The sequence below is a fragment of the Sceloporus occidentalis genome, unplaced genomic scaffold, assembly GCF_023333645.1.
Source record: "Sceloporus occidentalis isolate IW3139 unplaced genomic scaffold, rSceOcc1.0.p SCAF_121, whole genome shotgun sequence".
NCBI lineage: Eukaryota > Metazoa > Chordata > Lepidosauria > Squamata > Phrynosomatidae > Sceloporus > Sceloporus occidentalis.
In genome coordinates this window covers 580,614-640,000 of record NW_028317101.1, presented here as the reverse complement: position 1 = coordinate 640,000, position 59,387 = coordinate 580,614, and the positions used below count along the sequence as shown (strand labels likewise).

General features: G+C 41.1%; 4 protein-coding genes across 4 annotated transcripts in view; 1 reads left to right on the top strand and 3 right to left on the bottom strand.

Moving 5' to 3' along the window:
• LOC149282189 (arf-GAP with coiled-coil, ANK repeat and PH domain-containing protein 2-like) overlaps positions 1 to 8,007 on the bottom strand; it is a 30,116-nt gene extending 22,109 nt beyond the window's left edge. Inside the window, exons 1-2 of the mRNA XM_089498519.1 lie at positions 7,955 to 8,007; positions 573 to 630 (exon numbers count right to left, since the gene is read on the bottom strand). Of these exons, the coding sequence (XP_089354645.1) occupies positions 573 to 630; positions 7,955 to 8,007 (111 nt within the window). The remainder of the gene's footprint in view (positions 1 to 572; positions 631 to 7,954) is intronic.
• An 18,785-nt stretch (positions 8,008 to 26,792) lies between these two features.
• Positions 26,793 to 39,572, bottom strand: PPP1R2 (protein phosphatase 1 regulatory inhibitor subunit 2). The gene is made up of 6 exons (XM_089498518.1): positions 39,451 to 39,572; positions 34,489 to 34,596; positions 33,016 to 33,102; positions 32,712 to 32,803; positions 27,542 to 27,700; positions 26,793 to 26,833 (listed from the first exon to the last, which is right to left on the bottom strand). The coding sequence occupies exons 1-6, from the start codon at positions 39,570 to 39,572 to the stop codon at positions 26,793 to 26,795; spliced, it is 609 nt and encodes a 202-aa protein (XP_089354644.1).
• Positions 39,573 to 43,967: 4,395 nt separating this feature from the next.
• LOC149282187 (D-beta-hydroxybutyrate dehydrogenase, mitochondrial-like) lies at positions 43,968 to 49,770 on the bottom strand. Its single transcript, XM_089498517.1, has 5 exons — positions 49,732 to 49,770; positions 48,667 to 48,777; positions 47,487 to 47,628; positions 46,914 to 47,066; positions 43,968 to 44,437 (listed from the first exon to the last, which is right to left on the bottom strand). The coding sequence occupies exons 1-5, from the start codon at positions 49,768 to 49,770 to the stop codon at positions 43,968 to 43,970; spliced, it is 915 nt and encodes a 304-aa protein (XP_089354643.1).
• A 559-nt stretch (positions 49,771 to 50,329) lies between these two features.
• LOC149282186 (D-beta-hydroxybutyrate dehydrogenase, mitochondrial-like) lies at positions 50,330 to 55,243 on the top strand. Its single transcript, XM_089498516.1, has 6 exons — positions 50,330 to 50,406; positions 52,449 to 52,521; positions 52,621 to 52,728; positions 53,443 to 53,584; positions 53,881 to 54,033; positions 54,774 to 55,243. Exons 1-6 carry the CDS (start codon positions 50,330 to 50,332, stop codon positions 55,241 to 55,243), a joined length of 1,023 nt encoding a protein of 340 aa, XP_089354642.1.
• The last annotated feature ends 4,144 nt before the right edge of the window (positions 55,244 to 59,387 follow it).

Sequence of the window (59,387 nt, the reverse complement as noted above, 5' to 3'; positions counted from 1 at the left end):
GTCTTAATGTATCAGCATTTGCGCTAAAGAGGTTAGCAAAGCCTTAAGCTTGAATTGATGGAAGTGGTAGCCGAGGAAGTAAAATGAAGAACTAAGACTACTTGAGAGTCTTCTGAGTATTTGGGTCAGCCAGATAATGTGGACAGGAAGAAGCAAGGATGTTTGGCGTTGGTGCTCCGATTGTGACAAGAATGTAGAGAGCAGGAAGTCACGGGAAGCCTCTCTCTCTCTCGTGAATCTGTTCAGGAGCTCTCCGCGTGTCTTGGGCTGAACTCTTCATTGCAAAGCCTCGGAACTGGCCCCAAAAAAAGCACAGTTCAGAAGCTCTCCAGATGATTCGAGCCGAGCGCTTGTTATTATATACAAATCAAAAAAACAGTATTTATTTTTTTTTAGCACTGAAACCAGTTACATAACTTAAATCACACATTGGGTAATAATGAAAGAGGGACTGTGTTGGTAATTCTCGATGGTTAGTCACATGCATGCAGAGCTAGAAAGTGCCACTTTTGATTAGACTTCTTGAAGACTGGTAAATTTAGTATAGTAATAGGTCGGACCAAATCTTTTACCTTATCAAGCTTTAGTTCAAGTTCTGATACATCTGTTTCAACATCTTCTAAAGCCGCCCTGTAATACAGAGATCACATTTCAGTAAATATAGAACATAAAAGCAACCTGGAAGACACATTAACAGCATTCATAAAATCTGCAAAGCTTCGACTTTTAATAAGATGGACTCAATGGAGTCATGTATAAAACACTATTCTGGTGAAAATTTGGAATAATGGTTTTATCTGCACACCAATCAATGGAATTTGCCAATCAACAGGTTCAAAGTATTGGCTGCTCTTTGCACCAGAATCCTAGGACACAACGCTCGTTGACTGCTTGGCTTCCAGTACCAGTCAAGCTCCACTTAAATAAGTATGCCTGTATGTAATATCGACCTGTATTTTTGTACATTTACCCATCATATTGTGAACAATGGTCACAGGTTCACTATTCTTAGGCATGAATAACATAACTACCATAGTTAAAAGCCACGCTGGTTCTGAAGACCTGCCAAAGTATCAATCTGCGATCTCTCACCATGACCATGACAAAAGATCACCAATTACCTGGACTTCATTGATTTCCATGGAAGGAAAAACCCTCTCTACAGCAGTGTTCTGAGAGTTTATGTATATCAAAATTGCAATTGTGAGCGTAAAACAAGGCCAAGGAGCAAAACATTTTTTAAGATCTCATAACAGACAGGGGGAAAAAAGGATAAGCAAAAAGAGTAAAATAGGTTTTCTCTATATAGTGTATATAATTTTATATAGATACTTTTAATAATTTAATAGTACATCAACTTAAATAAAAACATTAGATGTTTTTGTGGGTTTATTCACTGTTTGCACCGTTGATACAGCTCACATACAGTTCATAGTGCCGTGATAAAATATACACACACACACACACACACACACATTTCTAGCACATCAATGCCCAGTAAGTGCAACCGACTCATAGTGGTCAGTGTGTTTTATTTTGTGTCAGTTTGTCTGAGGTTGGTCAAGGTAGGAATACTTAAACCCAAAGGGCAGGGAATTTCTGGGGGGGGTTTTCCCACTGCTTCAAACGGCAAATGTTTCCAATGTACTGTATGATGATCACTTTAAAGATTTCTTCCTAGATTCTAAGAATTACAAAATAGCGACTACTGCCTAGGATGTCTTCGTGTCGGAATCTATACGTTCATTATTGCAAAGCTTCCGATAGGTGCTATTAATATCTGCTGCAGTGCTATTTTAGGTGCTGCTATGAAACCAGTAATTAGCCACTTCCATGCATCGGTGCCCCTGGAACATACTGAGAGGTTTTCTAAACCAGGGCTCTACAAACCCTGCATGCCAGGTCATCATGGCAACTAGAAACCACTAGAGATTTGCAAGAAAAGCAGGCTAAAACAATAAATAGATTTAAAAAAAATTGCCAGGGCTACCATTGTGAATCAGGCGCCATATGCTTTCCTGTGAGGAGCGGTAAGCAGGTCCGTTATTTATTGTTTTATATAGTGCCTTCATATTCCACAGTGCTGCACAATGGGTAAACAGGAGATAAGTAGTGTACAACGTACATAAACAAGGAGTAAGGAGGGCCCAAGCTGACAATCTCTATAGTGTTAGGTTGTGTGCGTTTGTTGTTGGATAGTGTGTGTGGATGAGTCTGACCGTGGTATATGTTACAGTATGGCATTAGCGTGTAAGTCAGCATATAGTGTATTAGTGCATGGTGCTAGCAGGTGTATACATGAGAGTTTGATGTTATAAGATACATGCCACAATCTATAATGGACACATCTTTAACAACCGAGAAAGATCTCTAGCCAAAATTTACAAAATAAAATAAAAAAAGAGAGGGAGGATTGCCAAACACATTTTAATGTTTCACTGTTTATTTTTGGGTGCTTATAAAAATAGGCGTGTGTTATGCAAACCAAACTCGTCAACCCCTGTTTAATGCTGAAAGTTCAGTCAGGTAACAGATAAAACGAAATAAGCACGGCTACATACTTCGCCTTATGTTACCAATAATAATAAAAAAAAAAATTATATATATATATATATATTATATATGGATCAAGATATTTTAACAAAATACATGGATGATAAATAGTTGTGCAGTGCTGATTGCCTGTGCATTCTTATTAATTTCAAGTTTTAAATACAGTTAGAAACATATACTCTTGTTATATACAATACCACAGGTCTCGACAAGTCCCAGGCACCAAGTCGCCATGGCGACAGAATTTTGTCCTGGCCCCTAGGTCAGGGGCGTCCAAATGCGGGCCGCCGGACTTCAATGTGCGGCCCTCGTGAGCAGCACGGTGTGTGCAAGCCGGTCGCCTAACGCCTAAAAAAATTAAAGCAGCCATGTGAACATTGGTCTGCAATCCCACCGGGCCGGCTTGCACACACCGTGCTGCTGAGTGGCAGTGCCTCAGTGAGGCTCTTCGTCCCGCCCCTTTCAACACATGACGCTCAAGGGGGCGGGGTCACAGAAGAGTTCCTCGTGACGGGGAGAGGATCGTCACATCGGAGGAGCGAAAATAAAGTACTTATAAAAAAAAATAGGGGTTTGAGGAAAGTGGACTTATATTTAAGGGTGAGGATTCTCTTGGGACATTATTAATTTTTGTTGTTGAAAATAAAACTGTTAGTTTTAAAAAAAAATCCTGGCTCCTAGATTCAAAACCAATTTGTCAAGCCCTGTAATACCAAAATTTAACATGAAAGACTACTTATATTATAACAAAAACAAATTCCTTAAACAGGTAAAACAGTTGGTGCAAATGGGTATTGAATGGGCTTTATGTTAAAAGGCACCGTCCAATTAGCAGCAACGAATAGTTTGGGTAAATCCACTTTTTACACTTAGATATATTTTCTAGTGACCTTACTGAAATATAAGTTTACCCAGAGCTTCTAGAACACATGAATAGCCCCCAAAAAATCTTAGTTAGATACAAACATTTGGCAAATATATTGCAGAGCGTTCTGTGCCATGAGGTGCTATGTTGAACTTCCAGTGACCAGTATAAGAAAGTGTGAGAGCAATAACACCATATTTAACACACCTGCTCACCATTCACACCTGAGACCTTGTAACACTAACAAGTCACATGACACGGGGGGGGAATGGCTAATTGGGCCCCAATTTGGACATTTCCACTTAGGGGTGTACTCACTTCTGTTGCCAAGGTTTAGACATTAATGGCTGTGAGCTGAGTTATTTTGAGGGGACAGCAAATTTACACAGGCTGTGCACTTGTAGCAGAGTGACATTTCTCCAGTATTGTCACATGAAAAAGGTAAAATATTTACAAAAATGTGCACTCACTTGTGAGATACTGTAATTATTACATATATATACACACACACACACTCCACCATGCCAAGAAAAAAAAGTGCTTAAATAAAGTTAAGAGTATTTTTGAAAGGAAAACCCATTAGTGAAGCATTTTGGGGAAGCGACTCGTTTTGTGCGCCATACTTCCTGTAGCCTCTGTAGCAAAAATTAATATAAAATAGATGATATTTAGATTATAGTGTAGTCTGGAACTCACAACATAATAAATGTAACAAAAAGAAACAAAAATCACCAGGGAGACGTACAGTATACAGGCAAAAATTCCAAAATATTTTTAAAATATACAACTTGTTTTAAGCTTGTAAAGTGAAATCGTAATAGTAGTGAGTATGAAGCTACTAAAAATAACTGTTACACCGCAGAAGTTGCATGAAAGTCTAATGTTTTAAACACAGTGGAGACATTAAAGATAACAAACGGTCTACTGTGTAACAAACACTCAACACACTTACCAAGCAAACACGAAAGGCAAACTAACTGCCAGGCTCCTTTCCCCTGTAACAACCCATGACTGAAAAGAGCACCTAAAACACTTGTTACGGCACTAAAATGTGCCTGAGCCAAGACACATGAATTTGGGGAATTTCTATGCAGTCAACAAAAAGGGGAGTTGCAGCCCTCGTTGACTTACACACAATGTTTATTTCCCCCCAAGAGGCTTCCTTTTAGAGTCACATCCCTCTGTGCCTTAGTGTATTAACATAAAAGTGGTTTACAGCCCTGGATCTCACGGTAATTTCTATATTAAACAGATACAATTTTAGCCACTCAAAATTTAGAGGGTTTTTTTTTTTTTCTTCTTCTTCCATAAAAGTGGTCACCGATTGAGATATACATACATACACAAATATCTTATTCCAAGCGATTTCAGTTTAGGCACACTTATTATATTGACAATATTAGTCCAGTAGACACGATGGCAAGAAAACTGTATTGCAAAGTATGCGGTGATACCTTTTTTTATTGGAATATATATACACACACACACACACACGTCACAAAGTTCATATTTTTTATGGGAACGCTTGTCATGTGACATATATATACAGGCACCGATAGGTTATTTCCACGGGAACTGAAAAAGCTTCTCTGTTAGATTTACGGGATTAAACCTTCAGAGAGAAGGATTAAACATAAAATGTGAGACGGTTTATTTTCTTAAACTAGAAAGTGAAATGAATTGTCTTTCAAGGTGCACCTTTAACACAGACAAGTAAACAGAGTCCTAGATAGTGCCGAGCAGCGCTACACTTTGACCATAGCTCCACAGATTAGTAAATATCTCTTGCCCTATAGCGTAGGACATAAATATGAATCACCTGTGAAATTATGTCGATATCTTAGTTGTGCAGCAAAGCATTCAGTAAAATCATTTAACGAGCATTATCACAGATGTTTTATGTTTATATTTAGGGTTGTAATCAAGTGTATGACTCTTAGAACTCTTGAAACCCTCTTCCAACTACAGTGCTGTAACAAAAAAAAAAACCTGAACTTTCAACATGAATATCAAAATAGAATAGAAGAACAGTGACTAGTCCGCTTTCCAAAGATGACTTAAGTTTGGAACATGCCCTGCTCAGGAGACCCGCATAAGCCTTTAGCTAATTTTAGGTAAACAGTTGATTGTCTGTATCTGTTTAAAGAGATCGGCATCGCAGCAGATAGCCCCCTACCAGGCTCCTGACTTTATTAGGAACCCATCCCATAAACAATGCGTGTATCTTGAGACGGAAGGCAGATGCATCACATGCGGCAGACAAGAAGAAATGAGTAGAACATAATAGAATGGGAGTATATTAAAAACCTCCCAAAATATCAGGCCTGTCAGAGGCATCTGATTGTGCAATAGCATACGAGAGTGAAACATTATGGGAAGTGTTTACCCCTTAAAACAACCTATTTTATGCTGGTCAAGTTTTGCGTTACAAAAGTGATCTGTATTCTATTATCAGATCGCTATACGTTTGAGAGAAGGCAGTATGGCTTTTACTTTTTTGTCCATTACATTGGCTTATGGGGTTCAAGTGAAACAGAACCATTAAAAAGTGAGCAGTTGGACAAATCAAGATTCACTTCACTGAGCCCTCAAAGATCTATTAACCCTTTAACTGGAAATATCATGGATTACTGCTCAGGTCTAAGTAGAAATTCATCTGAATAGTATTTGAGAATATATATATACACGTGGCTGCGGATCCACTATATACTCATAGAACATTACTTTATACATTGTTATAAAGGTACAGCAGCAAGCGCAGGATACTCAAGGTTTCTAATTATGTATCACAAGGAACTTTATGATGAGATGAGAGAACTATAACAGAGGGCTAATGGCCAATGTTATGAGCAAAGCACTAAAAACACAAAACAACCCAGCAGAGTAACATTCTTCTAAGGGTGTAGTAGGGGTAACAAATAAAAGGAGGGGTGAAAAGAGGGAGTAGTAACTCTCTTGTAGCAGTAATTAAGTCATATGATGGGATCAAATATAGAAAATAAGTGTTTTTACATCCTAGCTTAGGTCACACCAGAATAAAGATGTGTGGGTTTGATGCTGAGTTATCCAATCTTTAGAATGTGATATTTAGATCTCCACAATACTGTGGTTCTATGTTCTTCCTTTCCACACAAAAAAAAACCCACAGACAAACATACTACATCACATGCCAAAAGCACAACACACCACACAAGAGAAGTTGTCTCATAAGTGGTTTTTCTTCTGTATTTCTTTCTGTGTTAAAGGATGCAGACCTGCATTTTCCAGCCAACAACTCCTTAATGTGGATTTTTTTTTTTCAAATGTAAAATTGCTCCCCCTATTATCAACCATTCCCTTTCGGAAATACAAAGGCTCCTCTCGGGTCATTATACTCCCTCAGATAGCGATCACACGGAAGGGTACAATACTCAAGTACTTTTTTGGGTTAAGGTGGATCCTACAATTTAAAATTCCACAAACTAATAAAAGAAAACAAATCCCCAAATTAAGCTTATCTCTCGCTTATTGTTTAGTTGTTGATTGGATCAGGCAGCCTTTGCTAACAGGAGTGAGAAGAATGGAGAGAACATTGATTAGATAAAGCATCCTCTGACACAGATCTCAGCTTCTACTAAACAAATACAAAATATTTATTAACCTATTCTGTGTTAACTGACCGCGGGAAAAAGCAATACTTTATTTGGTATCCAACTGTAGATGTGATAAACAGTTGATCAGCCTCTTGATGGTGAGCAGCGCCTCTTAATGTATTGGTTTGGCTCAGTCTGTCGATTCTAGTTCCCTTTGAATATACGTGCCATATTTAGTGCAGTGTTAACTATGTGCACTATACAAATAAAAATAATAATAATAATAATTAAAAGATTAATAATAACACAAATATTATAGGTAGGGGACAGGTATTTTGTGCTATGCCACTGTGTTTTTAATACACAATGCAGCCGGCTCTAGGCTTAAGTTTCAAGATAAACTTGTCAGAGGGCCCTGATCCAGGAAGTCCTAAAACAGCACGAAAAGCTCATTTTTCTGGAGGACCTGGCACCTTATAGAACACCATATGCCTTTCAGTGTCAGCTTACTTGCCTTTACATACACCATGCTAGCCAGAATCTCAGTGTCAACGATATCACAACATACAGTCTCCTGATAGCATTCTGCATACACATAGGACAGGCGACCACAGCCGAAAAGTGCAGCAAAAGGAAAGGGGAAACATCACTGGCCCCAAGAGCTTGCAATCCAAGTTCTAAGAACAATTGATGTGTTCCAAGCCATTGTTTTACAGCCGCCTCCCCACATACAATGAGCCTATAATCTGCTTAGTGAAGGATCACATCTCTGCTCCTGAGATCCTGCCGTTCACTTTCCATGAAGGAGAGCGCACTTTGCACATGGCTCTCTGACCGCACAAAGCTACAGGTCGGGCCATTTCTGGGTGTTGTCAAGGTGATTACTTTAAAAGTTTCATTTCTTCCAATTTCGCTATTAAGCCCTCTGAGGAAGACGAGTTAATATCCCAGGCCCTGACTATACCTAAAGCGCGGCGAGTCCTTCAGGCACTCCTCAAAGTCCACTGTCATCTTCATGGTCCCGGTTCGAGCTCCGTGGAGATACGCTAAGCTCACGGGCCGTGGCTTAGCAAAGGGAGCCGGGCTCCGGTAGAAACTGCAGGCGGCGATAGAGACCGCAGCGCGGCGCTCTTCATAGCCAAGCTCCTTCTCTCCGGGCACTGTTTGACTATCCAGCTAAGCCTGGACACCAACTACGTCACGGAATCTGCCTACCTCAGGACCGCCCTCTCCATCTCTGAAGCTTTGATTGACAGGTTGGACAGCGAATGGTTGAAGCTGGGGTGGGAATTTCTGCACTAGTGGGCGCGCCTGGTTGCTAGGGGCAACTAAGGGAAATGGGATGAGTCACACTGGAGGGAAGGGACGCGGATGAGGCCTGGGAAAGGATAGGGCGTGGTGAAGTTGTGATTAACCCTTTTTCTGCTGGGAAATAAACTCCTCAAGATAAACTTCGACCTTGGAATGTGGCCTTACAGTGTTAGGGATGGCTCAGAAATTGTTTGTTTTGCGCATGCTCTCTGCATGTCATAGAAATAGGGAGGTTGCGTGAAAAAAAGCAAAAACAGAACTTGATGTGCCTCCAAGAATCCAAAGTATGCCACAGTGTCCTGGGGAGATGCATCTGTCCCACACGGAAAACCACGGGAGGTGGGATGCAGACCAAGCCTGGCCATCAAACAAGAACAATACGTGGTCCAAAGTGTAGGTTAAAAAAGCAACTGTGTGAATTAAAGTCATGAACACTGAAGCATTATTTCTGTTTCATTTGTAAAAGAAAGACATCTGTAGAGGTCAATGTGTTCATCTATTTGTATGTTCTGGGTAAAGACATAATGTTAAGGACTATTTATTAATGTGGGGACAGGATTATATGCAACCCCCCATAATTTCTTGGGTATTGGTGGGGACTTGGTGATTTACGATCTCCAGGGTCCCCAAAGTTTTTTCGAGCACAGCCGCAATGATTACATGTACAGCATCAGAAAACCTATACGCTGGTGCCAGTTTCAGGGCTCTTTGCATTCCAGTGGACCCTGAGGACGAGGCCCAATCCTTATCATCACTCCTGTTTTATTATTATATATTGCTGTTGTATTTGGCAACTTTTCCCATACCTCCCATCTACAGCCATTCCCATCACTCTGTGACTACCTCGCCCCAGCTGTTCATACATTAACTTCCCAAGTCATGTCAACCCGGTACCCTTACCCTCTTGTTAACTCCGTCACATCCATATGGCTCTCCTCCCCAGGCCCACTATTGGGTCCCCTTTATTCCCTTTTTGTTATAATGCTAACTACACTGATCGTTACATTGACCGTAGCAGATTGTTCTAGAAAAAAGTGACCATCGGTGGTTTGTATTGACAGGTTGGTGTGTTAGTACAGATGGGACTGAGCAGGGTTTAAGCTCATGAGCAAAGAATAAAGACGCAGACTTGATGACTTTTTAAATACAGATTTATTCTTTGTCTCTTGATTATTGAGAAACATTTTCTTTTGTGAAGACGAAGATTGAAGAATAAGTGGAATAAAAGCCGGAAGCAAGCGTGCCTAACACTTCTACTCTTTGAGTATGTTGGTCTTTGTGAGCATCCATACAGAAAATATGGTACATGACGGTTATACAAAGTCCAAATTGAAACCAATGTTACCTAATACCTATTCATTTACATTGGGGTACCTGCTGTAGATGGATTGAATGACTCACAAATTACTAACACGTATATTAATAAAATACGTGTAATCTATATGTGTATTGTGCTAAAGAATACTATGCGATCACCACTAATCTGCACACAGTTTCTTATGCCAACACTCTCCCTTCAATCCACATTAAAGCCTAACTCTTTTTTCATAACAGAATAAAATACATACAAAGTACAAATTTTTCTGCAGAAAATAGTTATATGGACAGCATATATCACAAGTAAAAATTTTAGCTGATAAAAAAAATCAACAAAGGCATTTTGTAAATCAGGTGTAACAACATACACAACACAAAAACTATTGTAAAAAGACTCCCTCTTTGTGTGACTGTTCATAACATAAGTAAATGTTATACTGAAACACTTGATATCCACATTTTTTTACATTTGGAAATGTTTCCTGTGTCAGTTTAATGCTAAAGTTGATGCAATCGCTATGGCAATCAATGGAATGTCCTTGGTATTTGTTGCCTTTTATAAATATGACCCTCAGGTTCTGATTTTGAAGCAACGTATGCTACCTTTAGCGCAAGGTCTTTTGAACCAGCGCTTGGAATTGTCACATGAAATTGCGTACATTTTCCTCCCCCTCGGCCTGACTCATCTGACTCAATGGATCCTAATCAGATCACCTGTATGGGCTGAGAAAAAGTGAGGACTCTCGCAGCAGGTGCAGCAGATAAATACCAGATCTCTCCGTTTGTCCTTCCGCGGTTTGTACTTCTGATAAGTCCTGCAGCATGTTTGATTACAGTGCACACGCCATATACAGTACTATGAGCAACTACATTCCTGCAATAGTTCCTCTGAGAGATTTAAGTAATGACAGTCCCTTTAGCAGCAAAATACCATCACAGAGAAGTCCACCAAGCATCCTGCTGTTTGAGGCAGTTTTCCTATTTGGGTGCCAAGAATGTACCGTATCGAAAGAATCGTGCATTCGGATTTGTACAAACTTAATTTTTAAGCAAAATTCCCTGTTTTATGTGTTTGTACAAAATTTTGCATTCCATGCACAAGTCTACTGTAAACTAAACACCAGAGTAGTAAAAGAATGGTTTCAATATAGTAACATCTCCAATACTACATAACACATTGTCTATATGTCCCAGAAACATCTCTAGAAATCAGTGTTGCCAATTATTACATCTGAAAGGATCATATACCTTTATCTTGCACCACGGTTATCTCTATACCCATCCTTTATTTCACCATCATCATAATACCCTTCCCTTAACATGCCCCCTTTATATTCATACAATATTTTTCATTAAATCATACAATATAACACAAGGGTGCCCCACAGTGCCACATTTGTTTCCAAACAGTTGTGAGTGCCATTTTTGCTAAACAGCTTGTCAATCCACCCAAACAGCCTGCCTGTGCCATCTTTGTCCCCCAAACACTTACACATTCATACTAAAACACACAAACGCCTGCACAAATACTTAGACATTCATGTTAACACACACATTTATACATACATTCTCATTCTAACATTCATACATACATACTCCCTTCCTTACCATCCCACTCACTAGATCACTACCTCTCTCTCGCACACCCTTACCTCACCTGTAATTTCTCTTTGGTGAAAGCTTTGCTTTAACAGCAGGGTCATGTCTGCCAGTAAGAGCCGGATATGATATAGGTGCAGTGGGAGTAATTATACGTTTGACTGCCACCGTGGCCGCCATTATAGCTGCAGGGGCAAACATTTTGCTTCTGTAGCTGCATTGGTGGCCTGGCCTCCCTAGGGTAGGAAATATCCCGACAGGCCAGTCCTGAGCCAACATGGGGCAATGGTGAGGAGGTAAGGAAGTATTGGGATGGGAGGGGGGAAAGGTGAGGAGGATATTTCACCCCTGGGAAAAAAAATTCTGCGGATGACCATGACTACGTGCTAAGTTGAGTGTGGAGGCAGTAGGGAGATAAATGCGGGTTGCTCCAAAACACTCTGTAAGCATTGTCATCAATGCAATTCATACCTCAATTCACCTAAGCAGTTGCAACACATAACTTAAACGGTTATGTTTTCGCAAGCAAATACAATAAAGGTAATATAATTTTTTTACATATTTTATATAGTTAAAGTTCCACTAAAATCCCGTAAATTTTGCTCTATAATTTTACACACAATCATACACATACATGCCTATTGTCTAACATTTGTTTCCTGTTTAAATGGAATAGTGTTCTCCACCCGACTATACTATATGTGGCTGGCATAAGTCCAGGATAACTGTCATCTTGACGAGGAATCTTTTTGGCAATGAAACCCCAGCAGACAGAAGGAAGTGATGTGCAATGTTGACCAAGCCTAATGTACAGCATTCTATCTCCTGTCACATGAATAAACTGATGTTTATGTTGTTAATATTGCAATGCTAATACATGGAGTGCATTTATTTACATAAGTTATCTTTTCATTTTTATTTTTGATCTACAACAACCCTGAAAAAAAGTATTCAGAAAAGGAAATTTCTGTAAAGTGGCACTCCAGTGACAATGGCAGCTTCCCCAACAAAGAATACACATTAAAATACATTGCAAGTACTTTACTATGCATTTATTAAGCCTGGTAAAATAAATTTATAAATAAAATAAATCACTTAACTGAGTGCTCAGATGCTTTACGTCATTGATTGGCTGCTTCAGGCATCAGTCAGTGGTAGGAAAAGTGCTCTATTCAAAAGCAATGGGAATACTTTCCATACATGGATTATTATTATTATTATTATCTTTTATTTATTAAGCGCCAACAACTTACGTAGTGCTGTATAAGTTAGATTGGGTAGTCAACACATATATAACAAATATACATTAATACATACAGATACATCAGGAGTTGAGACCCCTGTCCGTTAGCTTGGCGTCTAGCCTTATGATACTTACACTTACTTACACAAAGTTCCTTGCAGTAATGGTGGGCTTTTGAGGGCCCTGCTCATGAGATTGCAATCACCCGCCTATTTTGCAACTTGCAGATGGCCTTCTCTTACTATCTGTGGGATTTGTGCATTGTTTAAAGTCACATTTCAGCTGGTGCCGAACAAAACCAAAGGAGTGTTGAATGCCCAAAGCGTGATGAGGTGTATGGCTCGAAGGCGGATGTTAATTATTTTAAAAAATTGTAAAACCTGCTGAACCACATGATTCAACACAACATATACACTTCTTGTATGTTCTGTTGGTGTAAATATAGTTTTAGAGTTTTGTTTTTAACAAAAACACCAGATTTCCTTAAGAATTGCTTTTTTCATCAACAGGCAAATAATACACACATATCTGTGTAAAATACTGCAGTCTTCCTGAAGAAACGTCACGGTATAATGACAAATTCCACAGTTGTGCTCAATAAAGCAGACACAATTGTTAAAGGTGCTGTTCCACCTAGGGGACCTCCTAAAATATCTCCAGACAAGTTCTGCATCATGTAGAGAGAAGTGAAAGAAGGCTATCTGTCATTGTGGTTTTCTCTTTCATGTCGTGTATCCCCTTCTTCACTGAGGATACTTTGTAGAGCTTTTTGCGTGTTTCCCTTTTAAATTGTTCATGCACCATAAAAATGATATATAATTTACTCAAGGAGAGATATGGCTTTGTTTTTGATACCACTTTTAGATGTATAGTCAAACATTTAGTATGAATAACATAAAAAAAAATTGTATGATTTTGCAATGATAGTTGTCACTAAAGTAGTTGACTTGATCGAAAATACATTAATTGAAGTATCTTGACTTTGAAAAATACCTTAAATGTAACATTTACTGCATCTTTGTGGCAATTATAGGGCAAATATGGTATCAGACGGCCTGCATTGCTGTTTCAAAGTATTTTTCTTGCATTATTTTCACAGTTAGTATAAGGGCCATTATTTTTTTTTCTTTTCAAAACCTCTCTCACATTATTTGTTTTTCACAGGTCATGTGCAAATGCACTAAAAATCACCAAAATGCATACAGCTGGCCCCCAGATCACAGAAATACCCCACATCCATGCAGGACACACTACATGAAACGCTCACTTCATTGCACAACACCACACAGCTTTGGCCAGGTAGGCACATAGAAAATATAGGGTTAAATGGCATAATACACTATACAGAGTTTAGATTAAAAAAAAAACAGGGGTGGGCTCACCCGGGAGCATTGAGCCATACTGAACCTTTGTGAACAATTTTGGACCAGTCTGGAGATGCAGGAATACAGCAGGGTCATGTGCATGCCTGGAAACTTGTGGGCTCCAGCTACCCAGAACCTACCCTTGCAGGACGTGGCCAGGATTGCCCACTGATGGCACTGCACGTTCCCACTGACACTGTCCCGAGACCTGGCGGATTCTGACCTGGAGAACCGGAGAGTTCCCAGATATGGTCATATCGTAGAAGTGTGGTAAAAGCATGCAAGTGTTTGTGTGTGAGTATGAGTGTGTATTTACCAAGGGGGAAAAGGGGCCGATAGGGGCACTTGGTTATACCTGCTCCCCTGTATGCCAGCCTTTTGCTCTTCTGTTGCGCCTGCTTTTGTGGACTACAACTCTCATCACCTTCATTATTAGCAAGGTGGAGGGTGATGGAAGTTGTAATCTACAGATTTTAAAATTAATAAAAATGTGCTAATTGGGCCCAAATGTCTGATTCCCTGTATGACAGCAGGTATCAGTTTTTGCAGTGTGTACGCAGCTGACACTTTTGTTTTACTTTTAAAAGCAGACAGACAGTCATAGAAGACTCTCTGCTCCACGCATTGATTTTACATGTATATATTTTTTTCCACTTTTGAGGCTGCTGATCAGTCTCTGACCGATCAGCAGCACTCATTCCTTTTAAATGGAGCCTCATGTTCACAAGCAAGACTTCTTGTGTGGGGAGGGACTGCCTCTGGTGCATTTTTGTGGTAGATGTGCTCGTGAGCAGCTCACGCCGCTTAGTTTTCCCGCGCTTTTGCATCTATATGCGCTCGCGCTAGAGTTTGCGCGGGAATTTTAGATATAAAAGAAGGTGTCCCTGAGGCGTCCGTTCACTACCCTAGGTTAGCTGTCACGTTCTACCCAGGCTGCAGAGCTGCATATCTGTTTTGCTTCAGTTTCCCTGTTTTGCTTCGATCCATTCCTGGATTTCCTTTTGCTCTGTTCTAATCTTCCATTCCTTGCTTCCGCTTCTGCTCTTTGCTTCAGCTCTGTTTCCTTTATAAGGTGTGCCCCACCTGTGTGTTCTGTTTGTCTCAGTCTGCAGTCTAAGGTATGTCTCAGTGCTTTGTGTTTGGATTACATGTTTAGTTTGTTTCGTACCACTGTCAGCAGGGATTAGCGTTAGGACCCACCGTCATTGGAGTACTTTGGCGTAGCGGTGGGCTAAGCATACTATGGCCATATGATGTGACGGAATCTCCAATTGTTATCATATAGTTCTAGGCTAGTTCCTGTATTCATATTTGTCTGTCTCTTATGTGCCTTTGCCCTTCTTCCTTGTATCATCTGAGGATTCTGGTTCCTCTCTCCTCTCCCTATGTCCTAGTTTATATGGCCTATCCTTGCTTAAAGGAGAAGCGTCTGAGGATTCCGGCTCCTCACTCCTTCCCCTGTGTTCCTTGCCTTGTTCCCTGTCCTTTGTTGTGCCCTGTATCGTGTATGTCTTGTATGGTTATGTTTCGTGCCTGGTCTCCCTGTCCCTTGCTTGTTATGTTTCTGCTATATCCTTTGCTCAGCTTCCACACTCCCAGCCTGCAGCATCCTGCACGTGATTCCAGTGATATGTTTCACGCCTGCTCCAGGGTGTCTGCAGGATATCACTTCGTTTCATTCTGGACTTCATCTGCTGCTATATCAGGGCGCTGGTGTTTGGCTGCACAACCCTAGGTGCTCAACACCTGGGTAAGTGTGGTCGCCCTGCATCCAGGCCCTGTCTAACTCCACTGCTGCACTGTGACTCCTGCACACAATCTTTGGGCGCGCTGGGTCCTTTCAGTCATCTGTTTGGACCCAGTCCGTGACACTAGTGCTAACTGACCGCACTGACCTTCAAGTCTGGTGAGCAGCAGTTTTCACCAGTGCCACGGGGAGCAGCATGGAAGAGCTGCTGAATTGTCGCCCGCCCTCCCTTATTTAAGATTGAATGATATGTTAAAAAAAAATAAAAAAAAGTGAATAATGATTATATTTTCTGTCGTGGCTTTTATTGGGGCGAATTTGCTCTCTGCAAAGAGAGTGAACAGTTGGGGGTTTGTTCGGTGACAGGCTGACCGGCTTTTGGGGCAGTTGGCCTTGATTAAATTATTTGATAACTCTGTGGTTTGGGCCAAGAGTTTTTGTTTATTTGATATTCAGTCACAAGTTATTGATACAAAGTTGGTTTTGATTGGTTATTGTTAAATAAATTTGTTATAAGCTAAATAAAAGACCACGGCCTTTGTTCATCCAAAAAAGTTTCAGTTGTCGTTTATTTATTATCTTGGTATAATTGGTTACAAGCATTACACCATACAACCACACGTAGCAGTATGCACGGGCGCGAACACCACTACTTTCTTCATGGCTTTCCATGCTGTCATGATAAGGACCAAGAATAAAGCCAAAGCCTTCTGGCAATGGGCCAGAGGGGCCAAGTAGCAGGCCACAAAGGCCAATGAGGGGGCATATGACAGATCAAGAAGGCCGGCCTGCCTGCTTATCTGAGTCTCATACAGGGGTAATGATGGCTGCCCTGGTTGCAAATATTGTGTATGTCGTCAGAATTTGCTGATCTGTTGGTTATTTGATTCTATTTATCTAGAATGCTGGCAGGGTGATAATGGTGTGCAGGGGGTATCGGGTCTTAGAGAGCATACACAGCTTCTTGGTACACGGGTAGGTCCTTTGAACGACCTCTACTGTTAATCAAATGCACATTATCAGCTTATATACATTGGAAACATACATGTCCTGTGCCTGTTATGATCATACATCACAGGGTGACATCAGTTATCCAGGTATGTTTCACATACTGCTGCCCCTGCAGTATATGCAATGCTTCTCCAGATCTCTGGGTCAGTCAGTAAAAAAAAAAAAAGTTTCATTAATATCAAGTTATCATTAATTATCATTGTGTCTTTAACATGGATTTCTACAGTGGGTCTCACACCAGACCTCGTTTCAGACCAGGTTTTTTATGGATCCCTTACGAAAAAATTACTGCAGTTTTTCTGAAGTAATACTGCAGTTTTTTGGACATGAAAAAACTGCAATACTGCACTTTTACTGCAGTTTTACTGCAGTTGTACTTCACTGTACTGCAGTTTTACTGCAGTTATTTTTGTATGGAAGTACAAATGCAATAAAGCTGTATTACATTGAAGTACAACTGTAGGTTTGCAGTATAAAAAAAAAAGTGCACTAAATGTGCAGTAAAACTGCAGTACAGTGAAGTACAAATGCAGTAATACTAAAGTAAAAGTGCAGTATTGCAGTTTTTTCATGTCCAAAAAACTGCAGTATTAAATCAGAAAAACTGCAGTAATTTTTTCGTAAGGGATTTCCTACTGAAATACAATTAACTAATTTTGGGAGGTCAGCTGTCAGGGCAAAGCTTTTTCTTGTTTTTCCTAAACATGCTTTAGTTAATGGCCAGGTTAAAATGCAGAAGGCCATTAGTGCTCCGTTGTGCTGCACACTCGGCACCAGCTGTGACGAGTCAATACACAATGTCCGTCTACTACCTTAATTAAACAGATGTTTTTATTTCTTTTTAACACTGTTTAAATATGAATGTAAGTGTTGGAAGCCTAGTCTTTAAAATATAGGCTTACCTTTCAAAAGAAAGGCTAGCGGGAAAGTGATATGATTTCTCTGTTTAAAAGTTGTATTTTCTTTAACATTCATAATACATGAAATGGCCAAGGAGGGTGGGCTAAAATGTGTTCTTCATTATTCTTAATGGAGGCAGTCTGGATACAAAACACTGTGGACATGTTCATAGGTAGATAAATCCCCACTCCAGGGCAAGTCGGAAACGAGATACTTCACTCTCTTAGGGGACTTAGACATTCAAATGACAATTTTAGTTTCATTTGCTTTTGCACACGATACAAAGCAAAACAGTGATGTTGTAAGATTGTTTATGCTTATGTTTTAATTGTATGACACAATGTTAACTATAAGTGCTTATGGAACCCTACTTAAAGATATCGCGAGTATCTTTCCTGTTGATGTCTCAAATCCCGATGCCAATTAGAGAATTACCCATAGGGCATCCAATGGTACTGGGCAATGACCTAAAATATATGGTTGGCCCTGCCATGGACTACAGGAAGTTTTCTAGGAGAAAGCATATTCACTTCAGCAACCTGCACTGTGATGGTGGGTTGCATTGAGCCCAGTGCATCGCTGCATTCAACCCAGCTTGGAGTTTATTTGGCTGGACATCATGAGAAATGTAATAACATGACTTTGAGTGCCAAATGTTACCACAACTGCTGCAAAACTACCAAGTGTCCTATATTGGTTCCAAGCCTTTATGTCCCTTTTTACTACCCTCTAAGTACTTTTTTTTTTTCTTGACTGCAACTCCCATGAATGTTCAGCGAGCAACACTGTTATTATTATAGCAACGTTGATTATTATGGGAATAGTAGCTAGTAAATTGGGCTTTGGGGGCTAAAGTACAAAAACTAACTTTTGCTGACTGCATCTACAATAATATTTAGCCAGCCACATTGCTACCTGGGCTTCTAGACTAGGATTGTGGTGACCTACACTGCATACTAACTGCAGCTCCCGTGAAATGCAGTCAGCCATTACTTAATACCATAGGAATTGTAGACAGGGGTAGTTGTGACTAATCTTTACCACCCCAGCTATTATGAACTAAGTCTCATGTTGCGCAAGTACATACTGGTCTGTTAGCTACTACTGCCATGGTCATATCATTTTTCCTATTGATGGGTAACTAAAATTTGCCTCCCACCAGAAAACCCCTCTCCTGAGCCAACAGTTAGTCTATGGGGATGAGGTAAGGGGAAAGGTGGGGAGGATAAACCCGTGGTTCAATAAAGATGAGTGCCACCTTTCCTAGCTGGACTTCAGGCACTGGTAGTATTGGTGTGAGTGATGTCAGAAGCCTGTACGTGGCTTGGCTAAGGATGTTTAATGCAATGTATGGCATACTTATGTATTTACGTCACACACTATCTATTTATCTATTAAATATATTCTTCTCTGCTGTATTCACAGAGGAAAATGAAATGCCAGGTAATATACAGCAGGATGAGATAAATGCCCCAGTACATGTCGCCTGTCTAACCCAGGAAGAAGTGCAGTGCCGCCTAAAAAAAATCAAAATAGACAAATCACCAGGTCCAGATGGCATTCACCCCCGCGTTCTAAGGGAGTTAAGTAATGTAATAGACAGACCCCTATTTCTAATATTCAAGGACTCTATAGTGACAGGGTCTGTTCCCCAGGACTGGCGCATAGCAAATGTTGTGCCAATATTCAAAAAGGGGACAAAAAGTGACCCGGGGAATTATAGGCCTGTTAGTTTAACTTCTGTTGTGTGTAAACTGTTTGAGGGTTTCCTAAGAGATGCTATTTTGGAGTATCTCAATGAAAATAAGTGTATGACTCCATATCAGCATGGGTTTACAAGGGATCGGTCCTGTCAAACTAACCTGATCAGCTTTTATGAGGAGGTGAGCTCAAGACTGGATCGGGGTGAATCGCTGGATGTCGTATATCTTGATTTTTCCAAAGCATTTGATACGGTGCCACATAAAAGGCTCGTACATAAAATGAGAATGCTTGGGCTGGGGGAGAATGTGTGTATGTGGGTAAGTAACTGGCTCAGTGATAGGAAACAGAGGGTGGTTATTAATGGTACATACTCTGAGTGGGTGACTGTTGCTAGTGGGGTACCACAGGGGTCAGTTTTGGGTCCTATTCTTTTTAATATATTTATTAATGACCTTGTAGAGGGATTGCATAGTAAAGTATCAATCTTTGCAGACGATACTAAGCTCTGTAACGTGGTTAACACAATAGAGGACAGCGCACGATTACAAATGGATCTGCATAGGTTGGAGGCTTGGGCTGGGATGTGGCAGATGAGGTTCAACACAGATAAATGTAAGGTTATGCACATGGGGAAGAAAAATCCAGGCTGGGAATATGTATTAAATGGGAAAACACTGGGGACGACTGACATGGAAAAGGACTTAGGAGTTTTAGTTAACAGTAAATTTACCTGTAGCGACCAGTGTCAGGCAGCTGCTGCTAAGGCAAATAAAATCATGGGGTGCATCAAAAGGGGCATAGATGCCCACGACAAGGAAATAATTCTACCCCTGTACAAGTCACTAGTCAGACCACACATGGAATACTGTGTACAGTACTGGGCACCAGTGTACAAGAAAGATATAGTGGAGCTGGAGAGGGTTCAAAGACGGGCAACCAGAGTAATAAGGGGAATGGGAGGACTACAGTACCCAGAAAGATTATCAGAATTGGGGTTATTTAGTTTGGAAAAAAGACGGCTTAGGGGGGACTTAATAACTATGTATAAATATATAAGGGGACAGTACAGAGATCACTCCCAGGACCTATTTATACCCAGGACTGTATCTATAACAAGGGGACATCCTCTACGGCTGGAGGAAAGAAGGTTTCTACACCAGCACAGACGGGGGTTCTTTACAGTAAGAGCGGTGAGATTATGGAACTCTCTGCCAGAGGAAGTGGTGATGGTAAACTCAATAAAAGAGTTCAAAAGGAGCCTGGACGTGTTTCTTGAAAGCAATAATATTACAAGTTATGGATATTAGATTAATAGGGACAGAACGTTGATCCAGGGATTTATTCTGATTGCCATATTTGGAGTCGGGAAGGAATTTTCCCCCTGGTATGGGGCAATTGGCATCTGCTTCATAAGGGTTTTTTGCCTTCCTCTGGATCAACACAGTAGGGACACAATATGTATATAGGTTGAACTTGATGGACTTTGGTCTTTTTTCAACCTTAAAAACTATGTTATGAACTATGTTACTGCATGACATGTCATGCAATTAGTGCTATGTTATGATCTCTAAGAGCCTCGGAGAACTGGCTTCTGAAATAGCAGAGGATCATGGGTAGGTGAGAACTCACATGAACAGGAAAAATATAATGTTGCTGTGTATGAGGCTTTTTTTTGTAGCAAACATTACCTATACATTCCTTACAACCATATGACAATGATATAAAAGTAAAATGGGAGGTGTGTGTGTGTGTGTGTGTGTGTGTGTGACCTGCCCTAAATAGAGTCCTGAGAGACAGAGGTTAGACTTTAGATTACAGTAATTAGGTAAGGTAAAATATGTATAAATGTGTATTTGAATTGTAGTGCCTTCCTTCCTACTCTTTTGCAGGGGAGGCCTGGCAAGGGAGTTTGGGGGACAAGTGCCCCCCTGGGCCGCTCCAATTTAAAGGTTTTGGGCCACTGCCTGAACTTTAAAAAAATATTTTGTGGATGCTGTCGATGTCATTTTTTTTTTTTTTGGAAGCTTTGTTGATGTCATTTTGACATCACTGGGCTCCCTTTAATGTTTCGCCCTCTGCGATGTGTGTGTCAGTCAGCAGAGGATCCCTGCAGGCCCTTCTCTCCTCCTGAGATCTTCCAGCAGGTGTCAGGATTGACATCTACTGGAGCAGCAGTCCCAACCTTTTTGGCACCAAAGACCGGCTTTGTGGAAGACAATTTTTCCATAGACGGGGACGGGGTGTTTTGGGTTTAATTCAAGTGCATTTACATTTATTGTGCATTTTACTTATAGTTATTATCTATCTATTATTATTAATATATTATTATTTATAATACTCCACTTTCATTCTCTCACTAATTCTCACAATATATTTATTTCAATATGCTTACTACCCCCTTCTCACTATGTACCCTCTCCCCCTTTTCTCCCTTTGAAGCTCACTTACCGTCCAGGAGTCCTATGGTGGGAGCGAGAGGCCTCTTTCTCCCTGCTCCGCCTTGGTGCGTGCTGCTTCACTGCTGAGCGCCAGAATACGACGTCATATTCCGACGCGCAGCATGAAATGCCGGCACTGCAACCGAGCTAGAGGCCTTGCAGACGAGACTGAGGGGTCCTGAGCGGTTGCTGAAAACTTTGAGCTAACGCTCTCCTCCACATAAAAAAAAAAAAAATGACAGCGTTTGAAGCCACCGATTCCGGGAAATGTAGTCACCCTGTTGTGTGGCCCAGTTGCTTATATGCCACGAACCGGTCCCGGTGGTTGGGGACTCCTGTACTGGAGGGTCTCACTATCACAATTAATATTATTTCTTGTTTTATATAGCGGCATCATATTCCTCTTAAATAGTGATGGTGTACCAACACTCACACTGAGCGCCTGCTCATAGATGTATGTCTAGGCTATCTTTAGACAGGAGATCTCCCTGCTAAATAAAAGGCTGAGCATACGTATGTCTTCTTGACTCTGTTTTGGGTGACCTGTATGTACATCTATAGGGACGTTAAGTAGTAAGAATTTACTCACTCGCTGTATTCTTTCTCTGTTCCCTTTCTGCATTTTTATGCATCCCCATTCTGTCAATGTGTTTTACATCAGACTCAATGGTGAATGATGAAACATTTGTCTTCCAATTGTACATTGGGCTGCTTTATTAGTGGGCTATGCAGCTGAATATTACCAGCCCTTCCCTGCTCCCCATTTAACGGGGTAAATATTAACAAATGCATAATACAGGGCAGGGACAGTGTTAACGCAGCCCTGTGATTTGCTCAGTGAAAGGGTTGAAGCCACGACTTCTTTATTTTTTTATTGAAGCCCTGAAGTCATTGACTTCGCTGTGAAAAAAATAAAAAAGTGCCGAGTGCCATAAGGTCACAGTGGACACCAGGTCCCCTTCTTCATTTTCTTCGGGGGTCGCACTCCTGAAGGATATGCGGCCCTTTCTTTCCCTCCCTGACCATAAGGCCTGCAGGAGGGCCGGATCTTCTTGGTCCTTCCCCGCAAGGGTCGGGACCACTGAAATACTCGTTTGGAGGAGGGGGATGCTTGGAAAAGCTACCTATCTCCCTACTCACCAGAAAAATCGGACCTTTTTAGGGGACCCGGCTCCACCATGGCTTTTCAGTGCTCAAAAATATGGGTCCTGTGCCGTCTTCAGTTTGTATTAATAAATTCAAATACAAAAAGTAAAAAATAAACAGTGCAAATCGTGTGAAACAAAAACTATATACAAAGCGCTCGCCTAGGAAGCCCCAGCCCTTCGGCTGGTGTGATAAAAAAAAATTTATCCAGTATGCACCGCACACCTAACCAAAAGGCCGGGGCTAGGGCATGGAGGGGTCCGAGGTGGAAAAAGTGCTTACCGGCACGTGACACAAAAAAAGTGAAATGCGCTTAAGTAAAGTGAAGCCACGACTCTCCTGCGGCATTTTAATGAATAAACCCCGATGATATTTTTTGTGGTGGTTCCCTTTAATGACTGTTTCTGGGCTGGTAACACACCCTATGATCTGGTGCGATGCCAGGAAAAACAGGATTATTTGCAAATAGCAACCAAAATCTCTTGTTAATGTTGATATGTGTTATTTTTACAATGAACTGGAGAACAAAAGCCACCCAACGTACTCTGTATTTTAACTTAACTCTATACGTGTAGGACACCTGGAAGCATTTCCTTACTTTGTGATTTTCGTTTATAGGGCATGATTTCTGCAAGACACTTGATGTAACTTTGAGAAATTATATTTTGCTTCTTGGGAAAAGGTCAATTTTTCAGATTACTTTTGAGGAACATACCTAACATTTGATGCATGAAAGCATATTTGAGTAACATTAACATTTCCATTCCTGTGCAGGTGGATTTATTAGGGATGAAAACATAAAACTAATATTAATAAGATTTGAAAACCTGGTTATGTGTATTCTAGGCCAGGCTGACTAGGCCCAAGGGCAGAAACTCCTCCGCCATTTAACTGGGGCAGATCACCCAATGGGCTCACCAGTGCGCCACTTCTCCATGGGTCAATCAGAGAGATTAGAGGCTCAAATACGCTATGGAGGACAGTGCCTAACCCGTAGAGCTTGCATAGTGAGCTCACTCTGTGCCATAATGTCCTTAAAATGCAGTGGGCCAAGATGACATCATATCCTAGCACTCAACATAGAGGACAGTTCCTACTGAGGTAAGTCATAGGAAACGGAGAATGAGGAGTCATAACTTTACCCACTCCGATAACATCTTCAAAATGTGTTTTTTTTATTTGTGGATTTCTAAACATTGGATTTGGGCGTATGTAAGGTCTCTGGGTCGTGAGAGCGTCCTTCAGACGCGAAACAAAGCATTATACCCAGAGGGAGAAAGGGTTTCTAGATTTGAAGACATTATTGAAACACAATAGAATAGGCCCCTAAAGAATAAGAGCAGCGCTTAGAGTTAAATTGGCTCACTGGCGCACTACAGATCAAATTGTCAGTCCGAGGTAGTTTTCTATATTTGTGCTGGGTCCTCCAGAAGGTGAAGATTGTAAGCGAGTAGCATCGGTGAATCTAGCGGCTGTTTCTTTTTTTTACATTTCCTCTGGCATTCTATTATGATGCTCTGATCTAATATTTATATAACTTACCCCGTAAAATAGTAATAAAATAATTACAGATTGGCAGATACAGATACACAAGATACAGATGAAGAGAAACTGTTTCAGACAGCTTGGCTAAGTACTAAAACATCCCTTATTTGCCTGACTTCGACAGATTTTTAAATTGAAGATTTTAAAGTTGAACTCTGCTGCCACCTGCTGTCTTTTCTTATGTTTTCAGCTTTGAAGGAAGCCGCAGCATACGATTGTTCCATAGAAATGTAGAATTTGACGGCAGATAAGAACCAAGGGCGGATCCGGAGTCTATCCTCCGGAGGGGCACTCACACTAACACACAACTAGACACTCGCACCAACACAACTACTCAGCACTGGTGCTCACAATAAGAACTTCAGCACTAACGCATGCACCAAGACACTCAGCACTAACCCACACATTAAGAAACTCCCACATACACTTGACCCTAACATATAAACCCAGAAACCCACACGAGCATACTCAGATACTCAAACACAACCAGTAACACACATACTAACATACCCAGACTTGTATTCACATACTAACCTAGACCGACACAATCACACATATACTATCACCAGACATATATTCACACTCACAAACATACCCAAAGACACATGCACTCACACTAACGTACGCAGAGATACATGTTCACACATTAACACACCCAAAGCGTAAAGGCACTGGGGGCCGGATCAGGTAGGAAGTTTGATGCAGGAGCAGGTTCGGATTCTGAGCATGGCGGAAGGCAGGCTGACGATGTGTTCAATTCAAGGCTGCTCTCCACTTTAGCCCTACTCTTCCTCTTGGGTGCCATCTATAGGTGTTCTGAGCACAAGCAGGATATAAACTTGGAGTGACAAGCTCGGTACAGGCAGGTAACTGGAAGCCCGGTGACGAGGCCCGCGACTGGAAGCCCTGTGGCCGGGCACCCGTCCGACCGCAGCAAACCAGCAGGGAACAGACAGAAGCAGGCGGTAGTAGATGCCGACCAATGCACGGTACAAAGGATGATCAGAAGAATAGTCACAGTCCAAGTCAAAAGTCAGAAACCAGAATATCATGATCAATGGGCTACCAAGGGATAAACACTAGAATGAGGTCAGAGTCCAAGGCCAAGGGTCAAACACAGAAGAGGGATCCAGCAAAGCAGTAGCTCAGTATACAAGGCCAAGAACATAAGCGCTGTAGCATCATCCATCAGCTGCACTGCGAATCATGAGAATTTGGTAATTTTGAGATAGGCTTTTATCATAGCACAAATGAGCACATGTTCACAAGTTTTCCCTATAGCACACAGAAAACAGAGCAGTAAGCGATTTTTCATGGGCTCACTTTGGAAAGGAGACGCCTGCGATACACCTCTCCTACAGGATTCGGCAAGGATCTTCTCCAGTTGCAAGGTAATTTTGTAAGAATAAATCAACATATGGCATACTTGAGATAGCTTTGATCAAGGACAACATTTGTTTCAATTTATTTTTTAATAGACAGAACAGTCAAGGCATGAGCCTTATAAAGGCAAAATCAATTCAAAATCATGCTCTAAACTGTCCACTGCACAAAATCACCCAGTCCCTTTTATAACTATTCCTGCATGTAGATATATATATATATATCTATATAAAAAAAATGAATATGAATGAAGTCATTGTGCACAAGTTCACTACAGACTGGATAGTACAGTGCTGAAAATAGGTGTTCTGTTCTAATTAGCATGGGTAGCAGCATTATACATGTACATAGTGTCACACAGTACAACTATATGAAGCATATAGTTAATTTAATATAGACAGGAGAGTTAGCATACTGTGAACACATTCCATCATTCGATTCCGTCCACTGTTTTGCACTCTCTGGTTAAAGGTTATTCCATGTTTCTTGGAAACCATGTATTTCTATTTTTCCAGGTCAAAGACAACAATGTCTCCTCAGCATGAATTTAGCCAATTATCTTTTGAAATTAGAAAGATTTAACTGTCGAGGTACCTTGAGCAACATCAAATTAAAAAAAAAAAAAAAGGAATATTTTGAAACTTTAGCTTCAATGGTGCACATGTCCTGCTAATTTAAGCACAACGTGCATACCATAATATAATCTTATCAAAATTAGTAAATTTCCTACAGCCCAACTCGTTTAAACGCTCTATGATATTCTGTTCCCCAATGATACTTTCTGGTTACCCTTTCCAACATGTCTGAATTAAGATAAGAACCATACAGTGTCTTATGAAATGGCAAATTTACACTGCATTTAATGACTGTAGGTAAACTCTGTAAACCAACACTAGCATACCCGGTCTGCCATCTTGTGAAAAGGCAGATGTCAGACATGCCTACAAATCAGTAATCAGACTGCTGCTTAATGAAAGAATCAAGACATAACATTGGCAATGGAGAAGTATATTTCACATACTCCTCAATGTAGTCCATAGGGCTGCAGTACAGTGCATTGTGGTGGCAATAAAGCAGAGCAGCACAGCTTTCCTCTATAAGACTTGGTCATTGTTCTGCAGCTGGTCGGGATGAACTGTATAAAGAGAAACAAAGGAATATTCAGCAACAGAGGTTAAATCCGTGTACTGCGCAAATGCATTATGCTTGCATGGAAAAAAAACAATGTAGGATACTGTGGGATGGGAGTGGGAACGTGGAACTAAAAAGATACCTAGCAGACAAGGCTTCAGATGACAGATTTTAATATATGGCTTCTAAGAGTAATACTGAATGACTGACGGTGCTCCAGAGTGATGAAAATTACGGTTGAACAATGACAAAGCAGGAAAGTGTAAAAATGCCTTCATTATGAAGGGGATACAACTGATAATACTGGTACTGGACTGGTTTTAGACCTTATCTATAGGGTGCTCGCTGTTAAAGGACTCATCAGGTTTACTTCAATGCACACAATAGATGATTCCCCTTGCAAAGACTAAAAACTGCAGAAGGGGCAGAACGCTGCAGCTCTGGATTTGCTGCTTCTCCTAAAGGTGACTACTTTGATTCATACAGATAACAAATGCATATTGAAGCATAGGATATCAAACTGTCCATTTAACTCCACTCAGTGCCCTGATCAGACACTTCTATAGTACTCATCACCCCCCACACACACATTTATATATAAAATACTCCTTCTGCAATTTTATTTAAAAAAAGAAAAAATGCCTTTTCGTTCCCCACAGTAACTTGACAAATCCAGAGTCACGTAAAAGGACTAAACATTTGATTTCCTGACCTTCAGTGTCTGTGATATCCTGCATCTCTTCATCTTCGTCTTCATCTTCCTCATCTTCTTCCCCTGCCAGTTCTTTTGCAATCAGCTGTCTTGCCAGCTTAATGTTCATCGCCTCGTTGTAATGACATTTCCTTCTCATTTCAAATTCCTTTTTCTTTTCTGGGCAAACAAAAAAAAAAAAAAGTGTAAAAAAAAAAAGTCCCTGTATACAATTTCTTACATTCATAGAATAGTCAGAAACAAAGGAAAGCCAGTAGACCCAATATTGAACATGGGTACATCACATTAAAATAACTGCACAAGTTAGCGGTACTCACAAAACTAAAAGTTTCATTGTTCTCATCTTCGGAACATTTAGCTGTTTTTATTTGTCTATTTGTTTGATATATTGAGTGTAATAGGGACTACTTTACTGTTCTGAAATGATCTCCTTTCTCAATACGCCACCCTTACAAAGGCTGCTAGAACAAGCTTACAACTAGGGCTGAAACAACTAATCGATAATAATTGATAATGAAAATCGTTGTCAACGATTTTCATTATCGATTAATCGAATCGATTTTTATAGATTATAAAAATTATAATCCGACCTCAAACAGAGATCGGATTATAGCACTAGAATCCAGATCCCCCGCAACGCTGCAGGGGACCTGGATTCCCCTCACTGTCGGCCGGTCTCTCACTTCCGTCTCTCTCCCCCTCCCATACACCCCTCTGACTCCTCCCCCTCCCATACACCGCTCTGCCTCTCTACCCGGCTCCGTTTCTGACAGGAACTTTCACTGCAGCCTCAGCGTAAGTGAAGGGCAGTAACGGAGGCTGGCTGTGCGCATCGTGCAGACCCCCACCGGCTGACAGAGAATCATCCTCTCTGTCAGCCGGCGGGGGTCTGCATCGCACAGACAGCCTCCGTTACTCACCTTCACTTACGCTGAGGCTTCTATGAAGCTGCAGTGAAAGTGCCTGTCAGTAACGGAGCCGGGTAGAGAGGCAGATCGGTGTATGGGAGGGGGGGGGGGGGGGAGGAGTCAGAGGGGTGTATGGGAGCCACCCTCCTATACACCACTCTGGCTCCTCCCCCTCCCATACGGCACTCTGCCTCTCTACCCGGCTCCCTGGTGTCTTGTGAACCTCCGTTGCTGACAGGAGGCAGAGTGGAGTATGGGAGGGGGGAGGAGGCAGAGTGGAGTATGGGAGGGGGGGGAGGAGGCAAAGTGATGTATGAGAGGGGGAGGAGGCAAAGTGATGTATGAGAGGGGGAGGAGGCAGATGGTGTATGGGAGGGGGAGGAGCCAGAGTGGAGTATGGGAGGGGGGAGGAGGCAAAGTGGTATAGGGGGGGGAGCCAGAGTGGCGTATGGGAGGGGGAGGAGCCAGAGTGGTGTATGGGAGGGGGAGGAGCCAGAGTGGTGTATGGGAGGGGGAGGAGCCAGAGTGGTGTATGGGTGAGTTATAGTGGTGTATGGGGGGTATTATGAATTTCAGGGCATATAGGGGGTATAAGCCATATCGATATTAGGCATATCAGGGGGGCATAAAACATATCTGGGGGTAAAAGGTATATCAGGGGGCTCAGTGGCATATAGGGGGTATAAGGCATATCGATATTAGGCATATCAGGGGGGCATAAAACATATCTGGGGGTAAAAGGTATATCAGGGGGCTCAGTTGCATATCACTGGCATATAAGAGCTATAAGGCATATATGGGGGCAGAGTGGCAAGCTGGGAGTCAGATGTGCATAACCGGGGGCAGTTTGGTAAATGAAAAAAAAATCTAAACAAGGCTTTTTTCTCATAGTTTTTATTAAATATGAAAAATAGTTAACATATGAATTAATATTTACTAATAACTTTGTATTAAAACCTAGTTTGAGAAACACCGTGTTTGGGTTCTTGTAGCTTTTATTATTATGTCAGTAAAATAAGAAGGTGAATAGAGAGAGGCCATTGCAATAAAGAGATGAAAGTGTAAATTGTATGTTTTTTTATTACATTATTTTAAATTGAAAAAAAATTGAATTTTTTTTATCCGATTAATCGAAAAAATAAATCGGCCAACTAATCGATTATTAAAATAATCGTTAGTTGCAGCCCTACTTACAACAGAGCTATAGTAATTTAACAAAAGGGGAGGGATACTTTATGGAGGATGAATAATCATCCTAATACTGAATACAGGAAGTTAACAGTGCTGCTCCTATGGTCTACATATGTTTAATGACATATTCCACAACACCTTTAACCCCTTCAGTACCGGGACGTACCTGGTACTTCCTGGTTAACAGTCACCGGTAGACCGGGACGTACCAGGTACGTCTCCTCCAAAAAACGCCCCCACATCACCACAATCGCGGTGATCGTGGGGGCGCTGCTGCTGCTGTCTGCCCAGGACTCCTGGGCAGACAGCACAGCCTGTCTAAGCCCGCCCCCAAGCCCACGATCACTCCCACGGAGAAAAATCTGCAATCGCGGTTTCAGCAGCTTCATGGAAGGGGGGGGGGGGGGTGTTGAATGGGTCCCCACACAAGTGTGGGGACCTGATCCAACACCCCCCTGCTGCCTGATCGCTCCATGATTGCGGCATTGAAGGGGTTAATTCCCGTTTTGTAGGGGGCTCTGCTGCTGGTGGTCTGCCTGGAAGCCCAGGCAGACCAGCAACAGCAAAAACGACCCCCCAGAAGTCCTCTGATCAGTCCTGTAGGACTGATCAGAGAGACTCCTCCCCTACAATCTCCAGTCTATTGGAGATTGTGTCCCAGCTGCCAGAGGTAGCTTCAGGGACAGGGAGACAGGGTTCTTTGGTCTCCACATGAGTGTGGAGACCAGACCCCCCCACCCTTCCTCAGTTAACCCCTACCCCCCCTCTACCTCAATTAACCCCTTCAATGCTGTGATTGTGTATGACCCCCATCGCAGCATTGCAGGGGTTAATATTAGTCCCCACAAGCTTGTGGGGACTAGATATCAGTCAATGCTGTGCTTCAATGGAGCATCAGCATTGAAAGAGTTAAAAAAAAAAATGTAAAAAAATTAAAAAAAAAAAAATTAAAAAATAAATTTAAAAAAAATTTTATAAAATAATAATAATAATTAAAAAAAAAAACAACAGCACTGACAAGTCCAGGGTGCTTCGAGGTCAAATGCTGGGCTGGGCTGATCAGATCGCTCCTGGCCAATAGGAGTGATCGGATCAATATGGCAGCCCACGGATGACCCTGCTCTACAAAGAGAGAGGGGTCATCTAGGGTAATTATGAAAAAACACAAATTATTAATAAATGAAATAATCATAATTATTACCTGATCACTTGTCGGTAACATTTTAAGTCGCTGATTATTGATCGGTCTCCCTGATTGATGTCAGCGGCCTAAACCTGTCACTTACAAGTAATCTGATGAAAAAAAATATAAAAAAAAAAAAATGTAAATGCACATGTTCCAGTTTTGCCCTCATAGCTTCCTCAAAAAATGCATGCAAAATGTGGTGTTTTCTTCCACTGTTGCACTTATGGTGTGCAAGAAATTCAGTGCAACATTGAAATGTATGCGTTAAAAAAGCAGTAAAATAATTTCCCTGTGAAGTTTGGCAGACATCAGTGAAGAAATGGCTAGCTGAAAACTGTCAAAACTACCCTAGTTGAACACCTTGACTCGTCTACTGTTCATAAATATATACTTTTATGGGGTACTTTACAGTGGGGGGGGCTTCCAAAATGTCCCAAATGGGATATGGGCCCAGTAAACCAATTCCTGAAAACTTGCGCATGTTCCAGCTATGGCCTCATGGCTTCCTCAAAAAATGCATGAACCATGCATGTGAGGCCGTGTTGGAACCGGGGGATGTTGGTGAACAAAATGTGGTGCTTTCTTCCACTGTTGCACATATGCTGTGCAAGAAATAAATTTTAACATTGAAATGTATTTGTTAAAAACGCAATAAAATAAATTTTCCGTGAACTTTGGCAGACATCAGTGAAGAAATGGCTAGCTGAAAACTGTCAAAACTACCCTAGTTGAACACCTTGACTTGTCTACTGTTCATAAATATATACTTTTATGGGGTAATTTACAGTGGGGGGCTTCCAAAATGTCCCAAATGGGATATGGGCCCAGGAAACCAATTTCTGAAAATTCCAAATGTGAAAACGAAAATGCGCATGTTCCAGTTTTGCCCTCATAGCTTCCTCAAAAAATGCATGAACCATGCATGTGAGGCCTTGTTGGAACCGGGGGATGTTGGTGAACACAATTTGGTGTTTTTTTCTGCAGTTGCACATATTCTATACAAAATATAATATAAAATCTAAAGCAACATTGCAACATATGCAAAAAAAACCAAAAAAATATAAAAATACCTCAAAATTTGGCAGCAATTGGCGATAAAATCCCTGTTTGAAAAGTGTCAAAATGACCCTAGTTGTACACCTTGACTTATCTACTTTTCATAAACATAATTTTGGGGTGATAATCAGTATCTGTGACAACTATTGGAGTTATTAGACTACCATGCCAAATTTGAAAAAAATTACATTTCAAAAACGTGATGCATGCCTTGCAATATTTGCCCTATACTGGTCAAAATAGATAAAAATCCTGGCCATGTTGGGTGGTTTCCAAATCAGGACAACTTAATGAATATATTTGGGATAATTTTTTCCCATCGGTTCAATGTGTGTACAATTTGTATGTATACAAAACTGTAAAAAAATGCGTTTTTTTTTCATTTTTCCCCCACTTTTTCCAGTTTATTTCAAACAAAACAATGTACTACCCAGCTTAATATGTACTACCCAGCCCTACTTGTGCTGAAAAAAACAATATATGATTTGTGTGGGTGCACCAATTGATAAGAGAGAAATTACAGTTGAAGAAAGACATGGCAAAAACACAAAAACGGCTACGGTCCTTTAGCGACACGTTAGTATCAAAATCCCGGTCCTGAAGGGGTTAAAGCTACTTCTACCGTATATGTATATTGCTTTGATTTAGATTACTGAAGTGAACCAAGTTTGCCTCATAGTCCAAAGCTTCTCCAATGTTGACCATCATTACTGGGAAAATTAGCATCAGCTAATGTCACTTTGTTCTCATTCATTCACGGAACCTAGAACAGTCAGGGTAACCAGGTACTAAACACTTGAGACAAAATAAATAAATCCCTAAACGGTACCTTTTTCCTCTGGTGTCAGTTCCTCTTCTTCCTCCTCGCTGCTGTCCTCTTGAGTTAAGATTTTAGGATCAGTTCCTTCTGCAGCTGCTAGTCTGAAGAGGACAGCCATGTTTTAACAATAAGCACACAAATTAAGCATTTGAATATTTGATAGAGAAAAACATAGAAGAAGTGGACTAGATAAGCCAAATGGTTCTTATCTGCCATCAAATGTGGACCAAGTATACAAAATGTACTCTACTAGTCTCATTAAATCTACTTTTTATTGTTATGGTTATATATAAAAAAGAGGGCTAAGCCTTACTTTCTAGCTAACACATCAGCAGTGAGGGCTTCATTTGGCTCAGAGTCACTCATGGCTCCTTCATCATCTTCATCATCTCCAACCATCCTTGGGTAGAAACAAAATCATTTTACACTAAATACAAGCATTACCCAAAAATGAAAACAAAGTTTTACCAGACTAGAAATACAGTTATATCCATATTTCATATATACCCCCCCCCTTCCAGTCCCACGCATATGATAGCTAAGTGTCGCCTCTAAATTAACTTTTCTCCTCCTTGCAAATACCTGGTGTCATGCCAAGGCATGGGTTGGACTGTCTACGCCTCTGGCAAGCAAAGGCTTAAGCCCAGTGTATGTATTTTATTGTAGGCTTTGATCCAGCGGCATACCGGATATTCTTTATTTAAAGTCTTTACACAAGTCCTAGGCCATAAATCAAATAAGTAGATAATATCACCAGATTTTATCCTTTTGGTAGATAACAAACATGGCAAGGGGTGTGTGTTCCTGTCATGGGTTACGAGAATGACTACTTTGCAAGCAGTTAAACCCAGCATTTTGAATGTAAAAATAAGGAACGTGATAATGACAAAAAACAGAGGTGTGCTGTAAATTGCATGTCTAGTATTCGCCAGGTCTGATTGAGTGGGCTATAAATGGTCAGGCCAAACTGCTGAGCCTCCTCTCTTTGAGACAACTGTGGTCTATCTATTTATAATAAGCGTCTTGGAGAATTTCCCATCACCAACTCAAGGAGAACTTTACCCTCTGAAGTTCCCAGGACTCATATACTGGTAATTGTATGTAGGGATTTCTTATGTTTCTCCAATTTTATTTTATGGACTGCTTTACACAGCGCTGCGATTAAATATTACATTAATCAGCTCTGGTCTTTGTTTTCTAATACTAACTCACTAGCAGGGAACTGCAGTACTGGGGTGATAGTACAGGAATTATTTCAGGGGTTCATTTGATGGTTGCAAGAAATAGTAACAGGTTACCAGGAATCGAGTGTCTTTAACCCTTTTGCTCTCACACTCTCCCCACTGTCTCAGCCAGGCACAAAGCCCTCTTACCACTCGCCCCATCTCTTTGGCTTCTGTAAGACTGCAACTGGGTGTACTGGTAAGGACTTGAGCATTAAACATGAGAAATTCACTGTTAAGTGAGTTTTCTGGAGAGCATAATGAGCAAGAATTTCGTTGGCGCAAATGACACAGAAGCATTGCCTCTTGTTTTTCTGCATACTTTGCTCTTATTGATATTCTAGTGCCTTCCTCATAATTACAAATGTACAGGGACAGTTACATCCAGACACGGATAAGCTGTATTGGTGTTTGTAAGGTTATACCATTCGAAAGGTTTGCCATGACAAATAAATTCATAAACACAAATTGAGTATGGAGGATAAAATCCTGTACCACCGAAAGACTTCCATACAGCCATCATGCTATACATACATGCCATACGAGTGAGCTACCGCCATTACCTGTGATATGGTGTACTTGGTTCGTCAATTTTCATTAAGCCATAGTCTTTGTCAGAAGGATGGTAAGTGGCAAGGATGTTCATTTCATCCCATTTCTGGGACTTCTTACTACAAAAAAAAAAAAGTTATTACTAAACTGATATGTATACAAAAAGGCAAAAACATCAAACATTTTGACTGTTTATCAAATTAAAGAGTGCATACTGGAGAACAAGCCTGTCTTTCCTACAAATAAAAAATACACAACATTATATTAGAATACATTGCATTGTATTCTACATCCCGTTCCTTTATTTCCTGAGTAGAAGTCTTGCCTGTGCAAGCAAAGGAACAAGAGAAAATACAGCTAAACCACCACTGAGCATCTCCTATAGCCCAGTGGAGATTATGTCTAGTTTAGCAGGTCCAAGGGAAAAGAAGGTCCAAGGGAAAAGCAGGTCCAAGGGAAAAGCAGGTCCCTCAACTCAAAACCTTGTTGGTGATCAGCATCATTGGTGCTTTAATTCACAAAAGAGGGTGTACAGCAGAGGTTCAAAAAGGATGCCATTCTGGAGAATATATATATTACACACACACGCACACACACACAAACACCCAGATCAAGGTTCTTGAAAATAGGATCTGGGCTATTGATCATCATAGCGCTTTGGAAAAGATGTCTCACAACGTCACTACACTTCCAAAGGGTCTGGACACCATGGCTTCAATATGACACCAGGGCGCCGACTGCCCCTTAACTTTTCTGCACCCTGTGCCTCACTACCAACACATACATCAGCCGCACCTGACCAACTACCACCGTTCCACCTGCCGAGTCTCACCACTCGATGCACACGTATCGGGGATCTTTCTCTCTCCGCAATGCCCTCTGCGACTATATTTCCTCTGAGTACTTCACCAGTCTCTTGAGCTCCGTTTCTTCCGAACCCACATCACATACCAAATTGTGCCATGAAATGTGCTCCGATCGAATGTACCTTTTGTTCTAGGTTCTTGTTAAATTTTTTTTTCTTTTTTCTTTTCTTACTTCTGTGAGCAAATTATCTGCATCAATAGACACGTATTCATGTCTTTATCAGCCTTCTTCCCAACGCTGCTCACTTGTTATACATAAACAACAAAATCTCAGATCCTACTATCTACAATGTTACGGCTCATACATAATACGACTTCCAAGGTTTCTATGTTTGTCGCAACCTTACTCATGTCCATTTTTCTTCCTCAGAATGATGTACCCTGTAAACTTTTAACACATGTCTTGGAGCCTGTACCGTTGTTTCTTACCGGACTTTTTGGATCTGAATAAAAACTTTTATTTACAAAAAAAAAAGAAAATAGGGTCTGGGAGGCAATACTTGGTCATGCCAGGACTCATTGCCCTTTCTGTATCAAGTAGCGCACTGTACAATGGAATTTACCACCAGAACTGCTATTCAAATAACTTCTGGAGGTGATGAAATACAAATAAGGATCCAAATTATCTGCTGTCAAATTCCAGGTTTCTATTACCTTAAAGCCTTGTGTTAAAACTACATGATACCTGCATTTGTTTCAGATATGGGAAAATTGGAAAGAGTGGCTGATGGCATTCTTTACACTGTTCTCTCTGCTCAGAGTCACTGTTATGAAACTGTTCAATGTTATGCTATTGATATGTATGAGAAAACGACAATTGATTCTTGTTGTATTTTTCTGCGGTATTTGTCATCATAATAAACAGTTGCAAAAACAAACAAAAAAAACTACGATACCCCAGTCTTACTTGTAAAGCAGGACCTTAAAAACAAGGACCTTATTAGCATTGCCATAAACCATCATCTCTGTGTGGTGCTCATTTTTAACTATAATGAATAACTCCACAAATCCATTTAAGGATCAAATAAGGAAAGGTCTGTCGAGGGAACTGCACATCCCCCAGGGCGTGGAAGCAAGACCATTGTTTTACATAAAGGTAAAAGAATGTTAAGTCGTCAGCAGTGGAAGGAAATAATATAGTAAGAGAGATGTCTTGCTACTCACTCAACGAGGTTTTTAAGCTTACTGTCTAGATCAACCAACAACGGACCTTAAATTGCTCCTGGACCAACTGAAATATGGCGGTATAGAAACATGTCATAACTATAGGTGCCCACTCAAAAAAGACTTGCATAAGTCAGTAAGCATATGGCACTACATGTGGTTATAAGGGATGTATGACGCCTACATAACCATAATTACCAAACACACAATAATAAACATAAAAGAGATATAACGGCGTATACACATACACACACACACACACACACAATTAGAATAATGAAGAAAAACAAAAAAAGTAACATTACTTATGAACCTATCCAAACAAATGTATACACAAGAACACTCTTGGCCCAAACCCAGAGTGAAACAAACTTTAACGGCCAATGACAAGTCAGGCACATCACGCAAAAATGGTCACTTAAGGACCAGTGACGTGCCTGGCATGACATGGAATTAAACAAGTATTATACGATCACTTTCTTTGCTTAAACCATGTTGCTGTAATGCCTCGGCAACACCGAGATCGGCATGTCCGGCCCCTCCCCTGGGCGTCATACACTGTATGATGGCGGATGGCCATTTTAAAAGATGGATTCCTCGATAGCGAGGCATTCAGCAACACCGAACAATCACCCCAGGATGTGCTGTGACCGCTCTGGAGAAAGAGAGAGAAGCGCGTTCTTAAAAGAAAATAAAAAAAAAAAAATAACCAAGTTGCAAAAGTTTCCAAGAAGGTCTCTCCAGACCCTCTTGAGAACTCTGGCAATAACAAACTTTAAACCTCAACGATCGTACCTGCCTGACCTGTATATTTAATCCCCACAACTACATGCAGCCCTGTCTTATATTTAGTCAGGGCTATTCAGTAAGCTCAGATAGAACTTGCATCACAGTCAAAAGTTACCACACTGCTACACCAAAGGATAAAAATAAAGGCAAATGAGTCAGGAAGGACTATAATCAGATGATCAGGCCAAAAGGCTTATCCAGGCTCGTCACATGTCCTTCCACAGACAAGCGGTGAGAAGTGTGAAAGCAAAACAGCAATGGAAAGATGTTAACAATGTACGATTTTATACAATCCGTGCCGAACACAAATGAAGAAGCAATATTAGAGTTTAAATGGGGTCTGGTAGTGTATTGAGAAGCGGAAGACTGAAGTGGAGGGTAGAAAGTAACAGAAAAGGATATAAATGTAGAACATAGCTTTCTACCTGAAGTAGGGCATAAAAAGTGAGAGTCTTCAAGAATATCAGGTGGCACTGCTTGCTGGTGTATCAAACTTCTCAACGATCAAACTTTTATAAAATACGGAAGACATTCTATGTGGATCATGGAATATTTATTGTGCAAAAATGTTTTAATACTATGCAGATTAGGACATTAGGGGGGTTATTCACTAAATTGTGAGTTTCCAGGTAGATCGGGGCTCATTTGCTTTTAATGGCATTTCATTACGCAGTGAAATCTGTTTCCTTGACACATGTCTGTGATGTGACATTCAGTAAACATCCCCAGATCAACTGTACATAATGGGCGAGCTCGGAACGCTTCTAGAGGAAAATCTCACTGGGGACAGCCCTTCATAATGAATTATTATTGTTTTCTGACTGCGTAATGAAATAAAACCAAACACAAGCTACGTACGTGCATTAAGTGGACAGCAGAACACCATCCCAAAAAAAATGGATTACGGAACAGCTTTTGGCTAAAAATATCCTAATGCGTTAGAGAAGAAAGTGCATTATGGATGCATTAAATAGTATGTAATACATCATTACATTATAGTGCGGCAACAGCTCAGCGAAAAGTTTAAGCACTTACTGATATGCATGCTAAGCTTAGTGAATGCAAAACATCCAAATGAACCAACAGGAGTACTGAAAATTGGTAGTACAAAGGACATTTAAATGGAAAGAGACTTCTAAGTACATGGAGTGCACCAGATAGTGAGAATAAAACGCACACAGAGCACACGAGTGGGGTCTATCACTCATTAAGAGTTGTGGAAAAATAAAACTGGGTTCTCCAGTGGTAGGGCCACAGTAGAAGCCAGGTCCCCAATCTGTTTGTTCTGGGGCTGCACTTCCCATACACAGACCCTTCACGTCTTTCCTGGCCAAAACGAGGGAGCTGGATCTTCTAGCCCTTCTCTCCAAAGGGGGTGAGCCACTAAAGTCTACAAAGAGAAACAGTGGCCAAAAGTCACAACCCACTCATCCCGCCAAAACAGCGACTTGGCTCCGCAGTGACTCCAGAAGCCACAAAACAACTAAAAAAAAATAGTGCTCATCAACAGTGTGATTTAGTGCTTACACATGCCGACACCTTGAAAACATTATCCAAACCCAGAAAGTTTGGCTGATTTTGATGGTTAACTGTGTGAGATAAATAGCATCTTGCTGCAAGGAGATTCTTTAGAACTCTCATAAGGAGTGTGATATCCGACTCTTAAACCAGACCTAAGCTTAAGTGTCCCAGACTGCATCCTTAAAAAAAATAATCATATTGGACTACTTTTAAGAATAATATACATCACTTACCTTTAGTAGAAGCTGCAGCTGTCTGGAGCCCCGAAGCATTTTGCAAGTGTGACACAGGAATATTTAAAGGGATCATGCAGCTATCATATGCACTAAGTGTCCCCTAGGCACTAACCTGCGTATATTTCGCACATGCGGGATGTCTATTACCATATGTGGTCATGTCTGAACTTAGCCATGTGCATAATAAGAATTCATCGCCATTCTAAGGAAGTCATCCGAATTATTATGTGGCGAAATCATTTCACTTTACTTAATATCTACACCTGCTAAACAGAAGAGGCGCAGTTACTGTGACTCCTTATAACACCGTGCGGGAGGAGTATGCGCACTGCAAACCCCGGTGAGTTTGCGGTTAGATGGGGTTTAAAGCTGAGGGTCACTGCTCTCTCACCCTTACCTCTGATCGTCCTCCCGGTCCGGATATAATTCGGGGTTGTTGACCGGGCACAACACGGAAGGCTCGGAGTTGTTCTTGTTCTTTAAGATGCCTTTTACTGGTCTCTGCGTTTGGGCCGCCATATCCCTGATCCAGGGACCGGTGCAACCACTCTAAAACAACTACACCAGAGGCTTCGCCCACTATGTCAACGGCAGGCGCTGTCACGCGTCATTTCCGGGACGGCATGACATTTTTTTTTCTTTTAGAGTAATATATACTAGAGTCAGCTCTTCACCGAGGCACAATGTATATGTACAAAGCCTCCTTAGACGACACTCTTGAGTTTAGAACTCTTACAATTGTTGTCAAACCTGCGAATGACGCATTGTGATTGACAGAGCGAGCGGAGACTGTACTTGCGCGCGTTTTGTTCACAGTTGCGCGTGTGGTGCTGCGTGAGCGCACTAGCGCAGACATCAGTGACTTTTCTGGCGATTATTGCAAGTTTGAAATAAGCGCTTGATATGGATTGTAAATCTACCATAGTACAGGTTTTAGAGACATTGCCCTGAATTTTAATACGCTTTCCCTTGTAATATAAGGCACCGTTTTAAGAGCAGATAAAAGTTTGAAAGTGGCACAGTGGGTTAATTTATCCCCAGCGCTACAGTAGAGTGACCGTGTCATTTTTTCCCCAGGGCCATCACCACTTAACCCCTTCAATCCCAGGGGTTTTTGGTACCTCAAAGCCCGGAGCAATTTTGCCATTTTTGCGGTATGTCGGTTTAGCGATTATTCTCGTTTCCTGTGAATAGTGTACCCATGTAAACTATATATTGTTTTTTCAAGGAGATAGAGCTTTCTTTTGATACCATAGTTGGATGATTAGCTGCAAACTTAGAATGAGAAATTTAGTAAAAACTAGCGAAGATTAGAAAAAACCCTAATTTTTTTTACATTTTCCCTCTGAATCCTCAAAAAATGAGGTAAAGTGATGGAAAATCCCCTCCAAGTTTATCAATTCAGGTGTCCTGATTTCAGAAATACCTAACTTATATAGATTTTCCAGACTTTCCCAGCACCAGGGAGCATACTATAAGGTGTACAATTTTATATAATTGTTATGCCTATGGCGTAACGGGTTTGGGGGTTGTGAACGGGGGCAGGAGGGTTATACTGGCTAGATGTTATGCTAGGGCAATGGGAAGTAAGGTTTTTTAATAATTTTTTTTGGTATTTTTTATATATTTTTTTTACACAGAAATGGTTAGAGGTCCTCCTAGGGACCTCCTGAACATGCCAGTGATGTCACAATGACATCACAGCTCACATTATAATTTTTTTTAGTATTATTTATATTATTATTTTAATGATTTTTCTAATATTTTTTAAATGAATGAAAAATATTTTTTTGCAGCTTTTCTGTTTCAGGACGGGAGGGGGAGTGAGAGACATGGTTTCTCACTCCCCTCCCCACGATCCCCCTGTGCCTCATCGGAGGACAGGATATCCCTGCAGGGGATATCCTGTCCTCCGATGACCTTCCGGGTTACGTCAGCAGTGACGCAAACCGGAAGGGAATGCCCGATCGCACGTTTGAAACTGCGCGATCGGGCAGTTTGCAATGTAACAGCTTACCGGCTTTCATGCCGGAAGCTGTTACAGGAGATCGGACAGCAGAAAGCCGGCAATGCCGGCTTCTGCTGTCAGTGGGGAGTCCAGGCTGTCAAACGACAGCCTGATCTCCCGTGCAGCGGCAGGGATGTGTCCCTGACTCTGCACGAAGGGCTGGACGTACCGGGACGTCCATAGGGGTTTCTTAATAGGCGTTTTTTGGACGTCCCGGTACGTCTATAGGGGATTGAAGGGGTTAATGTACGTGTGACGGCCAAGGGTTAGTAAGTGCCGTTTAGGGCTGCAACTAACGATTATTTTAATAATCGCTTAGTTGGCCGATTATTTTTTCGATTAATCGGATAAAAAAATGCAATTTTTTTTAATTTAAAATAATGTAATAAAAAAAACATACAATTTACACTTTCATCTCTTTATCGCAATGGCCTCTCTCTATCTATTCACCTTCTTATTTTACTGACATAATAATAAAGCTACAAGAACCCAAACACAGTGTTTCTCAAACTAGGTTTTAATACAAAGTTATTAGTAAATATTAATTCATATGTTAACAATTTTTCATATTTAATAAAAAACTGAGAAAAAAGCCTTGTTTAGATTTTCTTTTATTTACCAAACTGCCCCCAGTTATGCACATCTGACCCCCAGCTTGCCACTCTGCCCCATATATGCCTTATACCTCCTATATGCCAGAGATTCCACTGTGCCCCCTGATACGCCACTGTGCCCCCAATATGCCTTATACTCCTTATATGCCAGTGATATGCAACTGAGCCCCCAGATATGTCTTATGCCCCCGGATATGCCCCCCACTTTGCCTCCTCCCCCTCCCATACACCACTCTGCCTCCTCCCCCCTCCCATACACCACTTTGCCTCCTCCCCTCTCCCATACACCACTCTGCCTTCTGTCAGCAACGGAGGTTCACAAGACACCAGGGAGCCGGGTAGAGAGGCAGAGTGGTGTATGGGAGGGGGAGGAGGCAGAGTGGTGTATGGGAGGGGGAGGAGCCAGAGTGGTGTATGGGGAGGGTGGCTCCCATACACCCCTCTGACTCCTCCCCCCTCACATACACCGCTCTGCCTCTCTCCCGCCTCCCTGGTGTTTTGTGAACCTCCGTTGCTGACAGGCACTTTCACTGCAGGTTCATAGAAGCCTCAGTGTAAGTGAAGGGCAGTAACGGAGGCTGTCTGTGCGATGCAGACCCCCACCGGCAGACAGAGAGGATGATCCTCTGCAGGACACCTCGATTCTCCGTGCCATGGGTTTCTGGAGGGGCCTGAGAGCCAGTCTCCTCCCTACAGACTATGGACCTTGGTACAGAGTGCCACGTTGCCCAAATTATAAGAGACTCCAAAGACTGTGGAGCAGAACCGATCTAATACCCACCTAACTTTCCCGGACAGCCCCAGGCCGACCCGTTGAGGATCTAGCCGGGTCTGCCGGACTATGGGTCAATATGGCTTTTCATAGTCTGTAAATTCCAGTTTTGTCATATCCTCTGAATATATGTATTGTAAGAAGCGCTGCTTAAATTGTCGCTGCTATATAAATGCGCTGGTCAGCAACGTGTTAAATATATATGTGTCCTGGAAGATGGCCAATATAGTCACCATATCTGGGAACATCTTAGAACCAGCTACCCAGACCGTAATGTATGTTTGGTCCTTTAACTAACTCAATCAAAATCCCTAGCTTTTGATTTTACAAGTGAAGCCTGAGTGCTACCACATAGGACATCTCAGCGCCCTGGAGGTCAAATATTCCCGTTGGTTTTAACTAAATATCTCCAATTAACATTATTGTATCGCATTAAAACGGAGACAATAGTGAAATCATGCAAAGAATCTCAATGCAAAAAAAAAATGCAAGTAAATGTTTCACAGCTTTAATGATGTTTCTGCATAATCTTCAAAATAATTACATGAAAGATTTTTGTTTCATATCAAATGTTGTTGCTTTATCTGAACATGCCAGTACATTTAATTTAAAAATGCTAGCCCTGTTACATACACAAAATGAAAAAGGATAAGGCCATATTGATCCAAGAGAAGGAGTCTAGTGTAAGGCGATATACATTTTATGGAGGAGAGGTTCCAAAAGATCACATGACACTTTTTCTTTGTTGAAAGTTATTGTCTACCTGGCCTGTGCCCCGGGGGTTACTGTCTCCTGGCATTGCCCTGGGGGGTTGACATTGTTAGTCATCAGCTGTTTAATAGATATCTTTATCATTACTATAGCATGCCTGATTTGATCCAAGTGCTTGCCCATATACATTACCTGCAAGGGGTGTCAGGTCATAGCTGTGTTTGTAACCCAAAAATAAGATATACAATTATAGTGTATCCGATAACCTGTGAAACGCATAGCAAAATGAAAGCAATTGCAATATAATACTACATGGCATAATATGTAAGCTGCACTGGGTATATTTTGATTAGTACTGTTTTACTGTGAAAAGTACTTATGATGAACACAGGCAAGAGTACCAGAGCACGTGAATGAGTGGTATTAGAAAGCTGCAAGAATTCTTGCTTTGCTGCAGCCCTATCACTAGTTCCTTTTCTCTAGTAATCAATCAAATTGGTTACATTTCATTGGAGATCCTGCTTTAAATAGTGCAAATTGTTAAGGAACAGCTTAAGCGTGGTTTCAGTCTCCCAGCGCTAGAAGGGATCCCATTATATTTTATTTACTTCATTTGTTTTCCTCGTTCATATTCATGTTATATAAAACAGAGCACGTTTGTCAGTTGCTAGCAACCTGGCTAATGCATACAGATGAAATGTTTACCAAGGCATATTCAAACACTTTTTCTTCCATGAGTTATAGAAGTCTCACCTTCCACTTTATATCTGAATCACTATTTGAACAGTAGTAATTTCACATTTCTTTTTTCAGCGGGTATAAAGCCGGTCTGCAATGGCTGTTGGCAGGTGCGTCATAATTTGGAGTTTTAACCACCAATAGGTTTCCATGGGGTTGTACCGTGTATATGGGTATTTTGAAGAAAGGGCATCTGTAATAGCATCAAGAACATCATTCATGTCTTTTGAGCCTGAGCTCACAAAGGATTTCATACTGGAGACTAGCTGCGTGAAATGAGATTCCCCATAATCCTCTCGCACAACGTCTGATGCTTTTTCCCACATCTCTGCGCCTCGCCTTTCTACGCTGTCTCTGGTGAAAATTCCAGTGGCAGCGATATAGTTTCCAGGCTCGATGGAAATAACCTTGACTCCCCATCTGTACATTTCCTGTCTCAGGCAGTCAGAGAAGGCTTCCACTCCATATTTAGATACACAGTAGCCAGACCGGGATGGGCTACCCATTCTTCCAAGCATGCTTGCCATGCAAACCACACGGCCTCAAGGGGAAAATGAAAAAAATTAACAAAAACAGCAATGGGTATGCAAAACAATGCAAAAAGTGCACCAGTATCTTTCCTGAATGGGTATAAAGGTGTTGGCCAAAACGATATGATGGAAGCCTTCACATTAAGAAAGTGTATGAAGGCAAACTTGGCTGGTATCTGGAGCACTGAGTGGGTAGGGTGTGCAGTTATGAACTTCTTTATGTCAGCAACAAATCCATGTGTGGGATTTTTATCTGTTCCTGATGCAAAGAGACATTTAAAAGAAATAATTGCAGCCACCATACGCACTTTAACACACATGATAGGTGAGATGTCCCTTTAAAATATTGCAAATGCAAGTGAGGTAGCGGGCGGATTTTTCCCATATGCACTTGCTCCTTTCCTCAAATCTCCTCTCCCTCACATCTATTTCTGTCCGATAGATCTCCTACCATGTTATATACTTACCACCAATCAAGTCCAGCGCTGGCTCTAGAACATCACAGGAGACCTCAATGCACATGTTGATTTAAGAGCTCTTTCCTTCCACCCACTGGCTGCTTGATATAGCCAATCAGTAGCAAGAATCATAGGATCATATTTTATTTTTTATTTTTAAGGAACCCATAGAAAAGTACTTTAATATGTATTTTGTTTTGGTGCGGTAGGGGCATTATACTGACCCTTTCAATGCTTCAGTGTCTGCACACATAATTAATATCTCCCACACATCCAGTATGAATTGTGTAAATGTTATAAAAAACTGTTATGGCTTTAGTAATGCCTCATTTTGTAAAAACACTATATTATTGAGTGGTCACATACCCAACAAATACCCTTCGCATAAGTATAGACATTATAGAGCTAGAAATCGCTCCCACTGAAGTAGACTGTAAGAGGTGAGCTACAACCTTGCTGGAAAAAATCTGGGATTTAGGGAGATTAAAAATACTTAATCCAAGCGTAATTCAGTTTTGGGTGACTTTCAGGTTCCTTGATTCTGTTCACCATTTGCTGGGAAGTGTTTTGCTTTCTACTGATGTGATTGAAATAGCATGACTTTTTCCTCCAGTTCACAGTGGAACTTTTAGATCAAACAACCTAATAGATTTAGTTATCCATCGTACATTTAACACCAGACCAGGGCCGGCCCTACCATGGAGCAGAGTGGGGCAATTGCCCCAGGAGGCACTTTTGAAGGGGCGGCACTTTGCCACCCCAAGCCCCCTTTTTTTTTTTTTAAAGCGGAAGAGAGAGAGGGCGCCAAATGGTTTTCACTTACCAAGTTGTCAGTACCCACTCGGTGCCCCTCTCTCTCCTCTGCGAGCCCTCTAGCTCGGTCTCGGTGCCGGAAGATGACATCATTTCCGGCGCTTAGCATTACGAGCCGGCACCGAGACCGAGCAGGGAGACTCACCGCAGGACTGCTGAAAGGCAAGTACAAAGGGGAGGGGATAGGGTAGATAATAGGGAGGGAGGGAGAGTAAGGGTAGACAATAGGGAGGGAGAGGAAGGGTAGATAATGGGGGGGGCGGCAGAGGAAGGGTAGATAATGGGGGGGTGCTATTTTAAACTTTGCCCCAGGCGGCATTATGTCTTGGGCCGGCCCTGCAGCAGACATCTGTCAATAAATAAACCTCCAGGGAGTGCCATATTTTAGATAACCCCCAACACCATGAGCACCTGCAGGAGTTTAACATATTCAAGAGCGCTCCTAAATTCTAAAGAAAAAAAGTAGAAAGCTCTGTTACCTGACCCTGTGGTGAAAGTGCAGGTAGGTAAGGGGGCAATGGGAGGGAGAGAGTGTAAGGATTACGGAGCAATGCAGGCAGAGAGTGAGATTTAGAGAGGTACATGTGTGGGAGTGTGAACATGACTGTGTGCGTTAGCATGGCTGTATATGCATGCTTGAGTGTGAGTTAGTGTAGATATGTTTGTAGCATGACTGTGTGTTAGTGTCCAAAATATGTACATTTGCCACTTGACAGGCCTGCACGCCCCCCCCCCCCCGGCCAAAACATTTCACTCATGCTCACCCCTGAACAACTGAAATATAATAAAGTTGCCAGTGATCTGCTTAGTGGGAGTACAACTAAAAAAGCAATGGACAAAGAAGTTTTAATATAAAAACAAAACAAAACAAAACTTTTATGCAAGTTATTGATTTTAAAGTAGGTCCTTCGCTCAAAGGTCCATTTTTTAACCTGATTTAACACCCATGACAACAAAACAAAAAAAAAAGCCACTTATACATGTACAGAGTGTACGAGTGGCGGGACATTAAACCAGAAAATATGCAAAGTGTAACATCACAGGAATGGCAGACTGTATGTCCCACAAATCTGTGTTAACCCAATTAATGCCAGCGGCTTCTACCTAGTCTTTTTCCTGTTGTAAAGATTATCAGGATTACCCCCAAAGATAAAACATTTATAGACCATACATACACTATACCCCCAAAACCATCATCACGTACCACAGCACTCACCTTTTGCACGCCGTATTAGTGGCAAGAATGCTTTCGTTACCCGTATCGTTCCCCAAAGGTTCACATCTGCCACCTCTTTATATTTTTCTATGCTTGTAAATTCCACCTCACCAAAGGTAGATATCCCAGCATTATTTACTAAACCCCACAGACCTGGAGAAGAAGATTTTTAAAATAAGTATACCTGACAAAGTTAGGAGGGATTTTGTATCTGATCTACGTGTCAAAATATGGGTTGGGTAGACATTGTCTTCTATAGAACAGTAGGCTTTTGCCATGTTTGTGACCATTATGCCTCTGGAATATTTTACAGTAGAATCAGCACATTTTAAAACAAAATGATATAAATAATATGTAGTATGTATATTAAGTAGCATAACCTTTTTTATATATATCAAAAGACTGCATATGTCTGAGCCACGGAACTACACATTCACTTCTGTTACCATTCCATCGTCACCTTGGTTGATGTTTAATTTAAGAAAGCATTTGACGGAATATAAAAACGGACCTGCTGCTAATGTAAACATACATGAAATTACAGAGTGACAATATGTAGCACGCATTAACCACCTTTCTCTTGGTCTTTGAGGTGCTTTCTTACAAATTCTAGTGCTCTAGCAACCTCTTTCTCACTGCATACATCCATCTGAACTACTCTCAGGCGCTCAGACTGAACGCTTTCCAATTCCCGGGCGCCATCTCCATTTTTATCCTGAAAATATTAAAAGCATATGCAGATCACTTATTAGTTCAGGTGTCTTGCAAAGTATCGTCCCTGCATCCACAACATACTTAAAAGGATCAGCAATGCATTAATATAAATGTATTGCACACAAAACAGGAAAACCGGATTTGAATACTAGGCAACACTTAGTATTGTCCCTTTATAAATAAATGAATAAAACAAAATTAATCTGGATTAGTTGATAAATCTACAACATTGTTACTGATTACCAGAACTGCCTAAGCAGTTTTTCTGCTCCAATAGACTCCAACATTTGTAGTTTCTTAATTGGTAGTTTGGTGGAAAGTACAGAGCAAATGTAATCCGCGCCTTAAGCTTGCAAACACTTAAAACACGGTTTCCTGATTGTAAAAAAAGGATTTGTGTAACATATTATATACACACACACACTCTATGGACAAATGTTATTGGACACCTGGCTGTTACACCAACAGGGAGTTTTATGATATCATATTCTAAATAAATAGACATTAATATGTAGTTGGTCCCCCATGCTTTCTTCAGGATTTTGGAGTGTTTCTGTGGGAATTTTGCCCATTCATCCAGTAAAGCATTTGTGAGGTCAGGCACTGATGTTGGACGAGAATGTTAGGCTTCCAACTTTGTGGGAACAGTTTGGGAAAGACACTTTTCTATGCTCACTGACAGATAATAACAGACAACTTGATTCCCAAAGAAGTGGGGGATTACATGCACATCAATCTTTCTTACCTGCTTCTTGAGCTCTAGCCATAGACACATTGAAGGAAGAATGATGTTTGAAAACATACCTGACTTAAATTCAAGTTTATCAATTACAAAGAAAGTCCTTGTTGAAAAGCATGGCATCAGATTGGGGTCTCCAACATGATACTCAAGGATTTTACATCCTGCTAGAAATGAACCATTTCACTTCTTAATACACAAGCAATACTTAAAATCTCTCATCTGGTGTGTTATCACCAGCATTCGGACTGGGGTTAGCTTGGAGATATTTTGAAAACATATTCCTGTTCTTGCACTCACCTTCAACAGACAACCAGCAAATACTGTAAATCCTAATTTGTGCAAGTGTTTGGCCAAAGCAAACCCAAATCCTGTGTCACAGCCCGTGATCAGCACCTCTTTACCCTGTACCTAGAAAGCAGAAAAAGAAACGTTACCGACATCTTTGTACTTCATAGTAAATATAATAACACCCAACCACCCACCTCAAACATGTCAATGGTGTGGGGACCTCCACCTACATGACTGAAAAATCACACCAAAACGAAGAAATAACTCAAGAAAGTTAAATGTAATCATTTATTTTCTTTACTTACCGGTATATCAGTTCTAGTTTTTGCATAAGAATTAGTCATATGAATGTGTTTTAGCCGTTGTCGTGGCCTAATCTAGACAAACAGAGTGACTCATCTCCATAGCGATTTGCGGTGAAATCGAACAGAAAGGTGTTTTTTTTGTATCAGACTTCCCCTAAAAAACCCAGAATCAGGATAAAACATAACATTAAATTACTATTATCTGATTGGGCTGCTTGTTCTCTTTTAAAAGAAGATTGGCATTTTTCTGGTGGCCATGGAGCAAATTTCCGATTAATGGGTCAACACAGAAAAATATGTAAAGTTAAATACATTTTTGGGACCTCTGCGGTATAACAATTGACCATCTCTTGTGTGACTACAACACCCATCAGCCATCAATGATGAAAGCAGAACACTAATGAGCTTAAGTAATAAGTAGCAGAAGACGCTGAGGCACTAAATGGTTTTTAGCTTTATTCTTCCACATTAAAAATATAAATGTATTTAAAAATTACATTTGGAAAGCATGTAGTATATATATTCATGGGATGTATCACGTTGCCGCTGGCAAGCCATTGCATTGTGAACAGAGGGTAACAGCATTACTCACTGGTAGGGTGCCCCTTGGCAGGGATGGCACTGCCACACACAGCACAAACACAAAGTACAGCAGGACAATGCAGTGTGACGCGTTCTCACAAGGGAACCCCAACAGACTGAAGAACAACTTCAGAGCCTCCGGGAGCCCGAAGCCCAGAACCAGCGTGAGGCCAAGAGACAGGCATACCAGCAGGCAGGCCCTGATGCGTGCCGCTGACAGCCCCATGCCTCCGCTCTGCCTACTGCCAGCCGGGGGGCCGCAGCTTAATATAGCGAGGGGAGGAGACGGAGAGTTCAACAGGTTAATGCAGGGAGGGGAGGAGCGGGGGGGAGGCTTAATATAAGGAGGGGATGGGCCAGGGCGGCAGCATAATATGAGGAGGGGTGGGACCGGGGAGCCAGGGGGCAGTAGCATAATATGTGGAGGGGAGGAGCCGAGAAGCTGCTTAACATAGGGAGAGGAGGAGCCGGGGAGCCAGGACACGCTACTGACTGCTATACTGTATTGGTCAACGCTCTGTATGACAGCTTGCAGGGAGCCAGGGGCAGTTTAATATGAGGAGGGGAGGAGCAAAGGGCCAGCTGCTTAGCATAGGGAAGGGAGGAGCCGGGGGCCAGCGGCTTCGTATAAGGAAGGAAGGGAGGAGCCGGGGGCCAGCGTCTTAGTATAGGGAAGGGAGGAGCCGGGGGCCAGCGGCTTAGCATAGGGGAGGGAGGAGCCGAGGGCCAGCTTCTTAGTATTGGGAAGGGAGGAGCCGAGGACAGCAGGTCACTTCCGAGGGAACATGCTGCCCCACTCCTGTCCAAAACTTCAGCCGCCACTGAGCCAGTCAAGGGCAGGACCGGCTGCAGACGGGGTCAGGTAAGGGAGGCGGGGGACTCGTGAGTTTTTTTTAATACATAGGAGCGCAGAAGTGCAAGGACAGCCCGTATACCATGCTTGTTGCCGCTAACCGCTGGTCTGGGATGGAGAGTAGCGCAGTGGTGTTTGCACACGTATGCTTGGATACGGGATATATACATGCTGTGTTGTGCGCGCAGGCAGATATGGGTATAAAGCATTGGTGTGTAGAATACCCGCACATACTGTATGAATGAAGCGCTAATGTGTTACGATGTATCACTGAACCTTGTGGCATCGATCCTGCTTTACTGTACGGGAGAGAGATTCCAGGTACTGGAAGTAGGCAGGGTTATCGCTCACACCACCTATAGCGCTACAGAATGATATACCATATTGGTCAACGCTCTGTATGACAGCTTGGGTGGGGTTACAACTACCATCATCCTAAACCAGTATAGGTTTGCTGGATGGGTTGGTCTTAAAGCATATGTGAGACACGTTCAATATATAGCACTATATGCTCAGCGGGCCGAACTTTTATTTGCTGTCAAATTCTATGTTTCTGAAATTTTATTTACATGTTGTATGTGTAAAACCCACATCATGTGTATCCTATACCAGAGTATTTGATCTTCCTTTTTACTAAAGATCTGCGTGATTATTCTTCCCAACGTAACTCCCAAACAACCGACGGTCTAATTAAAATCCGTCCCCCCGAGTTGTCGATGAGTTGCAGTCCGTCAATTATCTGTAGAGTAGGTACCGCTTTCCATTCTTAGACAGGTTGTTTGTTTTGTAGAAGTCTAGGTGAATTGCATTTGTCACTCTGAACAATGCTGGCTGCTAAAACCTGCTGTCACCTTCCCCTGCGGACGCTCCGGCTGCAAGGTCGCGCAGATCACTGGCGGTATGTATATTATAAGAGTCTGTTTCAGCTACAGGGTGAGATCTGATCAGGTTTGACCTTATTGCAGGGCCTGCCTTAAAGTGAAAGCAGTCTTTGCGTAGAAATCATTGCCTGTTTTCGAACTCAGTCCATAATAGTTAAGCCAGGCATACAAATGTTAGAAAGTGTTACTCCGGGGGAAGCTTGCGGGTTGCATATGCCATATACTTTTTGGTTGGGTAATATTTTTATTTTTTGCACTGCTATTTTTGGGGCGCAGTACACATGACTAAAGTCTACACGGGGTATTTGTAAAGCACTAGGATCTCCCTGTAAGGAGAGGGACAGCGGATGTCATTGTCGTGTCTGTTGAGTTCCTGTCCACACTTCTCACTCAATTCACCCTGTCAATCATGCAGTGATCAGGAAGCAGGGTCCTCTGTGTTCCTGATCACACAATGTGTCATCAGAGCCCCCAGCGGGGTGTCTCTTACACTTACATATCCTCCTTGCAGTGTTAGTGCTGAGGCTGCCTTCAAATGTAATGGCCTTACTGGGGAGACCATGTTGTCTCTAGACAGCCCAAACTTCCACGCATCAGCTTGATGAGGGGGCACACAGTGTGCTGGCTGCAGTAAGCGGGTGAAGCAATGAAGTAATCTGGATGTCATACCCTGGCAGTAACATTTACACAATAATAAAAAGCATAAGTAGAAACTCAGAACACCAGTTCCAGAGCAGTCTGGAGGCTGCCGGTATTGTTATCTCTAACACTGGCAGGAATGGAAAGTTTTACCAGCCTACAAGTAATATAACACCCCATTGCATCGTGCCAAGAGTGGCGGAAAAACATCCAGGTGTCTTTAAACCTTGTTGTTCTTGTGAACATCATAAATAAATAGAATAAAGTATGACAACACAAATGCATTTAAAAAGCTTTAATTTGCTTGAATTATGAAATAGGATCTAGTGTGATGACCTCTAGAGCTCTGGTTTGTTGAGGGGCTTTTCCAAGTTCTAAAGTACAAAATAAGTGAAATGGATCCAAAAAAAAGTGGATGCTAAAGGTGAATGAAAAAGTATTAGCGTTTAAGCATATATTCTCTTTGAACCCTTGATTCATGATGGCGAATGCAGTGTTTAATGTAAGTCCATAACATGCATCTCCCTGTAGGGTTCTGAAGACATTGTCCACCATCTACGTAACGCCAACCGGAAGACGTGCTTATGCAAGTCAGGCTGCTGACGTATGTAATATATATGAAATAAAATAAATAGTAACGTCAAGCATTATTTGAAGTATACTTTCTAGAAATGCATTTTCAATTGTCTTCTCATGTTTTTAGGGAAATAAAGCAGTACTTGTAACAGGATGTGATTCAGGATTCGGGTTTAGCCTGGCTAAGCACCTACACGATAAAGGTTTCACCGTGTTTGCTGGATGTCTCCTAAAGGTAATAAAAGAAAGGAGCTTGTACGCAGTGACCTTCGTTCACAAATAATGACACGCTCACCAAATGAAGCTATGATGGGGTGTACATTTGCCATTGACAGCTGAAGCAGTAGAAGCCGAGAGAGTTCAACCAACGAGAATTTCAGATAAAAGGAGCTCATTACTTTACGTGATGTGATGATGCACCCTTATGTTTAGGAGATGGGTTTTTCTCATCGTTGGCCTTTAAGGACATTGTGCTACCATGTCAACAAAAGAGGTATGGATTAATGGCCACAACTGTAAAAAGTTTTACTTTTATCAACACAGCAGAAAGGCCATTCTCTAGGATGGATCCTCAGTAGATTTAGGACCCCCCCCCCCCCCCAACACTCATGACATCTGTCTTCTTCTAGATTAATTTCAGGTACCCCCTACATCATGATACAAGGCAGATATTGAAGTGTAAAAATAACATTTAATATTCCAGTTTGCTTCAGCAAGTAACATTTCCCTCAAATTTTACATCTCATTTGCCTTCTCACTATGTGACAATTATTCTGTGCATTTTGTTTGAGAGCTATTCCTCGTCAATATATACGTAAGATTAGTAGTTTTCATTATCGTCTCTGGAAGCATGTTAGATTTTTCTTGTTGTTGTGTTCTGTCATCTGTGTTAAATCAGATGTTAAATGAGCCTTAAAGCATAACTAACTACCTAATCATCAATGTATAGGACAAGGGAGATGCAGGCGTGAAAGAACTGGACAACTTGAACAGTGATAGGATGAAAACTGTTCAGCTTAATGTTGTGAAGCAAGAGGAGGTGGAGAAGGCTGTAGAGATCATTCGAGATAACTTGAAGGACCCCGAAAAGGGTGAGTGGTTATAAAGAGTGCTTCAAATGCGGTACACTTCTAATATTATGCTGTCAGGTGTATGACAGCATTTTCTTTAAATACTTGATTGGAGCGTTCTTCCTCCATTTAATTAAAATACTTTTGCTTTTAAATATTTTTTTTGTCCTTTTTTGTTGTTGTGTGGGTCTCATCTCTTCATGCTCTCATGATTATTGTATTGGTGCCCAAGGTTTATTTGCTTGGGGAAATAAATGTTTTGTTGTGCGTGTAAATGCCAATCCACGCTATGTGTCTTGTTTTTCTTTCTTCATCAGGTTTATGGGGTGTTGTTAACAATGCTGGTATCTCCACCTTCGGAGAAGTGGAATTCACTAGCATGGAGACCTACAAAGAGGTTGCTGAAGTTAATCTGTGGGGCACAGTTCGTGTAACCAAAGCTTGTCTTCCCCTCATCCGCAGGGCCAAAGGTACAGATGCATTTACTTTTGCTTTAAAATCAGATTTTAATAAGGCAACAGCTACCTAAAGAGTGGTTTATTTAATGGCTGCTATGAATAAGTAAGCTAGATAGTGAGGTATTACTGTATGTAACACAGAGATCTTACTGCAGAATGATCTGTTTTACCCATAAAAATGTATCATGCCTAAGTACATATTTATTGGATTCATCTAAAGCTAGCATGCTATTTCTCTGAAGCTAGAATTTTGTTATGGAAATCAGATATATTAAATCGTCATGTAGGTTAGAGATGGTGGATAAGCTACAAGATGGCGCTCATCCTGTTTCTTAAGATTCCGTTTTCAGCTAGTGCCAAATTGCATGACTGAGTTGTTAAATTGGTTAACTTTTTAGTAAGAAAAATGGCTATTTCTATATTAGGCCAAGAAAAAATTGAGTCTTTAGTTAAAGTTGATACTTTTTTTTTTTATTGCGCCAGCACATTTTATATAATCTTTCGTGACCTCAGAGATCTCCTCAGGTGCTATGATTGACTTTCTAGTAATTAACACTATTTTAAAGAAAACATCCCTCAACATGTGTTTAGTATGAAGAAGTCCTCCATTCAGAAGAGTGGATTCTTATCCCACATTGCAATGAGGCTAGTCTTCTGTAAAGTTCCTTTTTAACTAAAAAAGAGAGCGCATTACTCCTGCACTGCTGGTGTATGTACCGGTGTGCAGTTCTTACTGAGTTGTGTCTCCTCAGGTCGTGTCGTGAACATCAGCAGCATGCTGGGTCGCATGGCAAACCCTGCTCGCTCCCCTTACTGCATCACAAAGTTTGGTGTGGAAGCATTCTCAGACTGCCTTCGCTATGAGATGCACCCACTTGGCGTGAAGGTCAGTGTGGTGGAGCCGGGGAATTTCATTGCTGCCACCAGCCTGTATAGTCCTGAAAAGATCAAAGCCATTGGAGATAAGATGTGGGCAGAGCTACCTGAGACGGTGAAGAAGGATTATGGAAGAGAGTACTTTGATGAGAAAATATCACGGATGAACACATACTGCAACAGTGGCTCAACAGACACATCACCAGTGATAAATGATGTCACTCACGCTCTGACTGCGGCAACTCCATACACACGCTATAATCCCATGGATTATTACTGGTGGTTTAGGATGCAAATTATGACACATTTGCCTGGTGCTATATCTGACAAGATTTATATACATTGAGGCCTCTTGTTTGGTATATGTCTCCAGTGCAGCCATATTTTAATATTTGCAACCATGTCTGTTTAACCACCTACCTCATGTTTTTAAATCAGGGAATTGTAAGTGACCAATCACATCACCACATATAACATAGTCTGTCTATAAATCTTAGGGCCGCAAATAAACCTGCAATCAATATGGAAGCCGGCAATCGGAAACCATGAGCATTTAAACATCTTCATTAGTGCTCCTGGATGTTTATTGTAATGACTAGTATCATGTTAGCGTTTATCATTGCACGGATTATAGACCTGTGACATCACACCTATCCAGGAAGTCTCTCTTGTATGTATTTTTACATACAGTTTATTTAAAAAGTATAGTATGTTACTAGTTTGCTGTTCATATGTAAAAGGAATACTGGTGCCATATTCAAAATAGATTTACCTGTCTGATCTACATTTATCATATTATATGGACATTTACCAGTCTGGTTGACCAGTCTTGTTTAAGAATGGCTTCATGCTTTCGTCTTCTTTGACACCTCAGAACGGCCTACAGCAGTTTTAAACCAGAATTGGCTTCGGTAACTCAGGAACCCACATATTAAATATTTTCCATAGCCAAGCCTGAGATATCTATCAACAAAATGCTATTGTAACTGTGACTTATATGGCTTTGGTGCATTGTACAATACTGCTCTATGTATTACATCATTTACATGAGGTCAGCAGTGAGCTCGTTTTATAACTAGTGAGGAGCTACACGTTTGTTACCTGTTTTATAAATAAAAAGATCACAGTTCATGTTGGTGTGTGAGCATATTCTGACGCTACCTTTTTGACCTATATGTGTTATACATTTGAAATACAGTATTTAGGGGTCCCTCCCCCCACACAAGTGTGGGTGAATGACTCCATCTGCAGTGGTGCACCCCCCACAAAATTATTTTGTCATCTATACTGTTGTTCCCAAGTTATCACTTATTAAGGGGTAAAACCGTATAGGTCTATTTGGTGAACAAATACATTGGCTTTGTGAATGAGTAGGCCGGGGAAGATCCAGTCTGGAAGATCCACGTTCCAATACCTCTTGGTAGTTACAGAGAAACTCATGCTTTTGATCATAGGTATTAAACTGTCTAAAAAGTAAGTTTAACACTAGTGATCCTACATTAAAAGAAGTAAAAAGTGCAAATAGTTACCTGGAAAACTAACAAAAGTAACACACCTCCCTTTTTAAAGTTACATTAAATGTGGAAAATACTTTCTGTCATCTGTCACTTTATTTTTATAAGCCATACAGCAGATTGAACAAAACATTTTGTTAATAATTAACTGAAAATTGTAAGTTGCCATGGGCTTCCCACGTCCCAGCCAAGTTACAGATGTCGTGCATTAGTTTGATGAAGTGTATGCAGGGAATGTGTGCTCAGTCTGCTATTAGCAGTGATTACAGGGATGGCAGGATTGCCGGTATCAGCAAGCAGGTTGTTAACTTCTCCAAATGCAAAGATCGTGTTCTAGACGGCATTAGGTACATTTCTGGGGAGCGCACACTACATGTACCTACTTTAAAAAAGGGACGCAATACTTTTCTCAGGGTCTATGATACAATAATTTCTATTATACCGATTAAGTGCATCAATGAATAGTAGTTCATGCACTTGCAATTCCCCATACAGCCACCAGGTTGTTTGGCACAGCAGCATTTACATGATATCTGCATCATTTTCCTGGTCCAATTGTTTTTTTTTTTATTTTATTTCAGTGCATTCCCTTTATGTAAATGTGTTTTGGACAGGAGTGGATAGTGTAGCTACAGCATGTTCTCTGTTAAAATAGTTTTCCTTCATTATTACCTGTTCACTCGTCCCCTTAAAGCTACATGTTGCGCGCCCCAGCAGATTATTCCATAGTATAAATTCTACGCAAGAGGCATATTACAATATTTGGGAGTTACTGTCAAGGACTGCTAGCTGGGCCAGTGCAAGATTATTCACAAAGGACTGATCCGTCAAGGACTGGGACACTCCTGGAAGCAGGAATGCAACGGTAAAAGCGAGACTGCTTGCCCAGTGTGTATGAACAGTCATAAAGAAAGCTGCGGGCGAGGTAAGGGAGTAAGAGAAAGTAAAGGATGGGATGGAGTATGTGTGTATATGTTAGAGTGCAGGTGTATGTGTGAGTGTGTGTGTTATCAATGTACAGTGGAATTGTTTTGCAATTGAATTGTTCACATTATAGGTCACATTAAAAGTTCTGACATGATTTATATTTGTCTCATTCCTTAGCATCATAAGAACCTGGTGTTTTAACAGGGGTGTGTAGACTTTTTATATCCACTGTGTATGTGTGCTAGCATGAATTTGTGTTTGTTAGCATGAGTGTAAGTGTGTGTGTGTGTGGCACGTGTGTCATGAGAGCCTGGTGTTGTGAGTGGGAGTCCAATACGCAGAGAGGTCCCAGTAGAATATATACCCGGTATTCGGTACTGTATAATTGTGGATTGTCTGTGGTAACATAGTATCTTTACTATTCATTTTCTGTTAACTCTTGGAGTGCTTAGTGAGTAAGCAGGTCCATTTAAAGGGAAACTCATGTTTAAAAAGGCACAAATATATTAATTTATATTAAAACAACTATGACTTCTGTTTCTTGTCTGTCAGCCAGTGTAACTGTTTTGGCGAAATATCTGTTTTTAAAGTAAAAGGCTGTTTTGTCTGTGATCTGTGTCAAAAGGTGGAGAACTAGCATACTTTGCACCATGAGGTCATCTCCCTTCTACCCCCCCAAACAAAAGATGCCTAAAACAAAGGAACAGTAGCTTAACAAAAGGGAGATATAAATTAACAAGTAGAAATAATCACCCAAATCCAGTCTATATATGTATATTTTTTTTTGTGAACACCATTACTTTGGTTTATTTAGTTTTACTGAGCTGCTAAATTCTTTTTAAAGTGTGCTTTACATTTTTTGACAGAATACGATTAAACATAATTGAAGATTCTAAATGGACGGCACGTATAGAGATAGCAGCTAGGTACAAGGATATTCTGAGGACAAGACCAAAATTGGATTGAGGCAAGCAAGGATATTCATTTTAGGATTGTCACCAGGGTAGGGGTGGCACCTTCTGGTCAAGGTGTCATGACAAACCAAGAGGCCGTCTGCTCGCCCCTTTATAACTACTATAAACACATGCATACAGGCTAACGCACACACATACTAACACCACACTCACTCCAACATCTAGAACACAAAACACAGTGGGGGCACAGAAATAGAGAGAGCCTTTTTTGTGTTATTTGTGCCTTTTAACAGCCAATTCAATGCACTGAAAAATAATATAATGTTTGTGTTCTCCATCAATCATAACAACGTTTCTCTATAAATGGTTAGATGAGGTTATCCAGATGACCATGAAAAATAAAGGTGGCTTACAGTATTTCAGTGCTATACAGATACTGATAATAATAACTGGAACTTTACACAGACACTGTAATTTCTATGTGACTTTAAAATTAGATTTTATATATTAACACCTTTCTTGATCTGGCTGGCCAAAACATACTTGAAAATATGCAGGTTATATTTTCAGCAGATCACTCTTTTTGAAGGGTACCTCTCACATACTGCATTTCATATCAAAAACAAGTAATTCTTTTTATTATAGGATTTTCTTCATTCTTTAAGCAAATATCCGGCACGCATCATATTTCTGTCTAGTTCATCCTATTTCTTCACAGTTTGCAAAGTTGTATGTGTCACTCCAAAGTCTCAAGTTTTGAGCTGATGGCTTGGCTGTAACACAGAACGCCTTGCGCATTGGCACACAGAATATGAGATAATGCCTCTTCAGTATTCAATGACATTGCAGTGGTAATATATTCATGTCATGCCCACGTCTCTGGCAAAGCTGAACTTTTGTAATGTCTCTTTTCTTGCCATGAAACTTGGCACCTTAAAAAAACCAAAAGTGAAATTCCAGTAAAAAGTCATGGGAAGCACAACAATGACTTAAGGTCAAGGACTCTGCATCCCTCCAAAAAATAAATATAATTTCCCCTGTTGTTTAATAACTCTTCTTCTCCGGCAAGATTGTTTATTATATAAGCAGAAGGATAGTGGGTGTGCTAAGTATGGTGTTCATTGAATATAATGTC

Coding starts and splice junctions, on each gene's coding strand:
- PPP1R2 (XM_089498518.1), bottom strand. CDS start 39,572: ATGGCGGCCCAAACGCAGAGACCAGTAAAAGGCATCTTAAAGAACAAG. Junction 34,597..39,450: donor GACCGGGAGGACGATCAGAG/GTAAGGGTGAGA, acceptor TTTTTTTTGTAG/TAAGAAGTCCCAGAAATGGG. Junction 32,804..33,015: donor GCTGATGTGTTAGCTAGAAA/GTAAGGCTTAGC, acceptor TGTCCTCTTCAG/ACTAGCAGCTGCAGAAGGAA.
- LOC149282187 (XM_089498517.1), bottom strand. CDS start 49,770: ATGGGGCTGTCAGCGGCACGCATCAGGGCCTGCCTGCTG. Junction 48,778..49,731: donor GCATCAGGGCCTGCCTGCTG/GTATGCCTGTCT, acceptor TCTGCTTTCTAG/GTACAGGGTAAAGAGGTGCT. Junction 47,629..48,666: donor TTGCTGGTTGTCTGTTGAAG/GTGAGTGCAAGA, acceptor TAATATTTTCAG/GATAAAAATGGAGATGGCGC.
- LOC149282186 (XM_089498516.1), top strand. CDS start 50,330: ATGCTGCCCCACTCCTGTCCAAAACTTCAGCCGCCACTGAGCCAGTCA. Junction 53,585..53,880: donor CTTGAAGGACCCCGAAAAGG/GTGAGTGGTTAT, acceptor TTTCTTCATCAG/GTTTATGGGGTGTTGTTAAC. Junction 54,034..54,773: donor CCTCATCCGCAGGGCCAAAG/GTACAGATGCAT, acceptor GTGTCTCCTCAG/GTCGTGTCGTGAACATCAGC.